The following is a 63,861-nucleotide window of genomic DNA, read 5'->3' as shown; positions in this document are numbered from 1 at the left end:
TTTTTTTTTTTTTTTAATGAAAAAGGGCTCTTTGGAATGATAGGCAGGTATCAATTCACTGTTTCCAACGCTACCCGGTGACCAGAGGGCTGACGAGGATGGATAACGAGTAAAGACAAGGTGTGCTCATGTCCTAGATCTGCTGTAAGAAGTCTGCTGTGGGCCGGGCGGGGTGGCTCACACCTGTAATTCCGGCAGTTTGGGAGGCTGAGGCGGGTGGATTACCTGAGGTCAAGAGTTCAAGACCAGCTTGGCCAACATGGTGAAACCCCATCTCTATTAAAAATACAAAAATTAACAGGGTGTGGTGGTGTGCACCTGTAGTCCCAGCTCCTCAGTAGGCTGAGGAAGGAGAATTGTTTGAATCCGGGAGCCAGAGGTTGCAGTGAGCCAAGATCGTGCCATTGCACTCCAACCTGGGCAACAGCACAAAAACTCAAAAAAAAAAAAAAAAAAAGAAAAAGAAAGAAAGAAAAGAAACCTTATGTGGCTTACAACAATAGGAATTTACTCTCTTACAGTTCTGGGGGCCAGAACCCCAAATCAAAGTGCTGGTGGGGCTGTGCTCCCTCAGCGGGCTTGGGGGGACTCCTTCCCTTGCCTCATCCAGCTTCTAGTGGCAGCTGTGTCATCCCAGTCCCTGCCTCTGACTTCATTCACGTGGCCTTCTTGGGTGTTCCGTCTTCTGCCTGTGTCTTCCCCTATTTCTATAAGGACACTTGTCACTGGACTTGGGACCCGCCAGATAATCCAGGATGATCTCATCTCAAGATCCATAACTTAATTTGCAAAGACCCTTTTTCCAAATAAGATCACATTCACAAGTTCCAAGTGGACATATTTTGTAGGGGTCACCATTCAACCCACAGCACACGGACTTGCAGGCAGTGAGGTACAAGACATTTCTGCTCAGGCAGACAACAATTTCAAGCTTTTTCTCTTTCTATTTACACATGGTGGTGGAAAAATAAGCGTTTGAAGACCGAAATAACTTTTAAATGCCTAATGGGTATTGAAATAAGTTTATCCATTAAGACATGGTTTTTGGCCTGATGCAGTGGCTCACACCTGTAATCTCAGCATTTTGGGAGGTCGAGGTGAGCAGATTGCTTGAGCCCAGGAGTTCGAGACCAGCCTGGGAAACATGGCAAAACCCTATCTCTGTGAAAACTTTTTTAAAGTTAGCTGGGTGTGGTGGCACACACCTGTAGTCCCAGCTACTCAAGAGGCTGAGGCGGGAGAGTCACTTGAGCCCAGGAGGTCAAGGCTGCAGTAAGCTATGATTGTGCCTGGGTGACAGAGCGAGACCTCGTAAAAAAAAATAAAAAGAAAAAGAAATAAAAATTAAAAAAGAGAGAGAGATGGGCTTGGAGCAGTGGCTCATGCCTGTAATCCCAGCACTTTGGGAGACCAAGGCAGGTGGATCACCTGAGGTCAGGAGTTCGAGACCATCCTGGCCAACATGGTGAAACTCTGCCTCTAGTAAAAATACAAAAATTAGCCAGGCGTGGTGGCAGGCACCTGTAATCCCAGATACTTGGGAGGCTGAGGCAGGAGAATTGCCTGAATCTGGGAGACTGAATCAGAGGTTGCAGGGAGCTGAGATCGTGCCATCACACTTCAGCCTAGGCGACAGAGTGAGACTGTCTCAAAAACAAAACAAACAAACACAAAAAACATGGTTTTCAATAATTTTCGCACAGCCACATGTGTAAAGCACCTTGGGAGAGGAGGATCCCTGCTGGTGGTGGTGTGGACCACTGCAGGCTGCCATGTCGATAAAACAGATGGCAGGAGATTGCAAGTTCCCACCACAGCCCCATACTCCACCCTCTTTCCTGTGGCTCAGACACTCCAGCTTTGGGAGCCCTCATGTTTGTTGCTATTTCTTTAGTGCATAAGGTGCCCCAGCTTCCCCAGTTTCCAAAGCCACGCAGGAGTATGAAAACCTTCCCCCGACCTTCTTGCAAGTTATGGTTAGAATAACAACCTCACCAACCCCCGGGGTGGAAGAAATGAGACGCAGAAATGTCTCATCGGTCTAGCACACCTACACGAAGATTGCATGCCTACAGATATGCTGATAAATTCTGAAGGAACACCAAAGGGAGGAGAAGATCCGGTCTCGCTTAGAAGAAATTATTTAAGGAGTAGAGTTTCTTTGAGGCCACGAGTGAGCAGGTTAAGACAGTGCCAGGAGCCCTTAGGGACTCCCATCAACCCCTGCATCAGAACCTTCTTCATAGGATGTGGACGTGAGTGTGAGAAGTTTTTACTCTGCCGTGATCAAAGGCCAGGTGTATTTCAACCCCTGAAGGCATGGTGATTCTCAAGCCCGGACTGGCTCATGTAAGCAAATATAATTAAATCAGTTCTGTCAAAGCCAGCATGTGGTCTGTTTTCCTTGTTGTGATGGGACAGAAATCAAGGACCAAAGATCCCATAGAACCCAGTAAGATTGCTTACGGGCTCTGAAAGCATGAAACATAAATGCCCTTTCCCTCCATGTTTTCAGGGGAGAGGCATGGGTCAAATTACAGCGTATACAAATAGACCACATTTGAGGACTTTAACACTTACAGATTTACTTTTTACGCCAGGTATCAATCAATCATTCAGCCTTTTTTTTCCTTCTCACTCTCTCTTTCTTTTCCTGCTCTCTTTCCTTTTTCTTTCCCCTCCCTCTTTTTTTGTGGCTGTTGTTTGCTTTTTTGTATTACAAAAGTAATATGGCAGCATCCTTTTTGCATGTAGAAAGTAGAAATAAAACAAAGAAAAGTCATCTGCAAACTTACCGCGGAGGGAGAGATTCTGAATATTCCTGGGTGTGTTTTTAAGCATATTGTCCATGTGAATTTTTAAGCATAAAAAAGAAATTTCTTGAAATACATTTATTTGGATAAATAATTTAGAACTATCACTTAATAATTTATTTAATGTTGTTCGTTAATAGTAATGGCTAATTACTTAATATTAATATTTTATTGATGATTTTGTTCTAAAACTTTTGCTACATACTATAAAATTGCTCTCCAGAAATGTTCTATCCCCTTTCACTCCCACTGGGAATGTAGAACACCTGCTTCCTCGCGCCAGCTCTCACCAACCTTGTTGGATAAATAAGTAGACCCAAAGATCTGGTGGTCTCAGGTTTTGTTATTAAATGCGAAGCTGCTCATTGTAAACAGGAGAAAAGAAATCTTTCTGAGTGGTGACTGGAGCTTTCCGGAGTGGAAAGGCCTCATAAATGAAAGAAAGACAGCTGCCACCTCTACTCCAGGATTATCGAGAGCTTATCTGAAATACTTTGTAATGAATGATTTAGGTCAATGAGAGGGTGATGCCAGTGAAGGAATTTCAGTATCGAGAAGGCATCTGCGGGTGAGAGTAAGTGAATGGCTGTTATTGTCTGGGATTAAAGCAGCAAACCCTTCAAATAGAGAACGCATTGTGTGCAAGAGCTGATTAAGAACACGGCTGAAAGTCAACATCAGTGTACATGGGAGGATTGTTCTAACTATAGAGTTTGTGATTTACTCCATGACATAGACTTTATCTTGAGTGAGTTATGATATTTTCTGGGTCTTGGCCATGAGCCTCCAATGAGCTGACCTTATTGTGGTAAAATAATCAGAGTTCAGGTTAGTCATCACCATCTATCTGGGCATGCCGAGGAAAAATAATAAATGGGCAACTGTGTAATGCTTAGATTTAATCTCATTAGGAGGCCTTTGTGGTAAAATTGTGGGAACTGAATTACAGTGAACTAATTCTGGAACCTATACTGTAATGTCAGAATCATTCTCTTCTATTCAAAAAGCAATTAAGCCTAAAATTAAAACATAACTGTTGTAAACTAGCTTCATGTTTCAAGCAGCAACCAAGGAGTTCTGAACCACGAGATGCTGAGTGAGTAAACACAAGTTGGCACTAAGGTCAAGGGGTCTGCCGCTGAGCCCCTAGGCCACTGGGAGGGCCGTTCAGGATCCATTGGGGCAACTAGTCCATCCATCAAATCCAAGTCCTGCGGACAGGAAAATTAACATGTATCCAAGGCCTTACAAAATCAAACTATGGGAAAGAGGAAATGTTGAAAAAAAAAAGTTGAAAATGAAACTCACCATTCTAAACATGACACCTACCCTCAGATGTGAGCCCGCCTTGAGTTAACCATGGCTGGTGGCTCTTCTTCCCTCATGCCTAAGCCACACCTCTTCAAAACTTCAGTCTGCGTATCCTCCGAGTCTAGGTTCCCTCCCACATCTTCCCTTTCCTTCTTTCTTCCTTCCCTTCTTCCTTTCTGCCTCATCCCTTCTTCCCCCCAGCCGTTTTTCCTTCCTCCCTCCCTCCTTTCTCCCTGCCTTCCCTTACCTTCCACAGGCAAACACAGGCCCCACTCAGCCCCAAGCCCCGTTCCAGGCTGCAGCACTAGACAAGTCTAACAGGCAGCGGTTTGCAGCTTGCCTGGGCGTCCAGCAGCCATGCTCTCTCTGGACAACCAAAGGAAAGTTCTGCTGGAGCCTGACTGCCAGCTCAGTCCCCTCCTGGGTTGGTTCCCACCATTCCTCTTGATCACCTCTCCCTCCCTCCCTACCTGGATCTAAGGGATGGGTTGTCAGACCCCGGAAGCGGGCAGCTGTGGAGCCGCTGCCTCTGATGATTTGTGGCTGACACCCCGTGCAAGCGGGAGGCCCCTGCGGTAGGGTTTCAGTCTGAAGAAGATCTGGAGGGAGGAAGCATTTTTTCTAAGATGCTAATGTTTGAGTAGCAGTGATAAGGACAAGTAGGGCGTATTGTTTACAGTTGAAGACTATAAATAGTCCATGTCTCCTCCTCTAATCTGTGACTATTACCCCTGACAGCAAGGAGCTGACAAGATGTCCATGAGGCAAGAAGACATGGAAAGGGAGGAGCAGCGTCTCCCTCCCACTCTCCTGCCCCGCCCCGGCCTGCCCTGCGGGCACCAAACACAGGCATCAGGCTCACCCAAGCCCCAATGTGCGTGACCAAGAACCCTACGGGCTCCTCTCTACCCTCCACTCTCAGGAAATAACAGGAAAGATGTCTCCCTGGCATGCCTGGACTCGTGTGTTTATTCACTCAGCCCAGGAGTCCAGGTGCTCTGGTGCAGGCCTGGCCCCAGCACTTACTGGCCACATGCCTGACCTTGCGGAGGTTGCTGAAGCTTTCTATGCCTAGCTCCCCGACTTGAAAAGTGTGGCTATTCCTAGTCCCCACCCCCTAAGGCTGGTAGGAGGACTGGGAGATAAGGCAGGTGAAGGGCTTGGCACGCCGTAGGAGCCAACTGCATGCTGTCTCTTGTTGGAGAGATGGCCATCAAACGCCTGCTATGATCCAGCACACGGAGGTGGCCCCTTCTCCCAGCTGGAGGACAGGCAAGAAAACTACACAAGACAACCCATGCCGCCATCAAGGTCTGGAGGAGTGAGGTGGATGGACATCCGATCAGGCTGGGGTAGGAGAAGGCACTCAACAGAGATTTTACGGAGGGAATGACCGGTGGATTGAATCCCTAATGATAAATGAGGCTTCACCAGGTGAGGAGAGATGGGGCTGGGAAAGGGGAGAAAACTCTAGGTCACAAGAGTCATTAGCCGGTGGTTCTCTAAGGTTAGAATAGATCACAAAAACTCCCTGTGGCAAAGAGGATGCAATCGAACCAGGAAGTGTCTCTTCTGCCATGGGGAGAAATTTGAACTTTATCCCGAAAGCCAAGGGAAGACTCGAAAGGATCTTAAACAACCTGATCCCCTAAAGAAGTAACAAACCAGCATCCGATTGTCCACCCTCATCCTTATCATGTATCTGAAAGAAAACACAGGGGTTTTTTTTGTTTTATTTTCTGGTCTTCTCAAAAATATTTGTCATAACACATGTCTGGGAGGTGAATTGTGGCCAATTTTTCCTGAAGCAGTAGCTATGATTTTGTAGAGGCAACTGGCTAGATATTAAATGTTTGCTCCTGCGAGATTTTTCGTCCCTATCTCTTTTCTCATGTCGTACAATCATTTCCGAAAAGGACCCGCCAATTGCATTTTTTTATCCGAGGCCCTCCACATGGATGGATTCGCGGTAGGGCCTTTTGCAACATTTAGGGCAAACCACTTGGCTGAGCTGTCAAGTCAGCGCGTGGGTAATCAGCAGATTTATTCGAGGAAATGTATTTATGGTCCTGAATGGCTGTTAAATGGAGCCATTATCTGGCCTTCTCGCTGTTGCTACAAATGTCCCTCCAGAGTGTGGGTACCCACACTAAGTCCATCATGCTTCCAGGGCATGACTTCAAGATGGTATTTATGCTGCCTCCAGTCAATGCACACTCATGTGCTGGGGTCATTTCAGTCGCGCTTCTGGAACGCTGAGGCACAAACTCAATGCCAGCTGCTTTATTAAACGTTCCCAGGGCGATCAAAGGCAGAACGAGGGGGAAAGAGGATTTGTTGAACAGCCAGTGGAGACGAGGGGTTGAAATGCCGCCCTAAATTATTCATGGCTTGCTCCGAGCTGAGGAGGAATCATAATAAGCATCCCGGGGCCATTGTAGAGGACACCATCTTTCTTCTGGGCCCAGGGGTGCCCTCTCCACAAGAGTTTAATGAGAAAAGGCCCAGCTGAGCAGGGAGCCTGGACCAGTGGACCCTCTGCAAGGAACAGCAGGGCTGGAGCTCTCGGGTTGTGCTTTCTGAAGACCTGGCACAGCTGCAACGTGACCAAAATGGAAACTGTTGGTTCCCATGTTCTAGTCCCCACTCTGCAAATAACACTTTAAGACATCAATGCTTTGAAATTTCTTACAAAATGTCTGTGCCAAACCCCAAAATACCTTTTCCATATGTTCTTGTTTTGCTTCCACACCTCTAAAGCTTGTGCAACAGAAATGGGAACAGATTCTTAAAGAACGTACCCATTTTTATTTATTTAAAGAACTAATTTTGTATGTATAGACGTAGGCATGTGTGTACAGAAATACAGAAGTGTTGCAAGTATCAGCAAATTAGATGCCTCCAAAGTCTGATATATGTGCACTTTTCATGAGGAGAGATTACTATTGCAAAAATGAAATTCTTACAGAATTTTGGCATTCTGGGGAAAAGGCATTGTTCAAAGTAGCGGGTGGCCGGTCGTGTTGACTCACACCTGTAATCCCAGCACTTTGGGAGGCCAAGGCAGGCAGATCGCTTGAGCTCAGGAGTTCCAGACCAGTCTGGACAACATGACGAAATGTGGTCTCAACAAAATAAATAAATAAAAATAGTTGGGTGTGGTGGTGTGTGCCTGTAGTCCCAGCTACGTGGGAGACTGAGGTGGGAGCATAACCTGAGTCCAGAAGGTGGGGCTGCAGCAAGCCAAGATTGTGCTACTGTACTGCCACCTGTGTGACAGAGTGAGACCCAGTCTCCAAAAAAAAAAAAAAAAAAAAGTAGGTGGCACATAGGCTTCAGAAAACATTTATGGGCCTTTTGGTCAGGAAAGGTGAAGGCCCCATCCAGTAGTCTGGGTGGCTTGGGATTAGGCAGAGGAGAGTGGGAAATGAGAGAATTAAATGGCTCAGTTCAGTAAAGTAATGGAAACTTGGGTGTTCTGGCAGTTCTAGGGGGAAAAGACTCTGTGAGCCTAGAGGATGAGAAGAGGAACAGAAGGGTCTAGAAATGGAGCGTAGGCCTCAGAAAACATAGCAGCAGGCACTGCCAGAATGAGAAGGCCCTGGGCAGAAACAGCTGATATTTAGTTGCAAGTCATTGCCTAATCTGAGCAGCACATAGGACTCCTCTTGGGCCCTAAACTTTCATCAAATCCTTGTGCTGTTGGTGCCTTGGGAAATGAAGAGAGAGGAACTGAAGCCACCAAGGAATACAGGCCACCAAGATTCAGGAAAAGCAGGAATTTGTAACAAGAGATAATAGCGGGAACATAAGGCTCTATCCCCCACCCCCAAATCTGGGTGAGTCTCCAGAAGGCTTGGTGAGACCTTAAACCTTCTGTATCTAGAGCATGCTGGAGAGCCTCCAGCAAGTCACATGAAGATGGCAGGAAAAGGGCATTCCAGGGGCTGGAGGACGTTAGGAGCATCCAGGCAGCTGACCCCAGATCCCAATCACGCATAGTTTTGTGTCAGTATCAGAAAAGGAAGAAGAGAAGTACTTGTGAGTCTTCATCTCCTGATTCGCTGTTCTGAGTCTCCACTGGGCACCAAATCAACACCTCTGGTTCCCGTTATAGACTAAATTGTGTCCCCCTAGAATTCATATGTTGAAGCCCTAACCCCCAATATGATTTGGAGAGTGAGCCTTTAAGAAGTATTATCATTAAGGTTAAATGAGGTGATAAGAATGAGGTTCTAATCTAGTAAGGCTGGTGACTGTGTAAGAAAAGGAAGAGAGACCAGAGACCTCTCTCGCTGTAAGCACAGAGGAGAGACTGTGGGAGGGTACAGTGAGAAGGCAGATATCTGTAAGCCAAGGAAAGAGGCCTCACCAGAAACCAATCCTGACAGAGTTTTGATCTGGGATTCTCAGCCTCCAGAACCGTGAGAAGATACATTTCTGTCATTTAAGGCACCTGTCTGTGGTATTTCACGGTGGCCGCCCAAACAGACTCACACAGCTCCTGATGCACTTTTCTTTCCTTGGCTATTTTTTAAAATGTTGCTATAGGCCAGAAGCAGTGACTCACACCTGTAATCCCAGCACTTTGGGAGGCTGAAGCAGGTGGATCACCAGAGGTCAGGAGTTCGAAGCCAGCCTGGCCAACATGGTGAAACCCCGTCTCTACTAAAAATACAAAAATTAGCTGGACATGGTGATGGGCGCCTGTAATCTCAGCTACTCGGGAGGCCGAGGCAGGAGAATTGCTTGAACCTGGGAGGCAGGGTTTGCAGTGAGCTGAGACTATGCCATTGCACTCCAGCCAGGGAGACAGAGCAAGACTCTGTCAAAAAGAAAAAAAAAAAAATGTGTTGCTATAGTTTGAATGTTCTGTCCCCTCCAAAACATATGCTGAAATGCAATCCCCAATGCAACAGTATTGAGAGGTGTGGCATGTGGGAGGTGATTGAGGCATGAGGGCTCTGCCATCATGAATGAGATTAGGTGCTCTTTTAAAAGGGCTTGATGGAGGAAGTTCAATTCTGTTGCCTTCCTCCCCTCTCGAGGAGGCAGCATGAAGGCGCCATCTTGGAAGCAGAGACGAGATTCTCAGCAGACATGGAGTGCCAGCACCTTGTCTTGGACTTCTCAGTCTCCAGAACTGTGAGAAATACATGTCTGTTTTTACTATAATTATCCAGTCTTAGGTATTTCCTTATAGCAGCACAACATGGACTAAGTAAATGCCTTTTCAGTTTTTCTGTTTGATACAAAGAAGAGAGCTCCAGTAGGCACAGTTCCTTCTTTTTAATTTCTTCAATTAATGAGGTGCTAGTTTCCCGTTTCTCTAATTGAAACCATTTTTCTACCTTTCACTAGTGTAACACATAATTGCCTCACATCTGAAGAATGGCTAGATGGGAACAAACAATTACAATATTTTTTTCAAAACGGAAATGATTTTACTGGATTTTCATACTATAAGAGGAAATTTTTTAAGAAATATATTATATGTTTATTGCTTTTTTATTTTAAAATCAGATAATACAGAAACCTAGAGAAGGAAATAAAAATACATTTTCTACTACACAGCTTTTTTACTTTCTAAAACTGCAGTGGTAGGTTGTGTGCAGTTGTATAGGTGGCTTTAGTGTGTTATAGCTCTATATGGTGAATATCTTTCCAAGTCATTAAATATGGAGCATTATTTTAAATGGTTGCATAGTATTCTATTTTATAAATTCTCATAATTCATGTAACCAATCTGTCATTTTTACATACTTTAGAAGCTGTGAAGTCAAATGACCTTTGACTGACATTTCTGCACACTTAGCCAACTGTTTCCTGGGACGTATTCATCCTAGAAGAGGGATGCGTTCAGTAACCCTTTAACACATGTGTTGTCTTCTAACGCACAGCTGGAATGAACACTGGAGACAGAACAATGATCCCAAAGACAGACATGGTCCCTCCTCGAGGTTTTGAGTCCAGTGGTATGAAACAACGTGCTAAAGTGTGATGAGTGTTTTCATGGGGAAATACAGAGCATTTTGGTTAAAAGGAAATGTACTTTTTTTTTCTTTAGAGACAAAGTCTCCATCATAGTGCACCATAACCTCAGCTCCTGGGCTCAAGCAATCCTCCCATCTCAGCCTCCAGAGTAGCTGGGTCTACAAGCATGTGCTACCATGTCAGCTAACTTTTTTCATTTTTTAAATTTTTTGTTGAAATGGAGTCTGGCTATGTTGCCTGGGCCTGTCTCAAACTCCTGGCCTCAAGCAATCCTCCTGCCTCAGCCTTCCAAAGGGCCGGGATTACAGGCATGAGCCACTGCGCCTGGCCAGTGCACTTTTAAAAAGGCGTCTTGCAGGTGGGGAACAGTGGCTCATGCCTGTAATCCCAGCGCTTTGGGAGGCTGAGGCAGGAGGATCACTTGAGCTCAGGAGTTTGAGACCAGCCTGGGCAAGGTGGTGAGACCCCGACTCTACAAGAAAATAAATAAATAATGCTTTTCCTCGTTCTTAGCTAGTTGTTCCTCCAGAAACTTTGTGTTCATGTGTACTCCCTCCAGCCACTATGGAAGCACCCGTGCCCCAGGTCTTTAGGCAACCTGCGAACTTACGTTGTTTCATCTTCTGGCCAATCCCAAAAGCCAATATTCCCATTGCGGTGTAATAGCATCTCATTATTCAGCTACATAAGGTTATTTTTCTATTGCCCTGAGCATTTGTAAGAAAACCCTAATTGCATTCCAAAATGCAATTCACTTTCTGAAATCATACACAAGACTTCACTTGTGTATGATTTTCAAATCACGTGAAGACTTGTGTATGATTTCAAAATGCTAATTGCTTAATTTCCCAAAGGTATGCTTAAATGTCATACCCCCAGCAAATTGTTCAGCAGCTGAAATTGGTCCCTGGTAGCCTTTGTCTAAACCTCCCTGATTTCACTATGCTCCATGGCATCCAGCCCTCATGTTTCCTCCCACCCATGCGGGGACTGCTTCCTGTGCTACTCCCGCTGTGTACTTCCCATCCCTGCATCTGAGAGTTTGCAGAGGCCTCTGCTGCACCCCGGACCTCTTCTCACGAATGATAGCCATTCTTTACTTTCTGTACAAAGTGCGTCCCTGTGGAAGGCTCTGGGTGGGTGGAAAAATGGAATGAAAAGGGTAAAGGGGTTTTTTTGTGTGTTTGATTTTTGAGATGGAGTTTCACTCTTGTTGCCCAGGCTAGAGTGCAATGGCGTAATCTTGACTCACTGCAACCTCCACCTCCCAGGTTCAAGCGATTCTCCTGCCTCAGCCTCCCGAGTAGCTGGGATTACAGTCATGCACCACCATGCCCAGTTAATTTTGTATTTTTAGTAGAGACGGAGTTTCTTCATGTTGGTCAGGCTCGTGTCAAACTCCTGACCTCAGGTGATCCACCCACCTCGGCCTGTCAAAGTGCTGGGATCACAGGCGTGAGCCACCGCGCCCGGCGGTAAAAGGTTTAAGTAGTGATCCAGTCTGGGAGAACCCGGGAAAGCTGGCAAATCCCACACCAGGTGGATGGATCCATGGCTACAGGCATATCCATCACGCAACCCTGGAAATTAGTCTCAGAAAGGAAGTGCCATTCATTCATACAATTAATATTTTTTGAGCTCCTAATCTGTGTGAGGCCTAGTATCTGAGGATATGACATGTGTTTATAGTTCTATGAAGATCATAAATTATGTATTTCAGTTATTGTTATACTAGGGGACCTGCAGACCTGGGGCATTGGTAGGTCCCATGAAAAGGTGAAGAAGTTCATTGCATCAGTCCTCAGGGTGACCCCCATGTGGGAAACCAGAACTGAGGGGAAGAGCACTAGGAGGTGGGGCTTTCCTTGGAATCAAAGAGACAGATGGAGGACTGACCTGAGATGACCCTGTCACCTACCTATCACCCGCTGCACGAGGCCGGCCCCTGTGAGGCTGTGAGGCTGCACTGTGCCACGGAGCGAGAATTTCCCCGTGGTAGGATCAGACCTCTGTCTCTGGGAAATCTGACTTTTGTGTGCTACCAATCTTTCTGTAACTATTTCCTCTTTGTTTTTCTTTGTCAATGCCCTTTTGAAAATGCCAACTTGTCTCCTTTGTACTAAAAGACACCAAGGAAAGGAACTGTGTGCGTGCTCAGGTTGGGGGGTCCGCTGGGGACAGTGGATTAGCAGAGGAATCAACGCCTGTGGACGAGGAGGGGTTTCATCTTTCTCACAATACCATCCATCCCTCTTCCTCCTCTTTCTCTTCCTCTTCTTCCTGCTTCCTCCTCCTCCTCTTTCTGTTTATTTTTATCTCTGGCCACCCCTTTCCAGTCCCTGTCTAGCTCAGTGACAAGCTGAGAAAGAGCCAGACCTCCCGAGACCCCATGAAGAAACAATACTGCACAGGAAGCTTGATGATGACCCCCAGGGCTGCCGCCAGGGGGAATCGTCCTCCCAAAGCACAGAAGGGCTTACCGCAGCCCTTCCTGAATTCTTACACTTCCGTGGGAGAATAATATCACCCTTTGATTTAATTATAGTAGAGCTTTGTTCTTTCCATGCAAGGAGCCCTGAGCGATAGGGCCCAGTGAGAAAATACAGAGGCTGTTCTCAGTAGATCTGATAAATCCTAAGCCACATCGGAAGAACAGTGTCTCAGGTTTTTGATTCATTTCAACACAGTTCCTGTATTACTGTATTTTCCTTGTGATTTTGTGTTTTTTTTCACGGATGGTTGGGATGCTCACTCTGACAGGGAAGATTTGGGTCTTTGTCTCCATAGGAACCACACAGCATCCCGAGCCTGATATATTTATCAATGCAAAGATAAACCCATCCTGGGCAGGTGGTTTACAAGGGCAGTGCTGATGGCCGGACACATGCATTCAGGGTGCAGAGCGGGGACAAATCAAACCACGACCCCAGTGCTTGTTGTCAGCGTTGGCTACACATTATTGGAATTCAGAAAAGATTCAATCATGTGCAAATTATTGTAGCTTGACAATCCCCATTATTTGTTTATGGACTTTTATTTTTAGACTTTAAAAGCGTTCCCAATGTTAACCCCTCCTGGCAGATGTATGGTAGCAATACAGTTACATGACCAGCAAGCTGACAACAGCCAGCCAGCTCCTGAAATGGTTTAAAACCAATCTCTGCTGTCACCTTCTCTCAGATCAAACCCAGAGTAAATATCCGTAGTCTTTGCTCTCTGTCACTAAAGGTCAGAACAGATACCAGATGTGGGAGGCCGATAGCACCGGCGCAGTCTGGAGCTGAAATCTGCCCTATATACCCCAAATGAGGGCAAAGTCCTGTTTAAAACTTGCTAAGACCAGGCACAGTGGCTCATGCCTGTAATCCCAGCACTTTGGGAGGCTGAGGTGGGTGAATTGCTTGAGCCCAGGAGTTCAAGACCAACCTGGGCAACGTGGCGAGATCCTGTCTCTACAAAAGATGCAAAAATTAGCCAGGCGTGGAGACGTATGCTTGCAGTTCAACCCACAGGCTAAAGTGGGAGGATCACTTGAGCCCAGCAGGTTGAGGCTGCAGGGAGCTGTGACTGGGCCATTGTGTTCTAGCCTGGGCAACAGAGTGAGACCCTGTGTCAAGAAAAAAAAGGCTTGCTAATGGATTTTTGAGGACCAGCAGTTGGAATCGCATCCCCAAGCACAAGGAAGTAATGTCCCAGCATGAAGCAAGAAGTCAGAGGACCGGGTATACGACTGAACTTCCTAGCTGCACAGCCTCAAGCAAGTGGGCCTTCCAGAGCCTCAAGTCTCCACCTGAAAGGAAGAGAAATGATCCATACTTACAGGGTTGAGGGGGTGACATCATTCACCCAACACATTTTTACCGCGTCCGAAATGTGTGCTAGAAATTGTTTTAAGCACTGTGGATACAACTGTGAACAAGACAGATACAGGCCCTGGCTTGGTGTTTAAGGTCATGTTGGTAACACTGAGACGTGAACAGACAGTATTAATGACAGTGTCGTCGCTGCAGTGGGACAGGAGAAATTCAGGAGGCCACAGCCCTCAACACAGCTAGGGGTTGCAGACAGCCTTCCAGCATCAAGTCTTCCACACTGAACGCCAAAGGCTGACTCAGAGTGGCAGGCTTTTGCAGGGAAAAGTGTGCACGCCGATGAGAGGGAGGGGAAAGGAGGGGAGGGAAAGGGAGGAGAGGGGAGGGGAGGCCCAGGTCTGGTGATTCTTGCCTCACCCCAGGTCAGTCCCGCCTTTACACCCAGCTTGGAGGGTAAGGCCCGGGGCAGGGTAGCTAGATGAACCTGGAGGCCACAGGCTCCCAGCTCTCAAAGGCCGCATCTCCAGAAGCAGGCCGGTGAGCAGTGCCCCACAGACGAAACCAGACACATCTGCTGGTTCTGTGAGTTGGTTCGGGGACATATTTAACTATTCAGTGAATTGGTTTCTGTTAGGTCTGGAGGATATTTTTAGACAATTCAGAAGTGCTTGTCTGATCTAAAATACCCATTGACCTGGGTAGGAAAGCAATTCAGTGGCCCTGGGGTCTTATTTAACAACTCCCCACACCTTGGACTCTGTTGCTCCTACCCGTTCATGACCCCTCCTTAACCAGTCTGAGCAAGCCATCAGGTGACCCCAGCCCCAGCCAATATCTGATGGCAACTGCACAAGAGACCCCAAGGAAAATCACCTGCACCCAGGCAGGCCACTGAACCTGAGAGATAAACATATACTGCTGTTTTAAGCCACTAGGTTTTGGGGTGAGTGTTTGCATAGAGATAAATAACCAGAACAAATGACAACCTCAAAAGTAGCTGTTAGCACTGTGGTGGCATCAGATTTGCCAAGGCTGACACTCTGCCTAAAGAAACTCTAGTGTAAGAAACTCTGGTTTTGTTTTTGGTGGTTTTCTCTTCTCTTCTCTTCTCTTTTCTTTTCTGAGATGGAGTTTTGCTCTTGTCGCCCAGGCTGGAGTGCAATGGTGCGATCTCGGCTCACCACAACCTCCTTCTCCTGAGTTCAAGCAATTCTCCTCCCTCAACCTCCCAAGTAGCTGGGATTACAGGCACCTGCCACCATGCCCAGCCAATTTTTTTGTATATCTAGTAGAGACCAGGTTTCACCATGTTGGCCAGGCTGGTTTCAAACTCTGGACCTCAGGTGATCCACCCCTCCCTCCAGCCTGCCAAAGTGCTGGGATTACAGGCATGAGCCACTGTGCCCAGCCAAGAAATTATGTTTTAAAGAAATAAAGTAAGGCCTATAAAACATTGTCTTATTACAGATACAGCTTCCAAGGCACTCATAAGCATTCAGAGAGTAATGCCTATTTATCAGGAGCCCCAAAACAGAATAAAGAAGAGAGAAAGGTTAGACATAACTATCTTTTAAAGATAATTAGGTGTCAAGGCAAAGCATCCTAAAATTTATAGCGTGAATAAGTAAGAACATTATGCAATGACCAAAATTAGATTCTCAACCTTCCAGGAACAAACACAGATATTAGACAGCATTAAGTACACTCACACTTCAAATGTTACATCTCACAATCACAGTAATCCAGGTCACTTCAATCTCCAACCTGCTTTACTCGCCATCAGCCAGTCCAGGATACAACTAAGGAGAAACAGAATTGAGAGTTGAATTTTCCAGGTTGGTCGTCTATACAGCTCCACTTTGCTGGACAGCAGCTAAACTCCCATGCTGACACCTCTTAAGAGGAGCTTCTGCTGGTTTTGCAAGTTTCAATGCTTTTTGAGCACCAATACGATGTCACAAGTGGAAAATTTCACAACTAACCTCAAGTGAGACTGACAGGTTGCAGTTAAAACACAGTCAAAGCTGACCAGGCGCGGTGGCTCACGCCTGTAATCCCAGCACTTTGGGAGGCCGAGGTAGGCAGATCACCTGAGGTCAGGGGTTCAAGACCAGCCTGGCCCACAGGGCGAAACCCCATCTCTACTGAAAATACAAAAATTAGCTGGGCATGGTGGCACGTGCCTGTAACCCCAGCTACTTGGGAGTCTGAGGCAGGAGAATTGCTTGAATCCAGGAGGCAGAGGTTGCAGTGAGCCAAGATCATGCCACTGCACTCCAGCCTGGATGACGGAGCAAGACTGTCGCAAAAAACAACAACAACAACAAAAAACCCACCACAGTCAAAACTTTGTTTCATGCAAAAAATTACTGAAACTATTGTATTATATTACCTTCTGGTTATGTCTATAAGGTATATACGAAACAGAAACAAATTCTGTGTTTTGACTTGGGTCCCATCCCCAGGATATTTCATTATGTATATGCAAATATTCCAAAATACAAAAAAAATCTAAAAACCAAAACACTTCTTCCCCACCCTCAAGCTTTTCAGATAAGGGATACTCAATCTATAGTTCAATAAGAGAATCCGTTAACCCGTGAAACCACCAAAATGTATCAGAAGTAAAATAATGCGCTTTTCAGATATTATGAGAGATTGATGAGAACTTAGAAAACATTTACACTTTTTATTTTGTAAACTAAGGCTTGTAAACCAAAGCATCTGCCCAACTTTGGATTCTCTCAGCAGAGCATCAAAATACGATGAAAGAACTGTAGTGAATGAATTGTAGAAAAACTAACAGCATCCAGTCAACGGTGAGACATCACCGCACAGAGAAGCCTGCTTGGTGTGTCAGGCAGAAGAGCACTTAGAGGCCACTGCAGCTGGGTGAGTTTTGATGAGTGTGCCCTGGGAGCAAGTCAGGTGGTGCTAGGGTTCTGATGAGGAAGTGGACTGCGAGGCTGGCCTGTCTTGAGGCCAGGGAAGAATAAGGTAAAGGATCTTTGATGTTTTTATTTAAAGCTTTGGCTCAATAATTCAATAAGAAGATCCATTAACCTATGAAACTGTGAAAAGGTGTTTGGAGTAGAATAAAGTTGCACACGTTTTTGCTATTTTGGGGGATTTAGAAGCGATTGACCCTTTGTCATTTTCTCGTAATCAAAAGGGACGGAACCTCCCCCTCTAACCGGCAGGAAGTGAAGGAGAAAGCAGGCATGTGAAACCCCTGAAGAGAGGTGGGATTGTCTTCCCTACTAAACTGTTGCTCACATTTCCTTAAAAAATGAGTGTCTCATGTACCTCAAGAATATGTACACCTATTATGTACCCACAAAAATTATAAATGTAAAAAAATGGTATTTCCTGGTGAATGTCTCTTAGGGAAAAAGCAAAGGCTATCTCCGACAAACAAGTCTTCTACTTTAAAAGTTCTAGGCCGGGCACAGTGGCTTACACCTGTAATTCCACCACTTTGAGATGCCAAAACAGGGAGATGGATTGAGCTCAGGAGTTCAAGACCAGCTTGGGCAACACAGTGAAACTCCATCTCTACAAAAAAATACAAAAATTAGCCGGGCACAGTGGTGCCCACCTGTAGTCCCAGCTACTCGAGAGGCTAAGGCGGGAGGATTGCTTGAGCCGAGGAGGTCAAGGCTGCAGTGAGTTGAGATCACACCACTGCATTCCAGACTGACGACAGAGCAAGACCCAGTTTCAAAATAAATAAATGATTGATTTTAAAAATTTAGAAAGTTCTGGCCATGTTTAGCTTTTGAGAACTGAAATGTAAAATTGTCCAGGTAAATGGATTGGTTGGGTAGAAAGGAAACTAATTAGGGATCAGGAGCTCTCAAGTCCATCTTCAGCTCCAAAAAAAGCTGTTCTGCGCTCCATCCAGCAAAGGTGAGAAGAAGCGAGGCAGGGAAGAACTATTACTGTGAATGCTTTCAGTTAGCAATGACTCCAATATAATGAGAAAAATGAAATAGAATCCATTCAAAAGAAAAATGAACTCAGACCCAAAAAGAGCAATGTTTTATAGAGGATTGCAATTTTTTGTTCTAATTTTCTTCGTGATGGATATTTTCAGTACTAGGCTCACAAGAGTATCTTTATTAATACAATATTGCTAATAGTTTTGTGTCCGGAATTGGTGGGTTCTCGGTCTCACTGACTTCAACAATGAAGCCGAGAACCCTTGTACTGAGTGTTACGTTTCTTACAAATGGTGTGTCCAGAGTTTGCTCCTTCAGACATTCAGATGTGTCTGGAGCTTCTTCCTTCTGGTGGGTTTGTAGTCTCACTGTCAGGAGTGAACCTGCAAACCCTTGTCGTGAGTGTTACAGCTCTTAAAGGTGGCATGGGCCCAAAGAGTGAGCAGCAAGATTTATTCCAAAGAACGAAACAACAAAGCTTCCACACCGCAGCAGCCTGCTTTTATTGCCTTATCTGGCCCCGCCCACATCCTGCTGATTGGTCCACTTTACAGAGCGCTGATTGGTCTATTTTACAGAGAGCTGATTGGTCCGTTTTGATAGAGTGCTGATTGGTGCGTTTACAATCCTTGATCTAGACACAGAGTGCTAGGCAGAAAAGTTCTCCAAGTCCCCACTGGGTTAGCTAGATACAGAGTTAGCTAGATACAGAGTACCAATTGGTGTATTTACAAACCTTGAGCTAGGCACAGAGTGCTGATTGGTGCATTTACAATCCTCGACCTAGACACCGAGTGCTAGATAGAAAAGTTCTCCAAGTCCCCACCAGATTAGCTAGATAGCTAGATACAGAGTGCTGATTGGCGCACATACAATCCTTCGGCTAGATATAAAAGTTTTCCAAGTCCGCATCTGACTCAGGAGCCCAGCTGGCTTCACCTAGTGGATCCTGCACCAGGGCTGCAGGTGGAGCTCCCCGCCAGTCCCTAGCGGTGCGTGCACTCCTCAGCCCTTGGGGGGTCGATGGGACCAGGCGCGACGGAGCAGGGGGCGGCGCCCTTCGGGGAGGCTCAGGCCGCCAGGAAGCCAACCTTGGAGTGGGGAGCTCAGACAAGGCGGGCTGCTGGTTCTGAGCCCTGCCCCGCGGGGAGACAGCTAAGGCCCGGGGAGTGCAGCGCCGGCGAGCCGACACTGCTGGGGGACCGGCGCAACCTCCACAGCTGCTGAACCGGGTGCTAAGCCCCTCACTGCTCTGGGCCGGCAGGCCGCTCACTCCCAGTGCGGGGACCGCGGAGCGCGCGCCCGCCGGAACTCACGCTGGCCTGTGAGCGCAGGGCGCAGCCCCGGTTCCGTCTGCGCCTCTCCCTCCACACCTCCCGGCAAGCAGAGGGAGCCGGCTCCCGCCTCGGCCAGCCCAGAGAGGGGCTCCTACAGTGCAGTGGCGGGCTGAAGGGCTCCTCAAGCTCCGCCAGAGTGGACGTCGTTGAGGCCGAGGAGGCGCCGAGAGTGAGGGCTGCTAGCACATTGTCACCTCTCAATGAGATCATAAGGGNCCCGGGGAGTGCAGCGCCGGCGAGCCGACACTGCTGGGGGACCGGCGCAACCTCCACAGCTGCTGAACCGGGTGCTAAGCCCCTCACTGCTCTGGGCCGGTGGCGCCGGCCGGCCGCTCAGTGTAGAGGGCCCGCCGAGCCCCGACCCGCGCCCGCCGAACTCACACTGACCCGCGAGCGCCGGGCGCAGCCCCGGTTCCCGCCCGCGCCTCTCCCTCCACACCTCCCCGCAAGCAGAGGGAGGAGGTTCCGGCCTCAGCCAACCCAGAGAGGGGCTTCCGTGGGGCCGTGGCAGGTTGAAGGGCTCTTCAAGCGCCAGGCAGAGTGGACGCCGAGGCCGAGGAGGCACTGAGAGTGAAGGCTGCTAGCACATTGTCACCTCTCAGTTTCCCTCCTGTCGATAAAGACGAAAGGGAAGCCACCACCCATATCAGAAAGCACTTTGGGGGATTCTGAACGTTATACGGCTGTGGGTAAGTGCTGGCTCTTCCATGCTCGCAGGCGCTGGTCGTGCCGGTGTTTGCGATGGGGTGGAGTGCGGGTGTTGGTACTGTAGCCATAACCCTGGCCTCACTATCCTCCCAGTACTGCAGGTGACGTCCAGGAGGGGTGGGGCCCTCCCCCACGGCCACACTTCCCCACGCTGGGCATGCTCCAGGGAAGGATGGGCGTTGATTGCCTCAGGTCTCTCAGGTCTACAAGTACAGAAGGGCTGACAAGGGGGTCGCAAAAAGAAAGAACCCAGAGGGACCCATTTAGGAGCAAAATGAGCTCATAGAGAAAGGCAGAAAATAAGCAAATGTAAAGATTTGCAGGCTATGTGGCCTGAGGGGAAAGAAGACTTGAGCTCTGCTGGAAAATTTCCTCCTGCTGGGGGAGGTCAGCCGTTTGTTCTATTCAGGTCTTCAACTGGAACAGTTAAAAATGTGCTTTACTCAAAATCCACTGATTTCAATGTAAATCTCATCCAAACATATCCTTACAGAAACATCTGGAATAATGTTTGACCAAACATTTGGACACCGTGGTCCAGAGAAGTTGATATATAAAATTAGTCATTGTAGGAACCAAACTGAAATTATTTTTTTAGAAAATATAATATGTAAAAGGAAAGAAAAAATATAATACATTAAACAGCAGAGAAGTGTAAGACTTGAAACCAAAGAAAAGCAAAGTGTAGTATCTGAAACAAACAAAAAATCCATTGGATGGGCATAGAGCAGAATATAGATGACAAAGGAATATGTCAGTGATCAACAGAAATAGATTAATAGAAATTAATTAATGTAAAGAAAAGAGAGAAAATGGTTTTAAAAAAGAAAGAGCCTCAGAGACATATGGGACTCTCAAAAGGTCAAGCATACATGTAATTAGAAGAGAATGGACCAAATACAGTTTGAAGAAAGACAGCTGAAAATTGGTAAAAGTATGAATTTCCAGATTCAAGGAAATCCAAGAACCTCAACCACAATAAATATTACAAAAGCCATGCCAAGGAATAACATAATCAAATGCTGAAAACCAGAGGTAAAGAGACCCTTGTTTGGGATGGTGGCTCACACCCATAATCCCAACACTTTGGGAGAACAAAGTGGGAGCATTGCTTGAGTCCAGGAGTTCAAGACCAGCCTGGGCAACACAGCAAGACCCTGTCTCTACCAAAATTTTTTTTTTTTTTTGAGATGGAGTCTCGCTCTGTCACCCAGGCTGGAGTGCTGTGGCCGGATCTCAGCTCACTGCAAGCTCCGCCTCCTGGGTTCACGCCATTCTCCTGCCTCAGCCTCCCGAGTAGCTGGGACTACAGGCGCCGCCACATCGCCCAGCTAGTTTTTTGTAGTTTTAGTAGAGACGGGGTTTCACCGTGTTAGCCAGGATGGTCTCGATCTCCTGACCTCGTGATCCGCCCGTCTCGGCCTCCCAAAGTGCTGGGATTACAGGCTTGAGCCACCGCGCCCGGCCTCAAAAATTTTTAAAAATTGGCTAGGCATGGTGGTGTCAGGCCTCTGAGCCCAAGCTAAGCCATCATATCCCCAGTGACCTGCACATATATATCCAGATGGCCTGAAGCCACTGAAGATACACAGAAGTGAAAACAGCCTTAACTGATGACATTCCACCATTGTGATTTGTTTCTGCCTCACCCTAACTGATCAATGTACTTTGTAATCTCCCCCACCCTTAAGAAGGTTCTGTATAATTCTCCCCACCCTTGAAAATGTACTTCGTGAGATCCACCCCTTCACCCAAAACATTGCTCTTAACTCCACCGCCTATCCCAAAACCTATAAGAACTAATGATAATCCACCACCCTTTGCTGACTCTCTTTTCGAACTCAGTCCGCCTGCACCCAGGTGAAATAAACAGCCATGTTACTCACACAAAGCCTGTTTGGTGGTCTCTTCACACGGATACGTGAGACAGGTGGCACATACCAGCTGCTTGGGAGGCTGAGGTGGGAGGATCACTTGAGCCCAGGAGTTGGAGCATGCAGTGAGCTATGATCCCACCACTGTACTCCAACCTGGGCAACCGAGTGAGACCTTGTCTCTAAAAATAAGAGAGAGAAAGGAACGCTTGGGTATCAGGCTGTTCTCGCATTGCTATGAAAAAAAACCAGAGACTGGGTAATTTATATTTTAAAAAAGAGGTTTAATTGACCCATGGGTCTGCAGGCTGTACAGGAAGCATGATTCTGGCATCTGCTTGGCCTCTGGGGAGGCCTCAAGAAATTTAGAGTCATGGCAGGAGGTGAAGGGCAAACTGGTGCTTCACGTGGCCAAAGCAGGAGGAAGAGAGAAAGGGGAGAGCTGCCACACACTTGTAAACAACCAGATCTCGTAAGAACTCACTCACTATACAGTACCAGGAGAGGATGGTGCTAAACCATCCATGAAAACTCCCCTCCCATGATTCAGTCAGCTCCCACCAGGCCCCACCTCCAACACTGGGGATTACAATTGAACATGAGATTTGGACAGGGACACAGATCCAAACCTCATTACCTTGAAAGCAGACAAAGTGACGCCTGGGAAAATGATAATTCAAGTAATCACTGACTGCTCATTAGAAACAATGGGAGGCCAGCAGTCAGTGCTACAGTCTTCAAAGTGCTGAACAAAAACCACTCAAGCCAGAACTCTGTATTTAGTAAAAACATCACTCCAGAATGAAAGCAAAATAAATACATCTTCAAATCAAACCCAAGAGAAGTCACATCAGTAGACCTGTACTACAAGAAATGCTGAATTCAGCTCTTCAGGCAAAAAGAAAATTCCATCTCATGGAAACTCAGATTTTCAGGAAGGAATGAAAAGCACTCAAAATGTGTGGCTACATATAAAAGACAATTTCCCCTTTAAACTTCTTGCAAATGCATATGACTTTTTAAAGCAAAACTTAAAACATTATCTAGGCCTACCAAGCTGAAAGGCTAGAATAACCAGCCTGGAAGTTGATTAGAACTGGTGCTTCCACAGCATGGGGAGACCTGGATGGTGCCTGTCATGAGATTCTGCAGACCATGAAGGGACAAACTGTGGATTCCATAAGTGCCCGAAACCTGAGCCCACTTAAATGCAGTACCTCTATGATAGAAGGAACTCTGTGCAGAGTGGTTTATGGAGCTTTCAAATTCTGAGCTAGGCTGTAGTTCAGGCACCCTCGGCAGAGCGTTCTCACAGGCTGACTTTGCATTCATACGAACTATCTTCAATTCCGCATCCCAAATAACAGCCACCATTTATTTACATCTGCAAACAAAGGTTATCTTACTTTTTGTTTTCTGCTCCTTACACCTTTTTCTTTTTCTTGCCTTATTGCAAGTGCTAGACTTCAAGTAGAAACGGAGAGATTGGGCATCCTACTTTGTTCCTGATCTTAGGGAGAGGCATTCAATATTTCACCATTAAGTATGATGTTAGCTCTGGGTGTTTTATAGATGCCCTTGATCAGATTCAGAGAGTTTCCTTTTCTCCTATTTGGCTGATAGTTTTTTGTTTGTTTGTGTTTTTTAAAATCATAAATGAATATTGAATTTTTTCCAAATATTCTTCCTGCATCTATTGAAATAATCATGTGGTGTTTCTCTTTTATTCTGTGAATGTGATAAATTACACAGATTGTTGAATGTTAAATCAACTTTGCATCCCTGGGATAAAACCTACTTGGTCATGATATTTACCTTTTTTATATATTGCTGGATTTGATTTACTAATATTCTGTTGAGGATTTTGTGTCTATATTCATGAAGGATATTGGCTTCTAATTTTTTTGGTTATGTTTTGTCTAATTTGGGTATTAGGGCTATACTGGCCTCATAAAATGAGTTGGAAGTGTTTCCTTCTCTATTTTCAAAAGAGGTTTTGGGTTTTTTTTTTTTTTTTTATTTATTTGATACAATTCACTGGTAAAATAATATGAACCTGAAGTTGTCTTTTTTTTCTTTTTTTTTTTTTTTTTTGAGACAGGGTCTCACTCTGTCACCCAGGCTGGAGTGCAGTGGTGCAATCACGGCTCACTGCAGCCTCAAGCTTCTGGGCTCAAGTGATTTTCCTGACTCAGCCTCCAAGTAGCTGAGACCACAGGCACATGCCACCACACCGGGCTAATTTTTTTCATTTTTAGTAGAGATTAAGTCTTACTATATTGCCCAGGCTGGTCTCAAACTCCTGGGCTCAAGTAATCCTCTTGCCTGGCCTCCCAAAGTACTGGGAGTGCAGGCATGAGCCACCACACCTGGCAGGATCTGGAGTTTTCTTTGTGAAGTTTTTGACAAATTCAATTTCCATAGTAGATATAAGGCTAATCCTATTATCTGTTTCATCCTGTGCCAGTTTTTATGTTATTCAAGGAGTTTATCCAGTTTCATCTAAATTGTTACATTTGGCCCAGGTGCGGTGGCTCACGCCTGTAATCCCAGCACTTTGGGAGGTTGAGGTGGGCAGATCACTTGAGGTCAGGAGTTCGAGACCAGCCTGACCAACATGGTGAAACCCCTCTCTACTAAAATTCAAAAAAAAAAAAAAAAAAATAGTCAGGTGTTGTTGCGGGAACCTGTAATCCTAGCTTTTCGGGAGGCCGAGGCATGAGAATCCCTTAAACCTGGGAGGTGGAGGTTGCAGTGAGCCGAGATCGTGCCAGCATTCCAGCCTGGGCTGCAAAGTGAGACTCTGTCTTAAAATAAAAATAAATAAATAAATTGTTACATTTGTTGGCATAAAGTTTTTCACAATAATCTCTTATTATTCTTTTAATGTAGGATCTGTAGCAACCATAACTCCTCTTTCATTCCTGATAGTGTTAATTCGTGTTCATTCCTCTTGTAACAAACATCAACACTTCATTTATTTTTGGTGCTGAATACTATTTCATCATATGAACATACCACACCTGCTTTATCCATTCATCAGCTGGTGGACATTTGAGTTGTTAATACTTTTTGGCTTTTATGAATAACAGTGCTCTAAACATTCATATATAAGTCCTTGTGTTGACTCCTCTAGCTAGTTGGATTTAAACTGGTTTGATCCCAACAGGCCTCCCCAGTTACCACCTAGTCTCAGTTTCTCATTGCTGTGTAATTAAGAGATTCGCTTGGTTCCAGTCCCTGAGAGTCAAGGGATCATGTAGCCTCAGCTGGATTAAGCCTGGGGTGAAATCTTGAGGGGCCCCACACATCTGAAGGTTCAGGCAAGTTGGCCTGGGAGTCACGGCGCTGTTGCAGGAGGTACAGAAAAAGCCACAGCAGGTGCAGAATTTTATTCCTTGGTTGGAAACCCTTGCTTAGGAATTCCTAGCAATATGCAATTTGTCATTTCATGTTAATGAACTCACATACTGTTAACAGTATCATTTTTGCCTTTTAGACTGGTTTTGTTCATATGGTGACTCTTTAATCCCTGGAAATCCTTCAGAATACCTTGTTACATTCTGGAAGATTTTACCGCTTGGAATGCAATTCCTCTTCTGCAATGTGCATGTAACTCCAACAGACAAAATGCCAATAATTCATTTTCCTTCACGTTTTTATCATTTACCCATTTTATCACCTACCCGTAAACACGTCCTCTGAAGCCTGTAAGGGTGCCTCACATTAAATGAAAAATCGCCAAATCCTTTGTTTTCTATTTTCCTCTTAAAAGAAATTGTGGGTGAAACTGTTGAAAGATCTTTATATCGGGTAACACACGAGGTCTTGAATTTGCTTAATAAGGAAAGAAAGGAAGGAGAAGAAGGTTAACTATGTGTAAATTTATAGATGTTTTGGTGTCTGGAGTCCACGTAAATAATGTATTACCTCGCTGTAAAAATGAACTCTGCTAGAGTCTAGGTCTTTAAACACAAATTAACAGGAGCTCCAGGGAAGGAAGAGATGTTCTGCTCTTAATGATCTTTTCAACACTAGCTGCAGGGCCTGAGAACCCCGCAGGGAATTGGGGGAACGTGTAGTCCTTAAGATGTTGGTATCCAGTGTTGAATAGCTTGTAAGGTGGGGGTGGGAGGAAGAAATCTTCACTATAAAATAAAAACTAAAACACTCAAGCAATTAATACTTTAAGAACAATTACAATAATTGGTATTGGCCTGGAGACTCCAGGCTTTTAAACATTCAGTGGGTAATTTTCTTCAAAGGTAATAAAAGTGGAATATTTGACCACGTTTATTAGCAGAGGCAAGGCTTGCCTGGGGACGCACGATTCATATGTCCTTCCAATGTGAATGAAACTCAGCCTTCCTTTTTTGTTTTTGTGTTATTGCTGTTGCGCTATTCTGCCCTCCAAGTGGATCCTCTGGGGCCACTTTTCAGCTTCCACAGAAGTGAGAACACGGGGGCCGTCTTTCTGTGCCTGACTGACTCCACTTCACTTACCGGCCCTTCCTTCCCCAACCCCCGCTCCCCGCCCCACCCGGCTCACCCACGTTGCTGGGAATGACGCGTTTTCCTTCTTTTCCATCCACCCTGACTTTCTTATCTCTTATTCTGGCCTCTCTGCGAAGACCACAGCAGGAACTCCTGCGCTCCCGGCCTGGGTCCCTCCTCCTCGCCTCTGCTTGCCTGCTCCTCCCCCGCCCCACTGTCCACCTCTGCCCTATGCCCAGGCTTCTCACACCCCCTCTTCCTTACCCGCCCTCAGCACAGTGGCTCTGTGGGGGTCTCCATGTGCCTCTCCCCCTTCCACCCCCACCCCGCCCGGTCCCTGTGGCGCTACCTCATCCCCCCCTCCCCGCCTCTCTGCGACCCCACTCCACGATCTGATCTCCTGGGCGTCCCTGCGACCCCCCTCTGCGATCTGATCTCCTGCCCACCGCCAGATGCCTCAGCTGCTCCCTCCCTTCCTCTTCCTCCTCCTCCAGGCTGGTGACCTCTGATACTACCTGTGTGACTTTTGCAACTTGCTTACCTTCTCTGAGCCTCTTCTCATTCTAGATGAGAATATTTGGAGGATCAAATGAGACCTACTAAAGATGCTCAATAGACCTTCGCTAGTTCTTACCTACCTGACTGCTCCTTGTGCCCATCATTTGGTGCTGGGACTCTTCACTCCACACCCCCTCCCCCCTCCCCCAGGTTGTAAAGGTGCATTTCAGGGACTGGGTAATGGGCACAGCCCTAAGTAAGCTCTGCGTTCAGCCCCTCGGATTAGGGTGAACAGCTTGGCTGATTGAGTGAAGGTACTGCAGGCCACTTACCTGGTTGCAAAATATATTTTATGGGTTTAGAAACAAAAAGAACTATTTGTGTATAGTGTTTAACAAATATATAATTGATTATGGGAGAAGTGGCCCTTCCTTCCTTCCTTCCTTCCTCCCTCCCTCCCTCCCTCCCTCCCTTCGTTCCTTCTTTCTTTTCTCATTTGGAAATCTAACCACTACTGATAACATTATTTCTAAGGCATAGATGATTGGCAATAGGTGATGGAACCCGAGTTTTCTTAGGCCTCCTGTATCTGGAGGAGGTAATGTAAAGAGTAACTACTTGGTATTCAAAGGCTCTTGCCTCTACCTGCAAACACAAGAGCGCACACTTGTCAGCAGAGCTGCTAACTCTGCTAACAGAGGAGTCCCCACTATGCCCAGCCAGCTCTGGGACTTCCTGCTGGAGCTGCCACTGTGTTGCCAAGCACCATGCCTCATCTTGATGTCTCCAGGGCACAACTGTAGGGATGTCACTGACGCCCTGAGTTCTCATGGTTCCAAACCTGTGGAGCAGTGAGCTCCATGCTCCTCCAACAGGCATGTGCCGAGACCAGCTTGTAGCAGGACAAGCCACAGACAAAACCCCTCAGACACCAAGTTAAAGAAGGACGGGCTTTACTCAGCCGGGAGCTTCAGCAAGACTCATGTCTCCAACAACCGAGCTCCTCAAGTGAGCAATTACTGTCCCTTTTAAGGGCTCACAACTCTAAGGGGGTGTGCGTGAGAGGGTCATGATTGATTGAGCAAGCAGGGGGTACATGACTGGAGGCTGCATGCACCGATAATTAGAACAGAACAGAACAGGACAGGGATTTTCGCAGTGCTTTTCTATACAATGTCTGTCATCTATAGATAACATAACTGATTAGGTCGGGGTGGATCTTTAACTACCAAGCCCAGGGTGTGGTGCCGGGCTGTCTGCTTGTGGATGTCATTTCTGCCTTTTAGTTTTTACTTCTTCTTTCTTTGAAGGTAGAAACTGGGCATAAGACAATATGAGGGGTGGTCTCCTCCCTTAAGCTCAATTGTGGAGACCCTAACCCAGTGGTACTAGAGGAATTAAAGACACATGCAGAAATATAGGGTGTGGAGTGGGAAATCAGGGATCTCACAGCCTTCAGAGCTGAGAGCCTCAAACAGAGATTTACCCACATATTTATTGACAGCAAGCCAGTGATAAGCATTGTTTCTACAGATTATAGATTAACTAAAAGTATTCCTTACAGGAAACAAACGGATGGGCCGAAATAGAGGCATGGACTCTGACTAGTTATCTGCAGCAGGAACATGTCCTTAAGGCACAGATAGCTCATACTATTGTTTGTGGCTTAAGAACGCCTTTAAGCCTTTATCCACCCTGGGTGGACCAGGTGTTCCTTGCCCTCATTCTGGTAAACCCACAATCTTCAGCATGGGTGTCATGGCGAACACGAGCATGTCACAGTGCTGCAGAGATCTTGTTTATGGCCAGTTTTGGGGCCAGTTTATGGCCAGATTTGGAGGCCTGTTCCCAACAGGCGTGGGTCCCAAGGTGCTATTGCCCAGCCCCAGTAGTTGATAGAGCCTATGGAGGCAAAGCTTTCTGGTTTTCACTCTGACCTTCTCTCTCTCTCTAGGCTCATGTATGTGCAGTAGCCTTGGCCAGGAACTGACTGGAGTAAGAGCTCCACCCTTCCCAGCATTCAGGGCCTCTTCGGGGCCAGTTTCTTGTTCTCTGGATGAGTATCTCTGGGAAGCTCCCCAGCCTTTGCACATAGAGCTCTCCAGCAAAAACCCAGGCTGAGCCCCTCTCTGGGAAGCTCCTCAGACCTTGGAAAATACATTTCTGTTGGGCCTGTCCTGCTTCTCCACTGTGGACCACAGAAGACCACAGTTCCAGTGAGGACTCCCCCACATGCTGTTACACATAAGCTATTTTTTGTAAGCTATGTGTAAGCTTCTGTTTTTCAAACATTAGCAACTGCCTATCCAATGGTTCCTTCAGGTATACGTGCACTACCATAAAGAATTATTTAGGCCGGGTGCAGTGGCTCACGCCTGTAATCCCAGCATTTTGAGAGACCGAGGCAGGCAGATCACGAGGTCAGGAGATTGAGACCATCTTGGCTAACACGGTGAAATCCTGTCTGTACTAAAAATACAAAAAAGTAGCCAGGCGTGGTGGCGGGCACCTGTAGTCCCAGCTGCTTGGGAGGCTGAGGCAGGAGAATAGTGTGAACCCAGGAGGCAGAGGTTGCAGTGAGCCGAGATCAAGCCACTGCACTCCAGCCTGGGCCACAGTGCGAGACACCATCTCAAAAAAAAAAAAAAAAAAATTTATTCAAAATAAGTTGGGGGAACTTCCCAATAGTTGAACATGTGGAGGTCCCTGGAGGGTGGCATGCCTGGGGAAGGCATGGAAGCTCCCCACCCCTTCCCCATACTCACCCCATGCGTCTCTTCATCTGGATCCTTTGTAATATCCTTTATAATGAGCTAGTGAGCATTACTCTTCTGCAGGTCAGAAATGTTCCCAGATGCTGCAGTCATTTCAGTTTGATTTCATTGGAGATACTCTGACTTGATGATGATATTAACATCACTGAATCCTTCAAGGAATTTGTTGAATTGCTCGAAAAAAGTAGAGAAAGTGAAGATGATGGTACACGATGCTAGTGATTTTCTCATCAGACCCCTGGGAAGCTTCCAGAAGGAGCAAATAGGCTTCATTGAGGATGTGGTGAGAAGATGGCCATCTGCAAACCAGGAGGATGCTCTCACCAGACACCAGTCTGCTGGTACCCAGCCTCCAAAACTGTGCAAAATAAATGTTTGTTGGTTACATCCTAAATAAATAAGTAAATAATAAAATAAGTTGGGCGATCATTAAAAAAAAAAAAAATACCTGGCTGTGGCTGGGTGCAGTGGTTCAGGACTGTAATCCTAGCACTTTGGGAGGTTGAAGGAGGAGGATTGCTTGAGGCCAGGAGTTCAAGACCAACTCAATATTTAAAAAAAACAAAAACAAAAACAAACAAACTTGGGGCAATAGTCCTGTTTTCTAGTAGAGTCTTTTTGCAAAAAATGCTGTGATGCTATCCATGTTCTTGAATATATGGAGGACAAAAAAAAAAAAAAAAGATCAGCCCTGACCCTCTTTGATATAGATGAAAATCGATTTCCTATTTGGAAATCTTCCTTATATCAGCTACAACAGGAAGCCCCTCATCCTTGAAGGATTATCTGTACTTTTGAGGAAGAAAACAGCCTGAAGTATCATGGAAGAGAGTTTCACGGCATGATCTCTGGAGAAGCAGCCGACCAGCTCTTGAGTGTGGCTGAGGGAGATACATCATGGGGAGAGGCAGCAACAGCCAGAGCCCTACACTTTGGCTTTCAGATTGGGAAGTCAAACAAGAAACTTGAGGCTCTAGTGCAATGGAAATCACTTTGCTGGGGAGAAACACTGTGCGTCCACCCACAATCTGGTAATTGATGGCTTGATTACTCTCTCTCTTGAAACAAGGCAGCAGAATACATTGCCAAGGTGATGATAAACCCAGTTTATGAACACATAGGATGCACAACCTTCAACAGAGAGTCTGCTGGCAAAACATATATGCCAGTCCTGAAAGAGACACATGGTGAGATTCTACAGGCCAGGATGAGGTGTTGGAGAAAAGACCAACATCACTTATTAGAAGAGCAACTCTGAAAGAAAACGAGCAAATTCCAAAATATGAAAAGGTTCACAATTTCAAGGTCCATGGATCGAGAGGCCCATGCTTAGTGTGAATACTGTGCCATTCTCATGTATGGTCTCATTGCTCAGGGAGTGAACCATGTGGATTGGTTTCAGTGTTCACAAGCAGTGACCCCACATGGTCCCAAATGACTGGAAACCAGGCTTGAGGCATGCCAACGTGTCCAGCTGTGACCTTACAGTGCTTGTCAAAAGCACACACTGCTAAGTGGCCAAGGGTGGTGGACATGTGCAACAGGGAGATTGAGTTTGAAAGTCCCAATTCTGAAGGGCTATACCATGTATCAGGATTTAGTGACCTAACTGATGTCAAGACGGCTTTTGACAGAGGTGGTGAGAAAGCAGCTATTTCTGTGAACACATACGAAGATGTCAGCATTATCACTGGAACTCAGAAACCGCACTTCAGGGATTTGCCAGTTTCACTAATTACACATGATGTCTACCCTAAGTTTATAGAATCTGCCAAAACTATGGATCCTAGTGAGTAACTGGAAACCCTTCATGAAGCATTGAAACTACTGACACCTACTCGTTGTGAAACCCTCTGATCCCTGATGGCGCATCTAAACAGAGTGACGCTCCATGAAAAGGAAAATCTTGTGAATGTGGAGAGCCCTGGAATTGTCTTTGGCCCATCCCTTCTGAGACCTCCGGAATGAAATGCCATGGCTGCACTGAACGATATACAATATCAGATTGTATATCCAGGTGATATTCCAGGTAAAGTTAGTAGCCCAGAGTGAGAACTTCATTGGTGACCATTTGGCCAATCAGATGGTGCTTTTTCCAGGCCTGCCTGTGGCCACCCATGGACCAATCAGCACATTCCTCCATTCTGAGCACATAAAAACCCCAGACTCAGGCTGACACACTCATTGGGATGATCTGCCTGTGGAAATGGGCTACCCACCATGGGTCTCCTCTCCACTGAGAGCTGGACACTAGTCCGGATGACCTGCCTACAGAAGGGGCTACCCACTGTGGGTCTCCTCTCCAATGAGAGCTGGACACTTATTGGAACAACCTGCCCGTGTAAAGGAGTTAGCCACTGTGGGTCTCCTGTCCGTTGAGAGCTGGACACTCATTGGGACAAACTGCCTGCATAAAGGAGCTACCCACTGTGGGTCTCCTCTCTGTTGAGAGGTGGACACTCATTGGGACAACCTGCCTGCATAAAGGAGCTACCCACTGTGGGTCTCCTCTCTGTTGAGAGGTGGACACTCATATTGATCAGGCTGGTCTCGAACTCCTGACCTCAAGTGATCTGCCCACCTCAGCCTCCCAAAGGGCTGAGATTACAGGCAAGAGCCACCACACCCAGCACACATTCGTTTTTCTGCAAATATGAGAGCAGTCCTCTTACTTCACACACACCTTGGTGACACTCTCAGGAGGCGACCTAGAGGAGCTACTGGCTTAAGGGGACAGAAAGGAGAGACAGTCCTCTGGGGGCAGGTACCCTCATTCTCCTCCACGTAGTGACAAGTTCGCCTTGACATGTCATTTCCCAAGAGTTCGCATTCCGAACACATTCGCATATTCAGACGCCTACCTGTTGCACAGAAGACTAGCGTTAGCTTTCCCTGCAGGGAGGGTTACCTTTGAAACATTTCCCCCAAAGTGACCTCTAGCAAAGTCATTTGAATCTCCTGTCTTGGGTTCTTGTCACTCTGCTCCAGGAAGGGGGAACAGCCAAAATTTACTGCACTGAATCCTGACCACCTGGGAAGGAAGAAGAAGAAAATGTAGCTTTCTTTAACACCCCAGGCTAATTAAAAAGGAATTGCCAGAGCCGGGCGCGGTGGCTTACGCCTGTAATCCCAGCACTTTGGGAGGCCAAGGCAGGCAGATCACGAGGTCAAGAGATCAAGACCATCCTGGCTAACACAGTGAAACCCCATCTCTACTAAAAATACAAAAAATTAGCCAGGCATGGTGGCGGGCGCCTGTAGTCCTAGCTACTTGGGAGGCTGAGGCAGGAGAACAGTATGGACCCCGGAGGTGGAGCTTGCAGTGAGCTGAGATCGCGCCACTGCACTCCAGCCTGGGTGACAGAGCGAGACTCCATCTCAAAAAAAAAAAAAAAAAAAAAAGGAATTGCCATTTGGACCTGGGGAAATAAATTGAAGGGGAGGTGACTGGTTTTAGGTCAACTCTGTACTTAAAACCCAATCCTTCACTCCCTCTACTTTTTCTTCAGAGCAAACCAGATTTCATCTTGCCAGATATTTGAGGGTATTCAGATCAGATGAGTCAAAGCCATTTGCAAATGTTATTCTCTCTTGTATAAAAGTAGGACAAAATGAGAGTATCATCTTCAAAACTGCAAATGAACCCAGGTTACCCAGATATTCAGCAGAAATCAATAAACCCATAAACCCATGACTGCTCATGACAATCAGTTTATTTTTTGTTTTAAAACTGGCAGTGGCTTTCATTCTCTATAAAGCTTTAGTCCTGCAGTGGACTTTTTCCCTGATACTTCAGAAGTCATCCTGGGAAATAAAGCTGCCATGCCTTCCTACGGGCCAGGAGTCAGACCCCGGATTCTGACTTCCTGAGAATGGTGGAAATTTGGATCCTTGCTGCTCATCGTGGATCGTATCCCGCCTGCACTCAGCAAGACAATGATTGAATTTTCAGGTGGAACTAGAGCTCCAAGGAGTGCAGGGGCTGGGAAAGGGATGCATCCCACTGGCCCCAACCCTATTTCAACCCCTCTCCTGGCTCCAACGAATGCCCAGGTTCTGGCATTTGCTACACATACCTCACCTTGTGGCCCCCCAGCCTCTCGGGATGCCCCCATCTTTTGGCCTGGCCTGGTTCCTCTCTACTACTTTGGGATATTTACCAAGTTTTCCATTCCTTACGAGTCTAGTTCTGCGGCAAATAGTCTGGCTCTCTGGCTGCAACTCAAGAAAGGCTCTCACCCACCTACACAACTGCTGGGTGACCTGAATGCACCCAAGTTTAGGTAACATGCCAGAGATGGAGAGACAATTAGTTAACTGTAGGACTGTATTAATCAGTCTCTCCAAATGCAGTTGAGGCACAGAGCCAAGGGTATTTAGCCCTTTTTGATTGTTTGCATCTAAATTAAAGTAGTTGCTACTTTCATCAATAGCAATTAATATTTCCTGAGTGCTTCTCAGTAGCATAGCATTGCATTAAGTCTGCCTAGGGCTTTTCACAACATAGAGGATGTGAAATTTCTGGTCTCAATGAGCATATAATAATAAGCAAGACATGACAATTAATTAGCAAATATTTACAGAGTGTGTATTTAGCCTAGGCATCTTGCTAGAAGCTTATACACCACAACTCAATCATCATAGAAGGGACCTGCAAATAGGGAGAGGCTGTCTCCAAAGGCCCGAGCTGCACAAAGGCGGGAGAGTTTGCTCTCACACTCTGGCCCCAGGCACCACCAATGGTTTCCAACCCTGAGCAGTACCTTTCTCTCAGGGAGTGCCTGGAAATGTATGGGAGCATTTGTTATTTGCCTTAGGCTACAAACTGGCATTTACTGCGTGCAGTACAGGGATGCTGATGTTTGACAATGTGCCAGACAGTCCTTCACAACTGAGAACTTTCCCACTCAAAATGCGTGTAGAACCCCTGTTGAAAGCTGACAGAGTAAAAGCTGTGAAAATATTCACAGGGTTGAGGAGTCCTCTGGCGATTTTCCTCCCCCATAGTTTGAGAAATCCTCTTTTGGAAGGGGAATGACATTTGGAAGGGTGAGGGCCAGGTTAGCCCAAACTCTCCGGGAGCCTGACTGCTTCAGGCATTAGAGAGTAAGCCTCGCCGGGCGCGGTGGCTCAAGCCTGTAATCCCAGCACTTTGGGAGGCCGAGACGGGTGGATCACGAGGTCAGGAGATCGAGACCATCCTGGCTAACACGGTGAAACCCCGTCTCTACTAAAAAATACAAAAAAATTAGCCGGGCGAGGTGGTGGGCGCCTGTAGTCCCAGCTACTCGGGAGGCTGAGGCGGGAGAATAGCGTGAACCCGGGAGGCGGAGCTTGCAGTGAGCTGAGATCCGGCCACCGCACTCCAGCCTGGGCGGCAGAGCGAGACTCCATCTCAAAAAAAAAAAAAAAAAAAAAAAAAAAAAAAAAAGAGTAAGCCTCAGTGGTCTGTTCTGCTAACAAGTCCAGAAGATTGTATTTTTCACCGTTATGGCTGAGTTCTCTTTTCGGAAGAAGTTAAGCAAGATTCTAAGTTTGGAATATTATTTGGTCCTTGTTTTCAACTCAACAGTCACATCACAGTGACATTTCAGGGTAATGTTTCTTAATAATTGCGACCAATTAAAAAAAAAGAGAAGGAACATGAAGTGTAAAAGGACTAGTGCCCCTGTAGTAAAATGTTCATCGGAGACCCTGTCACCAACTGAGCCCCAGGCTTCGCACGATGGTCTGCGTTGTGGTCGAGCTGCCCGCAGATTTGCAGCAAGAGGCCAGTGAGGGGCAGCCTGAAACCATAGAAAGAAGTGGAACAGACCCGAGCATGGTGGCTCATGCCTGTAATCCCACACTTTGGGAGGCCACATTGGGCAGATCACCTGACGTCACGGTTTTGAGACCAGCCTGGCCCACATGGCGAAACCTGGTCTCTACTAAAAATACACACACAAAAAAAAGATTAGCTGGATGCGGTGATGGGCGCCTGTAGTCCCAGCTACTCGGGAAGCTGAGGCAGGAGAATCACTTCAACCTGGGGGGTGGAGGTTGCAGTGAGCCAAGATCACACCACTGCACTCCAGCCTGGATGACAGAGCAAGACTCTGTCTCAAAAAAAAAAAAAAAAAGAAGTGGAACAATCAGTCAGTCAGTGGACTGACTCCGGGGCAGGCAGTCAGAGAGAGTAGCAGGGACGGAAAGGAGAATTGACACCCAGCGGAAGCAGACTGTGGACGAGCCAGCCTGAATCTGCAAGGGGGGCAGGGCATGTGGGGTAAGGCACCAGAGTTCCAACCCACTCGCAGCAATGCTCTTCGGAAACAGACTGAAGTGTGGCCTTGGAGAGTGGCATCTGGCTCCGAGGAAGGCCACTGACGCCTTCGGGAAGGGGTGCCAAGTCTTCGTTCACTCACAAGAACAATTAAGGCATAATTTTTTTTTAATTAATTAATTAATTTTTTTTGAGACAGGGTCTCACTCTGTCGCCCATGCTGGAGTACAGTGGCACCATCATGGCTTACTCCAGTCTCAACCTCCTGGCTCAAGTGATCCTCCGCCTCAGCCTCTGGAATAGCTGGCACTACAAGCATGCGCTATGATGGTGTCTAATTTTTTAATTTTTTAATAGCGAGTTTCCTTATGTTGCCTAGGCTGGCCTCAAACTCCTGGGTTCAAGTGATCCTCCCACCTTGGCCTCTCAAAGTGTTGGGATTACAAGTGTGAGTCACCGCTCCTGGCCTTGGGGTTTTCCTTTAACACTTATTACCACTTCTGTTTTCTAAGAGATCCTTTTGTACGTACAGCCCAAGACAGCATCAGTCCTTTTTTGCAGTGGTGATGTTATGGGCTCATATGTACCCTAAGTAATTACTCACTATTACTCCTGCTTCTTTCCTACATTGCTGTTTCTTAAATAGCAGCCTTCCCTGTTAAATATTTGTGGAATATTATTTCTCCCTAGGTGTATTACATTAACCTATACACTTATGCTAGCATTACTTTATCCTAAATCAAAAGTGCATTTTTTTATAAAAAGTATTTTCAACTTACCATGGGTTTACCTGGATGTAATCTCACGGTAAGTGGAGGGGCTACTGAATGCATATTGCTTTTGCACCATTGTGAAGTTGAAACTTGTAAGTCAAACCATAGTAAGTCAGGGACCATCTGTGTTAAATCTAATCTCATTCACTTCATTTCCTCACTAAATTTGCCAGATCAAACTACAATTTAATCCGTGTTTTTCTGTCTCCCTCCATCTCTTTCTTCCTTCCTCCTTCCCTCTCTTCCTCTCTTCCTTTTACTTTGTCTTTTCTAATTTAGTAGCACAAATCATTTTCCTCCTTCTCATTAGTAGATAAATTGTGGTGTAAAGGTCTTGGCCACAATGGATCCCCACCGTGTTACAGTCTACGCCTCCCCCTTCCAAGAGCATTAATAATCAGTGCTTACTGTTGCCAGTCTGATTGTCAACAGTTTGCATTTATCATGAGGGTTGGCAGTAATGGCTGTGGATTTGGCTTTACTGGAGGGGATTAGTTGTGGAGTCCTGATAAGATAAGTAAGCAACAAAGAGGAAGGGACCCCAGGTAGGGAGGGGCCCTAGCTGGGGAAGAATAATGAACAATTGCTCTGAGAAACAGCTAATCACAACTCATGGGTACAATGACCTCATTCATGGGCACAATGGCCTCTTTCCATGGGCACAACGCCCTCTTTCTGCACGTAGCCCCTCCAGTGCGACCCCTATAAAACTTCCCTCCAGGCTCTGCCTCTTTGCAGACAGCCCCTTCTCTGCTGTGCTGCCTGTTGCTTTTTTGCAACACATTTTCATAGTTTCTCTAATAAATCTGCCTTTCTTTACCTACAATGGTCTTGGGAAATTCCTTCATCGCCCTTGCCACTGGACCCAGCTAGTCCCGCCCATGACATTAGTGTCATATCTTGAACTCTTAACTGTTGAAATAATTCTTTCCCTTTGCAGATTGACCTGGCTTTCCTGCTAATAGTTAGCTATTGGACAGTCAACAACCTTGCACTTCCTTTTCTCTGTAATGTAGGCATTGATAGGAGGGGACTTGTATTCAATCATACTTGCATGTGCACACTACACTCTTATCCCATCGTTACTTCTCCAGGCTACAGCATGATGGCAGCTGGGAATAGCAGCCCTCCATGGTTGGCCACTTGATTCTGGGTCAAGACTCCTGCCTTCTAGTCCCACTTAGTCACAACTTTGGCTGGTACAGGACGCCCAGCCTCTCTGTATCTTGGTGTTCTCTGTCTATAAGATGGAGAGCACCTCACAAGATGTGGGATGTATGGGAACAAGCCAGCGTCTGGGGATATTTTTAGGAGGCTGGGATTTTAAATAGAAATAAATAAATAAAGTTTCGAAAGTCAACATCCTAAAAAAGATCATAACAAGAAGAGATCACCTATATAACTGGGATTGCAGGACTTGAAGTAGAGAATGCAGGATTCAGGTAAGTTGGCTTTCTGTTGTATCTCTGAGGTATGTCTGGGTCCTCATGCAGCTCAAAAGTTGGGGAACTAGGTGTGGGTCTGTACACGCAAATGCAGCCAGCACCATCTCCAGCACCTTTGAGTTTCGCATCCTCCCATATCACATGGATGCATATGACTTTGGAAGAGATGCTGGGTTCTAGGGATAATCCCAGAATCAGGTAAGTCTGGGCTACACTGAGTATCCAAGTTCATTTTTCAGTCATTCATGTCAGAGAAACTAATGAAACTCTGTCATTTTCAAAATAGGAAGTGACTTCCCCAGGATCACATGGTTACAACACTTCTAGGTCGAGACCACACTCCGGAGTGCAATTCTGTATGGTGGTTAGAAGCACAGGCTTTGGATCTGACAGATCTAGGCTCCAGAACCCCTGGAAAGCAAGCAGCATATCTGTCATTATTTGCAGTCTACCTGGGAAACCCAAGAAAATTGGTCAAAAATGTGACCAATTTACCAGTCATGTCTTCGGTGAATATTGTAAAATCATAATGATTCTTAAATTGATATTTTAGATTAAATTCTAGAGTCAGAACACATAATAACAAATCAAACTTTGGGAGGCTGAGACGGGCGGATCACGAGGTCAGGAGATCAAGACCATCCTGGCTAACCTGGTGAAACCCCGTCTCTACTAAAAATACAAAAAACTAGCCGGGCGAGGTGGTGGACCCCTGTAGTCCCAGCTACTCCGGAGGCTGAGGCAGGAGAATGGCGTGAACCCGGGAGGCGGAGCTTGCAGTGAGCTGAGATCCGGCCACTGCACTCCAGCCCAGGCGACAGAGCAAGACTCCGTCTCTAAAAAAAAAAAAAAAAAAACAAATCAAATTTTGTAAATGAGGGCAGACATGTACTGAAAGATATCTAAATACATATTATATATTAAACACATGTGCACACATAAGGGTGTGATACTTGCACAAGAGTGAACAGACAAACCAGTGGGAGGGTGAATTATTCAATAAATAGTGCTACAAAAAAAAAAATTGAAGACCCATTGTTTTCCAGGTAAATTAAGGCAGTAAGTGTAAAAAAAAAAAAAAAGTCACAATAAGAAAACTGGGGGAAAAAATAGCTAAATATTTATATGACCTATGGCTGGGAAAGAACTTTGGAAACATTGAAAGTACAAAGAAAAAGATAATTTGGCTACATAAAATGTAAAACGCAGGCACATAAAAATTAATTTAAAACACAATAAGCTAGAAAATGACAGACAATGAGTTAATGTTTCTTTCATTCGGCAAATTTTTTTTTTTTTTTTTTTTTTTTTTTTTTTTTTTTTTTGAGACAGAGTCTCACTCTGTTGCCCAGGCTGGAGTGCAGTGGCGTGATCTCGGCTCACTGCAACCTCCACCTGCCAGGTTCAAGCAATTATCCTGCCTCAGCCTTCCGAGTAACTGGGTCTATAGGCAAGTGCCACCATGCCCAACTAATTTTTTGTATTTTTAGTAGAGACGGGGGGTTTCACCATGCTGGCCAGGCTGGTCTCGAACTCCTGACCTCCTGATCTGCCTGCCTTGCCCTCCGAAAGTGCTAGGATCACAGGTGTGAGCCACTGCGCCTGGCCTTGCCAAATATTTCTTGAGTACCTACTATATGCTAGGTACTTGCTATGTGCTGGATGTGCAGCAGCAGACAATACAGCAAAAGCACCTGTCCTGAGGGAGTAGACAGTGGACAAGTTGTTAAGAGGGGCAGCAAACCCCAACAAGAAAATGGACAGAGCATATGAGCAGACAATTCACCTAAGAGAAAAACTGAGCACATAATCAACTCCTGTGTGGTGCTTCCCCGAGTCTAGTGTTAATTCTGCAATCGGAACCTAGATCCTGTATCAACTGCTCAGCTCCCCTTTGGAAGCCCAGCCTCCCTCCTATTCACTGCACCAGACCTTTGCCAACATTGGCTTCTCTGTCCACACTCTTCAGCCAGGCCTTGCCATCCCTGCCACCCATCTGGGATTCCAGGCTCCCGGGAATGGTCTGGGATCCCGGCTCCTCCATGTAAGACCTGCATGACCTTGGGCAGGTCACTTACCCTCTCTGTGCCTCCATTTCTTCATCTATGGATTGCTGATTAAAGTAGTACCCGCCTCTTAGCGGTGAGGATCAAAGTCCTCAGGACGGCCCCCTGGGCAGAGAGGCCGCTCTCAATAAACTGCCATGATTATGGCTCTCCTTTCAAGGTGGCCCAAAGCCAGGTCTACAGAGGGGCAGCTGTGCTGGGACTGGAGGAAAAACCCACTCCCCACAGGCCAGCAGGAGCACTGCCTCTGTGCAGGACTGGCCCTGCGTCGAAGTTTTACAGCAACTGCCCTCACCCTAATGGCAGCAAATCTCCCCTCTGAGCCAACTGTGGGTGTGCAAGGCTGGGGAGAACTCAGAATCAGGAAACTCGCTTCTCGCTGTTCTTATGGACATGTTGTGGGTCTTTATTTGTGACGTCCAAATGCATTGCATTGCAGGACTACCCACATGAACTCACCTGGGATGGTTCACCAAATCCTAATAAACTCCTACCTGGCCTGTCTCTTGAGCCAATGCAAAGCAATGGAAAAAGACATGAAAAAAGGTCTCTTTGAACGCCCAAGTAATGAATGAAAACTAAGAAATCTTGCTAGCATTCCTCCTCCGATCTTGTCGAAAACAAACCCTACCCTATACATGTTTATTCTTCTGCCTGGGCTTCTTCAGGTATCCCCGCGGGGAAATGCTACAATCCTGGGGTTGTATTTCAGCGTGGCTCAGTCCTGCCTTGGCAGTGACACAAGATAGCAAAACTACTGTTCTCCAAGGTAAGAGGGAGATTTAGGGTTTGTATTCCAAGTGGCTGATGTGAAATTTCAGGGGCTCTTGGATTCTTGGCTTGGGAGCAAGGCCATGAATAACTAAGACTTTCAAAATGTCTTTATTCCCCCTGCTTCATTACAAAGCACCTTAGGAAGAAGAAAGTGCTACATGGAGAATTCGACAGTGGAACTCTAATGCTGTCCTCGTTCACAAAACCAAGATATACTTCAATACCACAATACCAACATAGCTCTTGGCCATAAAGATAGAATTTTCAAAAGCATAGAAGATGCTCAAATTTTTATTTTCAAATTTTAAAGTTCCTTCTCCTAACTTCAACCCTCCCAATTTGTAAGTAGGAATATTATAGTTCATCACAAATTGGTATTCCAACACATTAATACAGTGGTGAAACATAGGAGACAGAACATGTATATAGTGTGAGTATGTACATTAATAGGCATGAAGCTTTAAAAAGGAGATCCTGTTAGAGATTTAATTTTAACTGTACCAGCGCCTGGTTTCACCTTTATTTTTCCTTAACCCATGTTCTCTATTTCACAACAAAAGGAAACTTCTCATAAAGCGTTGAATTTGAAGATACAAATGTATTCAAGAAAATAACATTGATAACTTAAAGTGGAGATTTTATCTAAATGAGAATGATCACTGGAAACTGTGATGACACACAGAGGAAGTGTAGAATGTTCTAGTACCTTCTGAGTCAGGCTAGCAGCATGGGCAGGCTAGCACAGTGTCTTGATTGAGGGTTTTTCGTGATGCCATATCACAGACCTATGAGAAGATGGATTTCAAAGGACAAGTCATAGGTAACCTGTAAACAAGTAGTTAAATCCACTTTAGCACTGAAAGTTCCTTGAAGCACAGGTTAAATTTGTTCTGGGTAAATTGCTTCAGATTGAACAAGCTGACACTTCCCACTTCCTTCCTGTTTCTGTTTCCATTTTCTGTGTCCTAACTTTCTTCTTCCAGATCAGTTAGTTGTTTCCTCCTCCTGGACCAGTTTAATCATATCTATCATACAGGCAAGTCTTCTTGATTAATTAAGATAATTGTTTTGGTTTGGTTCTGAAATGCATTATCCCACCTTCTTAGTCTACTTAACAATATTTTCCTTAGGCTAATGTTAACATTGGTCTAAGGAAACTATGCCACCTCATTCTCCCACCCAGCCATGCCTTTCTCCTGCTACAGAAACTCCCACGCACAGAGACAAGGACAGCCAAGGTCTGGAAGTGCCAGGAGTCATTTTGGGATTTATGACAGGTGCTACACCTGTTCTGGGGACTGACGATGGAATGCACTTCTGGTCTGCTCTGCCTTAATTTGTTTTTCTAGACATGTTCAACAGCTGGACAAGATCCCTATGATCCATTAGGCTCTGTGCCCTTGAAACACTCACGCAAACAGCTGGAGAATCCCTGCAGGCTCACACTCTCCATGGCAGTCCTTAAGAAACTCAGCTTTCCCACGACCAGACATCTAGAAACAGAATGAGTGAGGCAGGGGAGGCGTACAGTGTAAGAAATGGAAGGAAAATTCTAAATGTAAAGAAAAAAGGAGCCCCCAAGTTCAGGCACTGTATTTGGTCCTGTAGATACAAAGATCAATATAGTGAGATATCTTACTAAGATCATAAAATAAATAAGATGTGGGATCTTAGAGTCTAGAAAATGGAACAGACAAGTAACTCAATAACTACCAATTTAATATAATAACAGTAATAGAATGTACAGTCCTCAGAGGATGTGCAGAGAAGCAGGAGTGAGAAACCCTATCTGAGGGCACAGGGACAGGTTTTGTTGTTGTCGGTTTTTTTCTGAGACAGTTTCACTCTGTCGCCAGGCTGGAGTGCAGTGGTGTGATCTCAGCTCACTGCACCCTCTGCCTCTGCCTCCCGGGTTCAAGTGATTCTCCTGCCTCATCCTCCCCAGTAGCTGGGACAAGGACAGGTTTTAAAGAGAATTTAGCCACAGAGTTTTCAGAGAAGAGTCGACTAGAAAGATTCAGTGCGGCAGGATGCTCTGGGCACGATGGAGATGGACATATACAACCTAATAAAGAAGACAGGAACGACCTCCTCCTGCCCTCCAATAAAGACACCCGGCCAGTTTCCAACCCTAACATATAGGTATGTCTGCTTAGTGGACACTGAAATGAAGAGGAGGCTCAGAGCCAAGCATGTTAGACTGGGACGTTCAGGAAAGAGCAGAGAAGTTTGCTGCTCAGGAAAGAGGGGAGAGGGGGACCCCAGGCCACTGCGAAGGCTCCAGAGGAGGCAGAACTTGCAGGCGCCCTTGGGTTCTCCGAGGGGGCTTGGCAGCCACGGGGACCAGGGAGGCGTGAGAAATGAGGGTAGTTAGGGTAATTAGGGCAGGGCCCCCTGAAGGAGCGCCTTCCAGCCCAGGCTGCGGCGGGAGGATGCACTTTACCATCCAAACCAAGTGGGGAAGAGGAAGAGCGGCGATCAGTCGCTGCAACAAAAAAGAAGTGCTCCAGGTAGGAGGATTACTTGAGGCGAAGAGTTTCAGACTAGCCTGGCCAACATAGTGAGACCCTGTCTCTATTTTTTTTTTTAAGGCAAAATTTAAATTAAAAAAGAAAGAAGAAAAAGAGGAAGTGCTGGCTGTGCAGCACAGCAGAAAACTTGGGGCAATGATGACCACGTGGACAAAGGCTGCAAGTGCCGGGAAAAGAGGACAGGCCGAGAACCGCTGGTTTGCAGACCCCTAACTGGACCCCGCTGGTCCCCGCAGCTGACTCCCTAAACTCGGAGGAAGTACCAGTTGGCCGGGTGCTGGGCGACCCGGGCGCTGGCCCCGCTCCAGGTCTCCGGAGCAGGGGTGCAGGCCCGAGCACCTGCACATGGCGCGCGCCCCTAGCTCCTCCCGGACGGCAGCTCACCAGCCCCCGCCTTAAGTTTCTGGCTTCCACCCAGCCAAAGCCAGGAAATCTCTGTCCTTAAGCCTCGATTTGTTAATTATTCAAGCACTCTGTGTGAGAGAGACAGCGTGTGTGTTTAACTTCCTTCATTAAAAAGCACGCCGAGCCCACTGGGACCGCGGTGCTGAAGAGGCCGCCGGGCCGGGAGAGACTGCATTCTGAGAACCAGCCTGCAAGCCCCGAAGTCGGAGATCGCAAGGTCCTAGTGGCAACAGAGCCTCCTAGCGATGAGAGTGAGCCTCGCCCCGGCTCCGGTGAATCCTTCCCAGCTCACCTCGCCACAGGTCTGGTGTCTCCCAGGTCCTCCCCGGCCGGTCGCGGGCAGAGCTGGGAGGGCTTCTCAGCCCTCCGGGCACCCCTGCTGCGGCTCCATCCAGACCCTCCCGCTGCCAGGAGCAGGGACCGGGGACGCTGGGCCCCGATTCAAGCCTATCATGGTGGAGCATAACAACATAACGTCACGTCACGTCACATAACATAACATAACATAACATAACATAACATAACATAACATAACAACACAACACAACACAACACACTGAGCGTTTAGATTCAGCATGTACTCTGGGCCAGGCTCAGCTCTAAGCTGGTGTGGATCACCACGATGACCTCTAGACTCTCCTCTGAGGTGGGTTCTACTGTTAGCCCATTTAACAGATGAGGAAATGGAGACAGAAGTGGTGGAGGAACTGGCCTAAGCTCAGGCGGTGGTTAAGTGACCAGGGCAAGCCCCTGCCCCCTGTGCTGGAGGAAGCCCGCGCCCAGGCTCTGTCGCTAAGCAGGGCACGCCTTCTATGCAGCACCCAGATGCATGGAACACTGTGCACGTGCACGGGAATAAGAAACCGTGACAAAAATACAGGTGCATCGATGTAGAGTAATGAGAAAGGAAAGCTGTTTGTAAGCACGATTTAAAAACCCCAGAAAACATCAGGGGGAAAAATGGAACGGCTGGAACAAAATTTTAAACCTGGGTTGGCTATAAAATAACATACAACTGAAGAACTGGGGCCGGGCATGGTGGCTCAGGGCTGTAATCCTGAGCACTTTGAGAGGCCACAGTGGCCTCCCAAAGATGACCTGAGGCCAGGAATTCAAGACCAACCTGGCCAACATAGTGAGATCCCATCTGTATTTATTTAAAAAATAAAAGAGGAAATACTTGCCGTACAGCACAGAGGATTCCTTGAGCCCAGGAGTTAGAGACCAGCTTGGGAAACATAGCAAAACCTTGTCTCTACTAAAAACAACAGCAACAACAAAAAAATTACTCAGGCACAGTGGTGCACACCTGTAGTCCCAGTAACTCTGGAGACAGGAGGATGGCCTGAGCCCAGGAGACAGAGGCCACAGTGAGCCGAGATCACACAACTGCACTCCAGCCTGGGCAACAGACTGAGACTCCGTCTCCAAAAAAACAAAAGAAAACAAAACAACTGAAGAACTGGGAAAATATTCATGACACTTATTAGGAATTAATGGCTAAGTTTACTAATATCCCCAAAACTCTTAATGGCAAAAGATGTAAACACACATTTCAGAGAAGGAACTAAAAATGGAGGACAAGGAAACTAAAAAGATGCTCAATTTCCTCCCTCCCTCCCTCCCTTCCTTCCTTCCTTCCTTCCTTCCTTTCTTCCTTCCTTTCTTCCCTCCCTCCCTTCCTTCCTACCTTTCTTCCTTCCAAATGGATTCTCACTCTTTTGCCCAGGCTAGTTCAATGGCACAATCTTGGCTCACTGCAACCTCCACCTCCCAGGTTCAAGCAATTCTCGTGCCTCAATCTCCCAAGTAGCTGAGATTATAGGCATGTGCCACCACCCTAGGCAAATTTGTGTAGTTTTAGCAGAGATGAGATTTTGTCATTTTGGTCAGGCTGCTCTCCAACTCCTGGCCTCAAGTGATCCACCCACCTTGGCCTCCCAAAGTGCTGGGATTACAGGCATGAGCCACTGTGACCGGCCAGGAGGGCGTTTCTCGCCTGTAAAGTTTGCAACTGTGAGTTCACATCAATTGCCCCACTTTCAGTTCTGCACCTGAGACTTCAATCTAGTTTTCTTGTTTTCCATAATTATAACTGTTCTGTCTAGTAGTGAGAAACCCAGCTCCCATCACCGTCAATATATTTACTTACAGAATCCTCCTCCTCCATGTATCCAGTCTCCCACTCCCTCTGCCCCACTATCCTACTACTTGGACTTGGGTACCCTTCTCTGGCTGCTGCCTCCACTGCCCCTACACAGATGCCCCCTCCAACCACGTGGATTCTGCCACCCTACTGTGTCCTCTCTCCCCCGCCCCCACATGGACACCTACCTCGACGTTGTTGGCTGTACATTCCCCGTGGGTCTTCCCTTCCATGCAGGTGCCCTCCCTGCTTGGCCCCTCCCTTAATTCAGACATTAAAGATAAATCCGGCCAGGTGTGGTTGCTTAAGCCTGTAATCCCAGCACTTTGGGAGGCCTAAGTGGGCTGATCATGAGGTCAGGAGTTCAAGACCAGTCCGGCCAACATAGTGAAACCTCGTCTCTACTAAAAATACAAAAATTAGCTGAGCATGGTGGTTGGCACCTGTAGTCCCAGCTACTTGGGAGGCTGAGGCAGGAGAATCGCTTGAATGCGGGAGGCAGAGGTCATAGTGAGATGAGATCATGCCACTGCACTCCAGCCTGGGTGATAGGGTAAGACCCTGTCTCAAAAAAAAATAAAATAAAATAAACAAAATAAAGATAAATCCACTTGCATGGAATGATTGGCTCAAAGGCCACACATCTTTGAATACACATTGCCAAACTGCTTTCCTAAATGTTCGTGCCAGTTTATCCTGCGCTGAGAATCGCATCTGAGTGCCTGTTTACCGACACCTTTGCTAGCTTTGGATATTATCTATATTTTTCCAGTCCCTTTTTCTTTTGGTTTCTTTCATAAGGGCCGTGCCCAGGACAGAACAAATTCCAGAGCTCTTTATGCAGCCATCTCATCCAGCTGCCTGACTCACCTACGTTCATACTCTGATTCGTTTTGATCACCAGTTTTGATCTGATTAACTGGTGAACTGCAGAGAACTAAACCATTGGTATAGTTACCACATTTCTTTAATGAGTTCATGCTCCCCCCATTCAAAAAGCAGTGACTGAGTAGCAGTATGATGTGCTGGGTTTTATAGGCATTTGCAAAGATGTGTAAGTTACAGTCTCTGCCCTCAAAGCTCTTGTATTCTTGAAAAGGCCAGATATTCAGATGACATTATGAATACAGCGTTCATGTGATAAGAACTCCAACATCACTTGGGGTTCAGGTTATACACCTGGAAAGTGGTGCGTCCAAAATCTTCCAGTGCCAATATTCAGAGTGATTCCACAGTCACACGCCACCACCCTTTAAACTGACCTCCCTCTCCTTCCCAACACAAGCCCTGTGCCCCCACCAGACTAGTCTCCTGGCCTCCAAATACACAAATACACTGTGTTTACTACTGATGGCATATCTTATCAGAACCCCTCTCACTCCTCAAATAGCTGCATACATACGTTCTCTCATTTAACTCGCACAGCGACTCTGTTGAGGCAGTAATTTTAATCTCCCCTTCTTAGATATTGACACAGACTTCAAAGATGGTCTTGAAATGGGGCAGAAAATGGGGCAGAAAGTTGTCAGACCACAAATTGTGTGGGCGCCCTTCCCTGCCACAGGCAGCTTCATTTGCCACAGGCAGTTTCATTGCCAGGGCATCCTTCTCCATCTCCTGCTCTTCTTCCCACAGGGACCACCCTCCCTCTCTGCCCAGTGCCTGCCTCTTGGTTTTATCTAGGTCCTATCCATCCATCAAGGTCCAACTGAAAAGCCCACGAAATTTCCCAGATCCTCCTGGCTGAGATTTCTCCAGGGAAGCTGAATCACAGCCTTTTGTCGACTTTTCACAAGGTCATCTGGCAAGTTTTTGATGGAGATAGATGGGATCTCCAAAGGAATAACTCCTGGGCCCCAAGCTGACTTCTAGTGACATCCCCAGAGTCACGTATTCCTCTGGGTGAAAACTCTTTTAAAACAAATGTTCACCTTATTCACTGGGCTTGATAAATTCTCCCTGGGTGAAGGCCATGTGGAGCCCTGGTCTGATGGGGACAGGAGGGAGTGTGTGTGAAAAGAAAATTAATTCGATGCTTGCAAAAGGAAGATTCTATCAGGAAATATACCTAATTGGTGTAAAAGGCCACTGTGGTTGTTGGCACTGAGCCACTCTCACCCTGCCAGCCTCAGTGCTTCGTGTATTTATGTCCTTTGTCACCTTCCTAATTGGAGGGAGTCATGCTACTGACTCACCATCTTTCCCCTGTTTATGGAAGAGCCGAGGGAGGTGGTGTCACTCAAGGTCAAGGGCTCAGAATTGGTCTGGGTCTGCAGTGAGACGGTGTCATTACCCTGAGAGCTGCTTGGCAGCGTTTGGAATGTAAATTAGTGTCATCAGTTGAAGACTTGCTGCACAGATGGCCACCTTAGTTGGCATGACATCTCACTTCCTTGTCTCCCCCTCAGAGGAAGATGCCTGGGCTGGCTGGGCCTCGTGACTATGAATTTCCATTACTCCTTTTCTTTTTTTTTTTTTCCGAGATGGAGTCTCGCTCTGTCGCCCAGGCTGGAGTGCAGTAGTGGCGTGATCTCGGCTCACTGCAACCTCCGCCTCCCAGGTTCAAGCGATTCTCCTGCCTCAGCCTCCCGAGTAGCTGGGACTATAGGCACCCACCACCAGGACCAGCTAATTTTTTGTGTTTTTAGAAGAGACAGGGTTTCATCATGTTGGCCAGGTTGGACTTGAACTCCTGACCTCGGGTGATCCACCTACCCTGGCCTCCCAAGGTACAGGGATTACAAGCATGAGCCACTGCACCTGGCCGAATTTCCATTACTTTTGAAACACAATAAAATAACTAGAAAGAGAAGCTTAAAATCGGCCCAGTACTAAGAATGTACCCATGAGGACAACAGAGGCAGCAGGATGTCGACACTGTTCTTGGGAAGCAGGCAGCAGGGCGGGCGCTCAGACACGCTGACTCAGGAGCCCAGTCCGCCCCTCGTGGCTCTTCCCTTCACTTGGAGAATTCTCTTGCCCCCAAATGCAAGTGTCAGGCTGCTGAAAAACTCCTTGAAGCTCAGGCATTTAGTCTTTCTATTCTCCCGTCCACCCTCCTGGCAGGGGCAATGAATCAAATTTCTAACAGCCTTTCTTTCCTCTGCAAGCTTGGCCATGTCCAAAGGGAAGTCATCTTAAAGCTGGGATGGAGACAGAAAAGAGGTTATGAGCCATGCTCAGAACCTTCTGGGCTCAACTCTAGTGTCTGTTCCCACCCAGCCCCAACCTGAAAAGGCCTAGACTGAGAAAAGCCAAGCAGATCATAGGAAAGCCCTCGGGGACAAGGACCAAGGCCCTTGGCCCTCAGCCTAGCTCGAGCTCCCAGCCAAAAGCCAACTCCAATTTCCCAGCCATGTGCACGACCCATCTTGTAAATGGATCCTCCAGCCCCCGGTGGAGCTACCCTGGGGCCCAGTCAATGCCATGTGGACCTGATATGAGCCTTCCCTCACCCCATCCGTGTCCCAGCTGCAGATCTCATGATCTGCTACTTCAGTGAAGCTTTGGGATGGCTTGCTACGCAGCAACAGATAACTGGAGCACCAGGGTTCCAGCATGCCCTGAGGGAGCCTAGAGGGATGCTGACCGCTCAGCACAGCCCAGGAAGGGACCACTGGCCAGCCTCACACAGGCAAGATGATATGAGCCTGTGAGATGGCATCTGAACGGCAAGCCCAGCGCTGAACACCTCTCACACACCTTTCATGCTTTCCAGCCTCCTCTTCCGCTACCCCTCACCCATATCCTTTGATCTTGGGAACCTGCTCAGTACTCAGGAGACTTGACCACAGTTGCTGTAACTTAGTGAATATAAATGGGGAGTAGGAACCCCAGTCACCTTTTCTCCCAAGTCCAAGTCCATTACCCCCGCTGCTGTGGGGCCTTGTGCGGGCTCCCTTCCACACCCAGCATGGTGCTTTGTGGAAAATGGATCCCACAATGGGAACAAGGGGGGTTTTGGGGTCTAGGAGGAAATCCAAGGGATATGATTGCAACAGGAGCCCAGGCAGGAAGGAGTTCAAGGAGATCAGGACCATCAGTATCACATAGAATAGAGAGGCCATGCAAGAAAAGAGACTAAAGCATCTTCTGGATTTGGGAGAATGGACATGAGTTTCAAGAGCAGGAGGGACAGAAACTAACTTGGGGCAGCTTAGAGTAGGAGGGAGGAGGTAGAGCCAGTGGGGACTTGTAGGCAAGCCCATCCTAAAGCTTGCTGAGAAGGGAAGGGAAAAGGTATGAAGTAACCAAGGGGGAAGGTGGAGAGGCTAGGGAAGATCTCTAGTTTCTAGGCTAGTTTGGTTTTTAAGAATGAAATTGTTGGCCGGGTGCAGTGGTTCAAGCCTGTAATCCCAGCACATGCCTGTAATCCTAGCACTTTGGGAGGCTGAAGCAGGCAGATCACAAGGTCAGGAGTTTGAGACCAGCCAGGCCAACATAGTGAAATGCCATCTCTACTAAAAATACAAAAAATTTGCTGGGCATGGTGGTGGGTGCCTGTAATCCCAGGTACTTGGGAGACAGAGGCAGGAGTACCGCTTGAACCTGGGAGGCGGAGGTTGCAGTGAGCCGAGATGGTGCCATTGCACTCCAGCCTGGGTAAAGGGTGAGACCCTGTCTCAAAAAAAAAAGAAAGAAAAGAATGAAATTACCAAGCAAGTTTATTCAGGAGAACAGCTGAGGGGAGGGGCTGACCCTAAGGCCTGGTCTCTGGGCCATGTCCTGGTTCAGAATGCAGGAGCTGTCCCTGAGCAACTGTGGACATGCTGGGGGCTGAAGGGGCCCACGGGATGCAGGGAACCAAGCAAGGAAGGAAGTGCCTAATCAAAGGACTGCGCCAGCTCCTTCCGTGCCTGCGTGCGTGCAGGAGGGACTGTGGGGCAGCAAGCCGTCGCCAGGCCACCGGCCTAGAAGCTCCATGTGCCTGCAGCTGAGCTCTAACTCTTAACTCAGACAGTCTTCCATGGACCAATAAAAATAGCATTTTCCAAACACAGGTTGATTACCCCTTATCTAGAATGCCTTGGGCCAGAAGTGTTTTGAATTTTGGAAGTTTTTTGGATTTTTAAATATTTGCATATACATAATGAGATATCTTGGGGATGGGATCCAAGTCTAAACTCGAAATTCATTTATGTTTCATATACACCTTATACACATCACTTGAAGGTAATTTTATAAAATATTTTAAAATAATTTTATGCAGGCCAGGCATGATGGCTCACACCTGTAATCCCAGAACTTTGGGAGGATGAGGTGGGAGAATCGCTTGTACCCGGGAAGCGGAGGTTGGAGTGAGCCAAGATCGCACCTCTGCACTCCAGCCTGGGCGACAAAACGAAACTCTGTCTCAAAAAATAAGATAAGATAAGATGATAAGATAAGATAAGATAAGATAAGATAAGATAAGATAAAATAAAAGGTAGCTTTTGGCTACTCTGGGCACACTGCTTTGGGGTAGCCCTGCTTCTCAAGGGGCAGTTAAAAAGAAAAAGTAAAAGAAAAAAAAAGATGTGCTCCATTCTTTCTTTATGTAAGAGAGAGTAAACCTGGACTATCCACGCTGCAAGTGGCAGTGGAGGGGCTGGCCCGCTCTCCTTCCGCGCTCCGACCCTTCCACGCAGTCTCCTTCCGCATCACCTCTGCGACTGCTGTGCCCAGTCAGGCCCCGCAGAAGCGGCAAGCGACGTCCTCAACCGCAATCCCGGCTCCTCGGGCGCCACCCAGTGGCCTCAGGGTGGAATCTCGGGCGAGCTCGGAGGAGCTCCGGGGTGGCGGGGCGCAGCGCGGCGCCTGTAAAACAACCCTTTGTCTTCAGAAGGCGCTCGTCCTGCCAAAGCAAAGCACCGTGCTTTACAGCCACTGGAAGAGCAGTCCTGAGAAACAAAGCCCCGATTTTTATAGCCACCGTGGAAACCAGACCCCACTTCCTTCCTGCTGGACCAGGGTTTTATTGATGCGGGTCCTCTTGTTTCAGGGCTGACCTGCTGCCATCTCTCCTCGAGAGAGAGGAGAAAGATTGAAGTTCTCTCAGGGAATTTATCAAAGGTTTTTCTGTTCGGGTTACCAAACTGTTACAAATAACTCTTTTAGAGATCTCCTCTTTCTTTTCTTTTTTCTTTTCTTTCTCTCTTTCTTCTTTTTCTTTCTTTCTTTCTCTTTCTTCCCTTCCTCCCTCCCTCCTTTCTTTCTTTCTCTTCTTTCTCTTTTTCCTTCTTTCTTTCCTTTGCTTCCCTTCCTTCCCTCCCTCCCTCCTTCCTTCCTTTCCCTTCCCTTCCTTTCCCTTCCCTTCCTTTCCCTTCCCTTCCTTTCCCTTCCCTTCATTCTTCCTTCCTTCCCTTTCTTTTCTTTCTTTCTTTCATTTTTTTATGTCTCTCTTTCTTTTTCTTTTCTTTCTTTTTTTTTTTGAGTTTTTAAATATTCCCTGCACAGCTAAGAGGAAGAGGCTTGGGGGCACGTGATGAGTGACACCTTCTGTGCCCTTCTGTGCCCTCCTGTCAGGGAGGAAAACAGCTTCTGCCTCTGGAAGGGAGATGCCAGGAAGCTCAGCACCGGACCAAAGGGGACCCAGGTGAGGAGGGTGTTTGGGGCGGGAATCTGGTGGGCACCATGGACCCTGGTCTTCTTCAGGCCTCAGTGCCCACAGTACCCCATTCCCCCAGGGAGCCGTGCATCCAGGTGCTGTGACCAACTGAGGCGGGACGGTGGGTGCTAGACCATGAATTCAATTTCTCATAAAGGAATTCAGGAGAAACCATGTCAGAATAAAGTTTTCGCCAAATTCAGGAATGAAAATTCCATAACCAATTATTACCCGAAGACGGATGATGCGGGGAAGGTGGCCTTCCCAAGCAGGGGGGTCTGCATTGAAAGTTCTGCTGTGAGTGATCAAGTTACTTAACCCTTTGAGACTCAACCTCCTCTGCAAAGTGGGGACGTCAGTGACACCCACTTCATAAGACTATTGGGAGTTTGTATTGAGGTGATATACATTTAATGGTGATAAATTTTACTCATAGACTTGGAGTATTAAAAAAAAAGTGCCACATTCAGGTTGTTCCCAAATCATATTAAATCAGCTTGCGTCTATGGTGAGAAATTCGATCCGTTGAATTTGAGGTCTCGTTTTTGTCTCTAGGATAACATGAGAGGCGTTGTAACCTTGTGATGTCCAGAAAGCCAGTGCTGGGCCTTTAGCCCTAGTCCATCAGGGTGATGCCAAGCCCTCGCCGAGCCCAGCTACCCTGTCCCTAAGACTGTCACCCACGGAGGGCAGGTCCAGGCCTCCCAGGGCCCCCTCCCAGCCCAGCCCTCTGGGTTCCTTCCTCCTTCCTGGGGGGGCTGAGTGTAGGCTGATGGAGTAGGGCTTGTCTTTATTAGCAGCAGAACACACACACACACACATGCACACACACGCACGCGTCTATTCCGCTGCCAACCTTGGGAGCTGTCTCCAAGCCTCTGGCACTCTGCACCCTCCACCTCTTGCCCGCCAAGAGCTCTGTCTTGTGCCCTGAAGGAGAGATTTCACACAATCCCCAGCATGAGACTAGAGAGCCCGATACTTGGGATGGCAAAGGAGAAACAAAGACAACAGCAAGAACGACAGCGTGGAAAACACAAATTAATTCCTCAATGAATCGTCCTGTAAAACCATAGCACACGTATAAGGCAAATCCTCAGCAAGTGGGAATTGTTGTCATCGATGTCCGAGGCTGGATTGAGGACACATAAGCTATTGTCGTTAGTGCTGTATTATTGCTGTGCTGTGGCCTACTCGGCTTTTCCTTTTGTTGTATGAACCTACCTGCCCATTGGTGCCCTCCTGGTCTGGATGTAGGCCCTGGATAGCAGAGAGCAGCTTGCTCAGAGCTCACTCAGGGGACCTGCCTAAGCCTTTGCTATGTGAGTTTCTGGTGTGTGTGTGTGTTTTCAATATCTACAGAGATAAATCAGTTCAAACAAACCATGCTGTGTAAGTGAGCTGCCCTTGGTGAGCCCTCACTGCAGATTTGGTCTTTGAACCACAAGAGAGAGAACTGTGCTCCAGGGGAGAGAACTGCATCGGGTCAGGAGGTCTGTGCTGTCCTTCAGCCCGCGGTGGCTCTGTGCTCAGCCTCTGCACTGGAACCTTGACGTTCACTATCTTGGGTTTCTCTCCTATCATGGGAGATGGGGATGGGGGCAGGGGATCCCACCTTCCCTGCCTACTTCCCTGGGATCAAAAGAGGTCACAGGATATTCAGTGGACACATTCTGAAAAACACTTGTCAGACGAGGTAATTGTATTTCAGGTGATAACGTGAGCAGGGAAACACCAATGCCTGAATCCCTATGTCACAAAATAGCTTTATACTAGCCTGATACCCAGGTGCGACAGCAACTCAGAGCCCTTGCCGCTTTCCAGCCTCAAGCCTGCATTCTTCCAGGGGGCGTGACCGGGCCAACCATCTCTGTCATCTATTCCCAGCCTCCTGCCACTTGCCGAGAGTGGGGGCTGTGGAACCATCCCTTGGGGCCTCTGGACCTGTCTCCATCCCACCTTCCTCCTCTTCCATACCCGGCTTCCTGGGCCTCCTACTTGCGGCAGCCCTGGCCCCTCCTCGCTGACCACTCCTGCAGGGGAGAGAGGGCTGAGCCTCGCAGAGAAAAAGCTGGCGTTTCATGAACGTGTGTCATGAGCTGCATCATCTCATCAGAACTCGTACAACCCTCTGACTTGGCCTTTTCATTTTTACAGATGAGGAAACTGAGGCTCGGTAACGTGTTCAGCTTTGTGCCCAAATTCACACAGCTAAGAAGACACAGAACAAGACCCTGCGCCTTGGTCCCTGGAGCCTGTCTCTGCAGCGCCAGAGGGGCTCCGAAGCCCAGGTTTCCACCCCATTCTCTGCCTCTCCTAAAGGGACTGATTCCCAGCTTGGCCATATAGTGTGGGCAAAACACAACTGGCCCCACTCAGTCGCCTCTGAAGAGCTTTCCCAGCCCAAAAGGAAGACACCCAGCTAAGCAGACCAGCTGTCTGCAGAGGCTTTGGGGAGAAGGTGGCCCCAGGAGGGGTTCCCATCGATTCTATTTAAATAAGGGAGATGTAATAAGTATTTTTTGTCACAATGGTCAAAAGGCAAAATGACAACAAATTTAGTTTAAAGATCTTAATTGTGGTCGGGTATGGTGGCCCACGCCTGTAATCCCAGCACTTTGGGAGGCCAAAGCGGGTAGATCACTTGAGGTCAGGAGTTCATGACCAGTTTAGCCAACATGGTGAAACCCTGTCTCTATTAAAAATACAAAAAAAAATAGCCGGGTGTGGTGGCGTGTGTCTGTAATTCCAGCTACTCAAGAGGCTAAGGCAGGAGAATGGCTTGAACCCGGGAAGCAGAGGTTGCAGTGAGCCAAAATCGTATCACTACACTCCACCCTGGGCAACAGAGCGAGACTCTGTTTCCAAAAATAAAAACAAACAAAAAAACCTTAATTGATTATTTATTCGTGATTTCAGAATCAGGCAGCCCCTGTACTGGAATAGGTTCAAAGCACCTTGGCCAGACAGCACGGTGGTCAGGCAGTAGCTGAGGATAGAAAGTGGAAGGGCAGCCTAGCGCTGAATGGTTGCAGCTGTGCGTTTGCCTAAGTTGACTCAGTTGGCCACCCAAGGTTGACTGAAGCTCAGCTGCTGGAATGAGTTGAGGCTCAGCTGTTCGTTATAGAAGTATACTCCTGTGATAGGTTTTCAGTTGGTTTCTGAACTAAGCCAGGCTGCAGTTTGTTCTTTCAGGGCTCGAGTGTGGAGGCGTCCTCCGGCCAAGTTTAGGTTAATTTAACACCACTGAGAGACCATGAGATGACAAAGAAAAACTCAGTATTGACAAGGCACATCTAGACATTTCACAATACTTCTCAGCCTCCATGACTCTTGTAAATATTAATTTAACCCTCTGGGTAAATGGGTAATAAAATTGTCTTTGTATTAAGGCAATGGTAAAAGTGAATAGGCTGTAAGCCAGAATAATTCCTGGGAGGTTTTACTGCCGAGTGTGTGAGTACCTCGGATTGTACTGTGAGGCACTGAGTTTCTATGCCACACTCCATGACTGGAATAGCATTATCATTGACTCATGTGGCATTCCCGTGATGGTTATGCAACCTGGTACAAAGTAGGTGTTCAATAAACATCATTATAAGGCCAGATGCGGTGGCTCACTCCTGTAATCCTAGCACTTTGGGAGGCCAAGGCAGGTGGATCACCTGAGGCCAGGAGTTCAAGACCAGCCTGGCTAACATGGTGAAACCCAGTCTCTACTAAAAATACAAAAATCAGCCAGGTGTGGAGGCACATGCCTGTAATCCCAGCTACCTGGGAGGCTGAGGCAGGAGAGTCGCTTGAACCTGGGAGGTGGAGGTTGCAGTGAACCTAGATTGTGCCACTGCACTCCAACCTGGGTGACAGAGCGAGACTCTGTCTCAAAAAAAATAAAATAAAATAAAGGTAAACATCATTGTAATAAGTATTGAACTCAGCACACATAGCACAAAACAAAAATCTAGGGGCTACAGTTAATATTTTTTTAATGTCCATGGTTCAGGAATGGATCTAGAAACTTCTTCCTTTAGTGCCCTAAAACAGAGATCCTAAAAAACTAAGATGCTTTAGTTTGGGAAGTTTCCTGATCCCTTGTAGAATCTTCCTGATAGCTGACCCCAGTGCTCAGAACCATAACAAATTCTGAATTTTGTACAGAAAGTGTGAAAAAAAAAAACAAATTTTACCACTGACCTCAACAAAAATAACAACCCCAGTCAAAGGTCTAGTGACACCAGGGTATCTTTTTAAAATGCCTGTGGCCTGGACGCGATGGCTCATGCCTGTAGTCCCAGCACTTTGGGAGGCTGAGGTGGGCAGATCACCTGAGGTCAGGAGTTCGAGACCAGCCTGGCCGACATGGGGAAACCCCATCTTTACTAAAAATACAAAATCAGTCGGGCACGGTGGCAGGTGCCTGTAATCCCAGCTACTCAGGAGGCTGAGGCAGGAGAATCCCTTGAACCCGGGAGGCAGAAGTTGCAGTGAGCCGAGATCGCAGCATTGTATAACAGCCTGAGCAACAAGAGTGAAACAACATCTCAAAAAAAAAAAAAAAAAAAAAATGCCTGCTACCTGGTCAGTAAACCTCAGGAATCCAAGGCCCAGCTCACTCGGTGCTCACAGTTTGAGGGTGACATCTACCTGGTCTCTCTAAAAGAGCAAAAAATCATTCCATAGCGTCACTATGAACAGCTGGCCTTCCCATCATTCTCCTCACTTCATCCCATGATCAGTCAAGCCAGGAAGGAAGAAGTCAGTAAGACACTGACACCTTTCCTGTTAGGCAGGAAGACCCGCGTTTCATTGTCACACTGTAAATCAATCCTGACACCTTCTCTGTGATCCTAAGTCTTCCTGTGGCCTTCACTATTTTATGTCCTTTTGCTTTAATTCAAGAACCTGTGACCACATCGTGCCCAGATCATGCTCTGCATTAGTAAAATTGTGGCAGTTGTGGCATTTAAGTGTCTTTCTTGCCCTCGAGTTTAGCTCAAGCACTGGAGCTTTCACGTGCAGACACACAGCGATGGGTGAGCGAGGATCTGGAGGAGCCTGGAGGGTCTGGGGCTGGTGGGTGGTTCTGGAAACTAACAACTCTAGTGCCCCACCATTCACCTGACTCTGCCACTGTCTCCATCTCTTTTTCTTGTGATGCTTCTCACTTCTCCTGCCCCCAGGCAGCCGCTGCACTGTAATCTGCTTGTCATTGTCTATGCCTCCTGCCCAAAGGAAGCCTTATCCTGCAGTGATCCCTCGCAGCCCTCCTGCTTCATCGCCTTTCCCACGCAGGCTCTCAGGAAAGTCAGGTTCCACTGCTGCCAGCCTGCCTCTGCGTATTTCAGAGGGGTGACCTGGTGGGCACTGGCAGAGCTCTCTGGGTCAGGCCCCTGCAGGGCCGATGACAAGCCTACCACATGGCCCAGAATAAGACACCATATGCCCCCGGCAGCCTGGGTCTGCGCAGGTGCAGCTGTGTTTCAGGAGCAGGCTGATGTGGACACATCCAAGACAACAGCCCGGGACACAGGAGCCTTTCCTCTGCCTCTCTATTTGGGTTTATGCATCCTTCATCTGGTCTACTCGGGGTCACCAAAGTCCTCCGTGTTGTTGAGTCCAATGGCCAATTTCCAGGCCTGGTTCTCCCTGACTTTGTGTGGGCTTCCAACTAGCTGTCTCCTTCTCCTCCTGGAAGAAACTCGGCCCCGGGACACCACACTTGCCTACCACAGCCTGACTCTCCTGGCAGCCCCTTTCTTGGTCTCCTTCACTCTTCTGCCCCTCCCTTTATCATTCCCTAAGCAAGGATTACAGATTCCTCGATTCCCTCATCGATGTCACTGGTCTGATCGCTTTCAATACCATCTCCACGCTGACGACTGGAATTTACACCTCCATCCCAGGCCTCCACCTGAACTCCAGCTGCAAACTAGCAGCTGCCGACCTTCCACTCGGTTGCCTAACACTCATCTGAAACCTACAGTGCCCAGACTCCTGATATCCATTTCTAAGTTTAGTTTAATTTTTGTACATTAAAAACTTTAGGCCAGGCACAGTAGCTCATGCCTGTAATCCCAGCACGTTGGGAGGTTGAGGCAGGAGGGTCGCTTGAGCCCAGGAGTTTTGACCAGCCTGGGCAACACGTTAAAACCCTGTCTCCATTAAAAATATATATAAATTTAGGCCGGGCGTGGTGGCTCACACCTGTAATCCCAGTACTTTGGGAGGCCGAGGCGGGTGGATCACCTGAGGTCAGGAGTTTGAGACCAGCCTGACCAACATGGTGAAACCCTTTCTCTACGAAAAATACAAAAATTAGCCGGGCATGGTGGCATGTGTCTGTAATCCCAGCTACTAAGGAGGCTGAAGCAGGAGAATCACTTGAACCCAGTGGGTGGAGGTTGCAGTGAGCTGAGATCGCGCCACTGCACTCCAACCCGGGTGACAGAGTTTCGTCTCAAAAAAAATATATATATACACACACACACACACACACACACACACACGTATATACACACATATATATAAATTTAATAAAAATGTTTCTGTAGAGAAGCATCTTGGTGTGTTGCCAAGTCTAGTCTCCAACTCCTGGCCTTAAGTGATCCTCCTGCCTCGGCCTCTCAAAGTGCTGGGATTACAGGCGTGAGCCACCACACCTGGCCTGATAGCCATTTCTATCAACTCCTCCCATGATCCTTCCCAAAAAACCCCTACTCCTCTGGGCTTTTTTGCAAATGATAACTTTATTCTTCACGTTGCTCAGACAAAATCTATATATATGATAAAATATCTTAAGAGATATATTTGATACAGTCATCTTCAACTTCTCTTTTCTCTCACTCCCACTTCCAGTCTTCAGCAAATTCTGTCAGTTCCGCCTTCAAAATGTGTCCAGAATCCACCCTCTGCTAACCCACTCCCCAGCTCCCACAATCCTCCTGGCTCGTCACCCGCTTCCACCTTTGCCTGCTGCGGTCTCTTCTCAACTCAAGTCAAGCCACTCCGTTCAAATATGATTAGATCGCGGAATTCCTCAGCTCCAAACCCTCCAATAGAGAGTTTCTGAAATTCAGTCTGTTTCTGTTACTGAAATTCAATCCAAGGCCATACAAGGCTTGCAGGCCCACGGTACCGGGACCCTCCCTGAATCTCTGACCCTTCTTCCTCCTTCTCTTGGTTCTCTTGCCCCACTTCCTCCAATACCCAAACATGCCCCAACCGTGGTGGCCTTTGTTCCTGAGAGATACCCTTATGGCTGCCCCACCATCTCCTGCAGGTCTTTATTCAAATGTTGCCTTCTCTTGAGGCCTTTCCTGGACACCTCAGCTAAAAACTGCCACCCATTCCCTGTAGAGCCCCCCTCCCTTCCCTCCTTAGTTTCCCTCCTGAGGACAGACCACTGTCTAACACCCCACATCCTTACTGATTTATTGTCTGTATCCCCCATTGAACAAAGGCTCCGGGAGAGCAGGCATTTCTGTCTGTTCTGTTCTGTGCTGTATCCCTAGCACCTAGAAGAGTTTCCATGAGTTTCCATGAGTACTTGGAATACATGGAAACATGAGTTTCCATGAATACTTCTGGAATTCGCGAACCCGTGAACATTGCCCTGTTCACCAGTCTTTGCGAGGCAGCTGCTGTCCGTGTGTGCACGCTTTCTCATGGCTGGTTGCTAGCTGTCCTTCAGCCAACACAGAACCTTTCCAGGGCGCAGTTTGCCTGGAGAATGCATCATTCACTTATGTGTTGTAGATCGACTGAGAGAGGGATTTTTTTAAAACAATTTATTTACTTTTAGATGGAATTTTGTTCTTGTTGCCCAGGCTGTACCGCAATGGCATGATCTCGGCTCAATGCAACCTCTGCCTCCTGGGTTCAAGAGATTCTCCTGCCTCAGCCTCCTGAGTAGCTGGGATTACAGGTGCGCACACCACCACGCCTGGCTAATTTTTGTATTTTTAGTAGAGATGAGGTTTCACCATGTTGGCCAGGCTGGTCTCGAACTCCTGACCTCAGGTGATGCACCCGCCTTGGCCTTCCAAAGTGCTGGGATTAGAGCCATGAGCCACTGAGCCTGGCCGGATTTTTTTTTTTTTTTAAATTCACAAGACTTTGTTACTCTGTTCCTTCATTGGTACAGTATTAAAAAATTAAGAATATTCACTTCACCCGACAGTCTCATTTGCAACTAAAGATGGTTCTATATGACATGGGCACTATAAATGTTGGAAAGGCAATAGAAGAGTCTTTGTCAGAGGCCCTTGGTCACTCACTATTAAAGCCTCTAAGCTTCAAGAAGCTGGACTCTCAGAGAAGGAGGGCATTCTTCGTTGAGGGCCAGGGAGGCATGTATGGGCGGCTTGCTGACATTGCATTTGTAGATCTAATCAGGAAACTGCCTGACCACCTGTCAAAAAGCAATTATCTCTATGTCAGTATTGTTCCAGCCACATGATAATCTGATGCTAATCATCATCGGGTCATTTAAAACCATGTCAGAATGACATTTAGTTCATAATCCCTGAGGTGAAATTTAGGAGGAAAAAACTTTCTGTAATTTAGTTTAAAATGTCCATATATTGAAATGAACAGTGTTCAGTGTTTACTGCATGACACTTCCTCGCTTTCTCTTGTATACATTTGTCATGTTATATGTTAAAGTATGAATGATGGTCAGGCTCTAGCTGAAAAGAGAGGGCTGTAACAAGTCACCTGGGGTTCTGACTCCTTTCTCCATTTATTCCAGTCACCCCACAGTTGACGATGTCTAGTCCATCCGGCAGGTACAGGGGCAACTATAAAATAGGAAGAGGTTTCTATTACTTTCCAGTCCCATTCTAAATGGAGCTGGTGACCGCATTAGCCTGTCAACCTATTTGCTGGTGACCGCGTTAGCCTGTCAACCTATTTGCTGGTGACCGCGTTAGCCTGTCAACCTATTTGCTGGTGAGCCGCTTAACCGTCAGCGGATGTGCTTTGACCGGTGTGAGCTGTAACCTAGTTGCTGGTGGGACCCGTAGCCCCTGTCAATCCTATTTGCTGGGTGATAAAACCTTTCAGATAAAACCTTCTCTTCTGCAAAGATAAAGAAAACTAGATTCAGAGTCTAATCTCCTTGCCTCTGATAACCTTCTTCTACTTCTTTTTTAAGAGCCGCTGTGAACATTATTTTTAAAGCCAACAATGAAACTCTGTGCTTCCACAATACAACTTAGGCCTTCAGACACACAGATGCTGCTGCCTTTGAATCACGGCCTCGCTCACTTCCCTCAGTCCCAGCAAATGAAGCAATTCAGAGGAATTGAATTGAGGCCCGTCTCTATCCGCCCTGCATCTCCTCTACCTTCCAGGCTGTGTTGCTGAAGCTCAGGGGGGATGGCATGGACGCATGCTGGAGGATCGTGCAAAATTCCAACCAGCCAGCTGTGAGGCCAGTGGCGCTGACCCTCTATGCCAGATGGGAAGGCAGAAACACAATCTGTTTCGCTCCGCAAACACCTGGGAACAAAATGGTCTGTCCACCAGTGCAAAATACCACCCGTAAGCAGTATTTCCAATTGTTCTTTTCATGGGCTGTCTTTGCACACACTCGGTGAGGCCAGCTCAAGTGGTTACTACTATAGTCCGTGCCTTGCAACCACACCCGCACACAGAAAAAGAAAGAAGGCTTTCCGGTTCATTTCTTGATGTCAAAACAACTCGGGCACCAACACATCTGGCAAATACCTTGCTGCGGGCACAACGAAACGAGACCAATATCATTTATGATAGATGCACACATTCTAAATAAAATACTAGGCTAGGTGAGGTGGCTCATGCCTATAATCCCAGCACTTTGGGAGGCCGAGAAGGGTGGATCACCTGAGGTCAGGAGTTCAAGACCAGCCTGGATAACATGGCAAATCCCTGTCTCTACCAAAAATACAAAAAAATTAGCCGGGCATGGTGGTGCATTCCCATAATCCCAGTTACTTGGGAGGCTGAGGCAGGAGAGTCAATTGAACTCGGGAGGTGGAGGTTGCAGTGAGTTGAAATCGCACCACTGCACTCCAGCCTGGGCAACAGAGCCAGACTCCATCTGAATAAATAAATAAATAAATACTAGCAAACATATCTTGGACAAGAGTTAAAAATAGTGCAAATGGGTCCTGTCTTGGTCTGTTCCTGCTGCTGTAACAAAATAGCTTGTATTGGGTAATTTATAAACAATTGAGGCCCTGAACTCCTGGCCTCAAGCGATCCTCCTTCCTCAGCCTCCCAAAGTGCTGGCATTCCGGGCATGAGCCACCATGCCTGGCCTGGAAGATGTTTTTGTGACGGATGAGTCTTTTAATAGAAAAACTCCCCTTGTGAATTCCTCAATCCAGCCCCTCCCACCCTCAACCTAAAAATAAATAAGAAGAGAAAAAGAAACTCCCCTGGCCACACCATCGACACGCTTCACGGCAGTCCGGAATGTGCTGAACTCCAGGTCTTCGCCTTGGCGGGTGGCCTGTCCACTCCCAGGACCACAAGCTGGTCTCTCTGGTGTGGCTCTAGGGCCAGCTGCTCCGGGGCTTCGCATTCTCTTGTTCCATCCTTTTCACATCGCAGGCAAACACAGTCTCTGCTGGGCTTGGACTCCATGCAATTGGCCTTGGTGGACATCGCAGTGTCCTCCAATCGGCAGGAAGGGGTGGGCATTCAGGGCCACAATCCGGGTTTGCCCTGGCAGGGCCAGGTCAGCCAAAGTCACATCCACCATGGCCATGAGCACGTGGTATTTGTGCTGCCGCCGAGCACCCTCCGTCACAGGAAGGATATTGGTCCTCTTCTTGGTCAAGTTAATGAGGCAAGGCCAGAGCGGTGGGAGGACTCCATGGCCTAGACTAGACCACCTGGGCCTGCAATGTCAGAGACATGGGAGACGGTGGGGTCCGAGGCAGCCCCGAGGGAGAGCACCTGGGCCCTGGCTTGATGTGGAAGGGGTTCCATGCTTGGGACTCCATGCTGCCATCTCCCGGTGAAATGGGGATTCTCTCCTCTCCATAAACTGATTCTCCAGGGACGAGATTCTCAGTGACTACTGCATGATCTGATCCTTTCCTCCACAGTGAGACACCTCAGCCCATACGGATCCACTGTCACATTCTTCCCAGACTGCTTTCCTCCTTCTTTACCCCACCACCACCCCAGTGGCCACCAGAAGGGAATCCTCCACCACCTCTTCCTCCTCCTCCATCTCCTCCTCCACCCCACCAGCTCTTCCTCCTCCCCCCACCACCTCTTCCTCCTCCCCCATCTCCTCCTCCACCCCACCAGCTCTTCCTCC

The 63,861-nt window shown here is 47.2% G+C and overlaps 1 pseudogene; it reads left to right on the top strand.

The window, feature by feature from the left end:
• The first annotated feature begins 30,214 nt into the window (after window positions 1-30,214).
• LOC108516735 (N-chimaerin-like) lies at window positions 30,215-44,281 on the top strand (annotated as a pseudogene).
• Window positions 44,282-63,861: the final 19,580 nt, after the last annotated feature.

This window comes from Rhinopithecus bieti, unplaced genomic scaffold (genome assembly GCF_001698545.2).
Source record: "Rhinopithecus bieti isolate Rb0 unplaced genomic scaffold, ASM169854v2 scaffold_38004, whole genome shotgun sequence".
NCBI classification, from domain to species: Eukaryota; Metazoa; Chordata; class Mammalia; order Primates; family Cercopithecidae; genus Rhinopithecus; species Rhinopithecus bieti.
Note: the sequence above shows the minus strand (reverse complement) of the source record. Positions and strands in the feature narration are given on the sequence as shown.